Genomic DNA, 70266 nt, shown 5'->3' on the forward strand with positions numbered 1-70266 from the left:
GAAAAGCATCCATGCTTGGATTTAGAGAGAAGCTGAGGAGTCTGAGTGCATTGAGACAAAGCAGTTGATGTGTCCTCATTCATTCAGAATCACTAAAAGTCAGGGAAGGTTTGCCACCCGCCAGCAGGATCCTGTGTAATTCTCATAACAGTTCTATAGAAGGTCACTATCATTGTTCCATTTTACAGATGAGAAAACTGAGGTTTGGCAGAAACAAGTGTCTTGCTCAAGGCCCCACAGCAAAATGTAGGAATGTCAGGATTAGTAGCTTAAGCTCTGCCAGGTTCATCACCCTTGAGGGCCATGAGTCATCAATATCACTATTCTTGTGAACCAGGTAAACATCAAGGAAGAACAAAATGCCTCAGAAGTTCCACTTGGGCTGAGATGGACATGGCAGGGATTTGCTGGAAGAAGCAAGTGCGTATCTGTCCTAATTCAGGTACTGGAAGCAGGAGCCAGTCCCTCTAGCTATGTGGTGCAGAAAACATTGAACAGAAGTGTGTTATTCAGCTTTTCATCACTGGGACCAAAATCCTGACAGGAACAACTCAGAAGAGCAAAGATTTATTCTCAGTCATGGTTTCAGCCTATGGTCAGCTGGCCACCTTGCTTTGGGCCTGAGGTAAGACAGACATAAGGGAGTGGCAAAGGAGAGCTGCTCAGCTCTCAGCAGGGACGCAGAGAGTAAGGGAGCAGGTGGGAGAAGATAAAAGCTTCCAGGGCACGCTTCCAGTGACCTGCTTCCTCCAACTGGGTCCCACTTCCCAGCAGTCCATTCAGCCATCAATGGGTTAACCCACTGATGAGATGAGGGACCTCATGATCCAACCTTTTCTCAAAAGTGATCCTCTTGAGAATCACTTCTCTGCACTCAGGAGACTTTGGGGGGAACATTCCAGATCTAACATAACAAGAAGGAAGGAGAAGGTGAGGGACTGGGTCTCCAGGAACCACGTGAAGAACTCAACAGCACTCACCTGCCACTGGCTGCAGGGGCTGCCGATTTTTTTTTTTTGGTAGTAAAAAATATATAATATAAAACTTACCATCTTCTCCTTTTTTAAGTGTATAGTACATAGTGTTATCTATAGGCATGACTCGTGCAACAGATCTCTAGGACTTTCCATCTTGCAAAACTGAAGTTCTGTGCCCACTGAACAATCCATGTTTACCTCTCCCCTCAGCATGGAGCAACCAGCATCCATTTCTGTTGCTCTGAGTGTTACTACTTTAGCTATCTCATCAAAGCAAATATATTTGTCTTTTTCTGACTTATTTTTCTTCAAACCTCATGTTCTCAAGGTTTATCCAGGTTGTACCATGTGGCAAGTTTTCCTTCTTTTTGAAGGCTGAATAATATCCCATTGTGTGTCTTAATCCATTTTCTTTATCCCTTTGTCTGTCTGTGGCCTGAATTCAGGTTGCTTCCATCTTTTGACTATTATAAATAATGTTGTAATGAACAAGGTTGATTAATGTTTAGCCATCTCTTTGAGATTCTGTTTTTGATTCTTTTGGATATATACCAGATTGCAGGATCACTGTATCACATGACAATTCTATTTTAGTATTTTGAGGAAACACCATACTGTTTTCCATAGTGGCTGTGCCATTTTACATTCCCACCAACAATGCACAAGAGTTCCAATGTCTCCATGTCCTCACCAACACTTTTCATTTTCTGTGTTTGTTTTGTTTTGTAGTGGTGATCCCAATGGTGTGAGATGATATCTCCTGGTGGTTTTTGACTTGCATTTCTCTAATAATTAGTAACGTTCAGCATCTTTTCAAACACTTTTTGGCCATTAGAATGTCTTCTTTGGGAAAATATCTTTCGAGTCCTTTATTAACCTTTAAGTTGAGTGATTTTGTTGAGTTATAGGCGTTCTTGATGTATTCTGGATACTAATCCCTTAACAAACACATGGTTTAACAGTATTTTCTCTCATTCTGCAGGCTGCCTTTTCAGTCTGCCAATCATTTAGTTTGATGCTCAGGAGTTTTCAAATTTGATTTATACCCATTTGTTTATCTTTGCTTTTGCTGCCTGTGCTTCTGGTGTCCTATTCAAAACATCACTGCCAAATCCATTGTCACCAAGTATTCCCAGCATGTTTTCTTCCAGTTTCTAGGGGGTGGGGGACTCCCTCTTCTGATACAGTCAAGAGGATGGGAGAAACAGTGGTCCCATCTAGACACACTGATTTCAAGAAGATCTAGATCTTCTGTCATCAAAATTCAGAACTCAGAAAGTGGTACCCTCCACACACCTAGAGCTTAGCCTTGACAGGAAGGCAATGGATAATACTGGAATCCAGGTGCAGAAGAATCCACATCTCCGTGAAGACATTACCAACCAGAAATGATTGCAGCCAGAGATGGTCTCCACCTTACTGCTGCTTCCTCATCTTGTTTGAGGGCTTCTTATCCTAGAACCATGTTTTTCATCCAGAATGCCGACAGTGAGGTAAGCGTGATACTTAGCTGTTAGTTTCCATAGTACAGGAAGCTGCCTAGTAAGGGGGCTAAACTGGATGATGAGTGCCAGGAGGTCAATGTCCTAAATCAGATGACATCTCAGAAAAGTGCCAGCATCCTGTTTTATAGAGAGCAGAGCATTGTTCCAATGGAACCTTCACTGGAAGGTTGGTGAGGCCAGATGATATTGGATAGTACAATGGGTATGGGCACAGCCTCTGCAGCCAGAATGGGCTGGCATGGAAGCCCAGTCCCACCACTCATGAGCTGTGTGATGTGTGTAAGTCATTCCACATCTCTGGGTCTCCCTTGCTTCCTCTGTCCAATGGTGGGAGGGAGGATTGCTCAGAACTCACCATTATCATTTGTTCTGGGAGACAAACCACTTGACTCTGGCCCTCTGTTTCTTCTACATATGAGGACACCTCCCTTGCTCATGTGTTGTATCTTGTCTGGAGTCTCTAGACATGGTATTTAAGTTGAAAACGGGACAAAAGAAAAGGGGTATTAGTTTTGTTTTCTGCACCTTGCTTCATTATATAGATGTTTTGTGGTGAGTTCATTGTCAAATAAGTTGGATCTCCAGGCTTCCCAAATGAGTCATTTTTGCAATTCTATGCCAGTTTTCCATTTTTGCAATTATATTCCTCTTTTCTTACAACTGAAGCCCACTTGTCCTTTTTCTTATCACCATCTCTCCATGTTCCCTGACTGCTAGGGTTGACCTGAAGCCTGGACCTTCAGAGTCTCTGTCATTCCTTCTGATTTGCAACCCTATCCGTATTCTAGCCCTCCTTTCTCTGTTGCCTCAAATCTTCCTTCTGCAGAACCTCAACTTTGGGAAAGACACTTCTACAGGAAATAAAGAATAGCCCTTACTGGGTCCACCCTCCCCACCAAACTCCATACAACCTTCTTGTATTTGACCTTTTACTCTGACATCTTTCAGAGCTGAGCCAACAGCAACTACTGTGACTGTTTCCATGGAACACAGTCACTCACAGTGCTCAGGCCTATTGTTTTTGCTGCAGGAGCTTCCAGTGGATTCTAGATCTTGTCTAGAATCACCCAGCCTTCCACAAAGGGATTTTATTGAATTTTTTTTAAATCATTAATTTGTAGGGCAACTGTAAAATAGAGAAATGCTATACATTGGTAGGAACTCACAGCTGGTTGGCTTGGATCACTTTCTAGTAAAGAGGGTGCTAAGAGAAAAGAGAATGAGCTTTGGAGACAGAGGGTTTTGGGTTCAACCATCAGTTCCTTCCCTTCCTGCTCATGTGACACATTGTATTTCAGTTGACTCCTCTGCAAAAAAAAGGGACACAAAGAACTACCCTAGTTGTTAAGATTAGATAAGAGGGTATACATCAGTTCCCCAGCCTTAACACTATTGGCATTTGGATCCGATAATTCTTTGTTGTGGGGACTGCTCTGAGCATTGTAGGATATTTAGAGGTATTCCTAGTCTCTGCCTACTACATATGCCTGTGGCACCCCTACCCTGAGTCATGACTACCAGAAATGTCTCCAGATATTGCCCAATGTCCCCAAGGGGACAAATAACCCCCAACTGAGAAGCACCAGTATATATTAGCATATCTGATAAACAAACTCATCACTGTTACTGAATATATGTGACAAAAATATTTATAAATCCATTTAATGGAAAAATATAAAGCTGTAAGCAGCTTTGGAAATGAAAAATCAAAACTGTCAAGCAAATACCCTCTCCTCTCTCCTCCTACCCCAGCTCAGAACCCCCATCAAAGGCCAGATATGCTTGGCAAGAGTCCTGCCCTAATCATCCAGGCCGACCCCCAGCACCCCCTCCACTGGTCTGGATAATTCTCACCAATTGGGCCCCCACCCTTGTGAAGTGGGATGCATTAATACCAGCAAACTATTTCTTAATCTCCTAAGCCTCAGCTTTGAATCCTTAAAAAGGAAAGAAAGAAACAGCACAAATCTCTTAATTAGGACGCCCAATCACTTCGATAAATATTTACCCGGTTCCAGCATGAGGCATGGAAACCCTGCGCCATTAGTCAATAGAGGTCAGCAAAGTGCACCTTGGGGACAGCAGGATGCAATTCGCTTGGCTTTTGGAGGAGGTGCAGGGAGAATGTTTCCAGTCTTCTACCTCTGCTAAAGACAGGTGAACAAACACATTCCATGCCTACTCTGCACACCTGCCCCCAACAAAGTCCCAGGTGGACAGGAGGGCCTCATTGTACATCACCACCTGGCAGTCTGGCTGCCTTAGCTCTCTGGAGAGAGGTAGTGCTTTCCTTTGTCTGTTCTCTGAAGTGCCCTCGCTGAGCACCTTTACTCTTACCTGGAACTCTTCTTTCCCCTGCTTTCTGCCATACCAAGGGCCACACGCCATAGGCTGCTTCCCAGACTTTTGACTCCAGCCCTTCTACCGAGTCCTATTTCCCTACATGGACTCTAATTTAATACTTAGAGCTTATGTACAGCCTAGAATTGGAGCAGTCTGGGCTTACATATGTCCCAAAGGCAAGGCCTTCCCTAAATTTTGGTAGTTCAAAAGCAATCTTGCATACAGTAGGCTTCCTGTAAACTTTCACCAAGTAAGCAAGCAGGTGCCATTATTTCCATTTTATAGGTGTGGAAACTGAGGCCCCGGGAGTTTTGCGGTCCTGTCCAGGATCTGGCTGATCTTCAGGCTCCCTGATTCCCAGCAAGCGCTGCCACACGGTAGATTTATTCTACTGGTGAGTGGATTCATTCTCTCCTGACTTTAGCAGCCTTCGGGGTCATCCTTCACTGGCACCTGCAATGAGAGAGGCAACCAGGACAAGGGTCACAGAGAAGCAAGTTCTTAGCTGCCTTTCTCAGGGAGCAAATAATACATTGTCAGGAGGTGAAACAAGAAAGGGCCCAAGGAAGGGAAACTCCCCTGGTAGCCTGAGAGGAGGAAGGACTTTGTTAGAAGTGTTTGCTCATTCTGGTTCTCTCTACCTGCTGGAACTTCTGTCCATCCTGCTGGGCTGAGCTCAAGCTTCACCCTCTCAGGAAGTCCTCTGAGAACCCCTTCTCACAACACTGTTTCCCCTCAGACCAAGACTATACTCCTTCTTCTTCTTCTTTTAGTATTAGGATTGAACTTAGGACCTTGCACACTCTAGGCAAGTGCTCTACCCTGAGCTACATTCCCAGCCCAATATTATACTTTTGTATACTTACTTCTGTGGCTTATCTCAGAAATCCTGTAAACTCCCACTGTGGTGGCGGTCATATCTCTTCCTGCCTCTGTCTACCCCTATATCCCACAGGGATTAGCTTTGAATTGTCCCTTCATTCTTCCCTTCCCCTCCCCCCACACCCCAGGGGGCCATGAGCAATAGGGATATCCCAGGTTATCTGAGGACTAGGTAAAGAATGGAGAGTCTGAAGAAGGAGGGAAAGCCCTAGGACCTCCAGAGGGCCTTCCTGAGAACTCCAAGGGAGCTGGGTATCCCTACCAGGGCTTGGTTAAACGTATACAGAATATGGTGGGGGTGTCTGCCTGCATAACCTTCATAACCTGCATAACACTAGCACTGGCATACTGAGCCTTCCTCGCCTCTAAAGGCAGAAAACCTTCAAGAAGTTGAAACACTGAGCTGGTTCTACATCATCATCATGGCCACCGTCGTTAACTGTTATTGATCACTTAATGTGCCAGCTCTGTACTAAGTACATCACATGCATTATCTCTATCGATCCTAAAACAATCCTCTGAGGTAGACAGGATTGTTATCTCCACTTTACAGATGAGGAAATGGAGGCTTAGCAAGATTAAATAAGTCCCCCAAGGTCACATAACTTGAAACAGCCAAAGAGTTGGAAAAGAAGTTGGGAGACTCTGGGAAGTCCCTCCAACTTCATGAAATGAGAGGACTGCAGGATGTGCTCTCTAGGAGCTGCCTATGGGACTTCTCGGGGACCTTCAGGTTCTTGTGGTCCATCCTGTAGCTCTGACCACAGTCCTGGAAAGCCAACCTTGTAGAGACAGCAAGGCATACTTAGCTAAGATTGTGTACTCTGGAGCTGAATTGCTTGGGTTCAAGTACATCAGTTACTGAAGTGACCTTGGGTAAGTTTTTGTACCACTATCAATTTGTCTTCTGTAAAATGGGAGTGATACTAATGACAACCACTTCATTCTTTGTGTGAGGATTAAATATGTTAATATTTGCCAAGGGCTTAGAATAGCATCTGGTACAGACTAAGCACTACCTAAGTTTGTCAAATAAATACAAATTCCCCTTCCTCTTGCTCTATGGTGAGGTGCTGGCTTGTGGAGAAAGGTCTGGGAGATGGAGGGGTGAGGAGGAAACAGAATTACACTAGTAATGAAGATAAAGTCCAAGAAACAGAGGAACCTTAAAGAATCAACTTAATGGGGGGGGGGGGAGGTAGTGGTGAGGGAGATTGCTTTCCCCTTTGGGCAGTTCCAAGAACAAACCTCCGAAAAATCAAAGCCTGTGGAGGCTCTAGGGGAAGAGATGACAGGGAGAGGTTTATAACCCCACCCAGGGCACCGTGATCAGTTCCTCAAACAGGAGGCCACAGCCTGGTGGCTGGCCAGAGCCAGGTCTTCAGATTCCCAAGAAAGGGGTGGAAACATATATTAACACTTATCTGAAGTATTTGACACTTATTTTTAAAGAACCAGAGGAGCAGCTCTTGTGGCTGGCAGAAATTGCCCATCAATCATCCTGCACCCCAAACGAGGGTCTAGGGAACCTCCACTCTGCAAATCCAGGCCAGGCTTTCTTTCTCACTTGGTGACTTTTTTTTTTTTTTTTTAAATGTGCCAGGAATTCCTCTCCCACGTGGGGTGGACTCCGAGGTACTCAATTAAGCAGCCAATGAAAAGTCAGCTCTCCGGTAGCAAATGACCCTGACACTTCTTGTAACATAAACAGTTGAAACGTTTCCAATTAGAACTGGAGACAGAGACGTTTGAACTCTCTCTCCACTCCCCCCCTTCTTTAAAATAATTGTCAAGCGCTTTGGACAGGGTGTTGTATACATGTTTTTTATTTTCTTTTCTCTTTCTCAAGCATAAAAGAAATATATTTTTCTCCTTGTTTTTCCTAATTTGTGGGGTGGTATGAGAGTGGGGGCAGAGCAATAGCGAGCTTAAAGGGGCGCTGGTCTAGTTAATTAGCTCTCTACCCCTTTCTTGCTCAGGGTTCAGGCGGTGGGGGAGAGTTAGGAGGTCCAAAGGCGGGAGCCCTGCCCCACAGTCAGATCCTCAGAAAGGCCTGGGAATGAATGAATGAATGAATGAATGAATGAACGAATGATGAATATCTTTTCTTTTGCTTGCATAAGAGCCGGCTGCCCTGGATTCTAATTCTGATCCACTGCCCAGTCTGGAGCAAATTACTAAGATTTCTCGCCTCTCTTTTCTACTCTATAAAATGGGCCACCAGCCAGGCCTCTTCTTAGGAAGTGAAGTGAGGATGAACAGAGTGGTGTCTGGGAAGCAGTGGCCTGCCTTGTACCTATTAAGCGATCAAGGATTATTCTTCCTTACTGCCTGGCACGCTTTGGTAGTCTGGCTCTGCCGTGGCGGCGGCGGCGCTCTGCAAAACCTAGTCTATCAGGCGAGGTGACGGACTCCTCCAGAGTGCCATGCCCGGCGCCGGGGCTTACAGGAGAATTCGACGTGGATTTGTCTGCCTTGCAGGAGCTCGCTGGTTCGTGGGGTTTCCCGGAGCACCGCAGTAGCGGCAGGAGAGACACACGGATCTGACACTGAGCTGCTGTGCTTTTCTGGTCATAGTCCGCATAGACCCGACCTGGGGGGCCAGTGGCTCCCTTGGCCGTCAGCGAGCGGGCGCCGTCGGAGCCAGTCCGGAGGGAGACCGAGAGAAGAAGACCAGGCCAGGCGCCGCTTCCCGGGAATCTTGAAGGCATTGTGTTTAATAAATCTGGGCAAGACGTACACCCGCTCTCTCCCCCCTCTCTTCTCGGCTCCCAAATCGAGACCTGCTGTAGGACCCTTAGTTTACAGGGTCTTAAAAACCCCTCCACTTTGATTAGCAGCTTCAAAGAGCTCTCTTTAAAGTTGCCCTTCTCCCCGCCCCCAACTCCCCTCCTACTTTACAGGACACCCTTCCCCCATTACTCCTAGACAGAAAGCGGAGGACAACAACAAAACATTAAATGCAAGTTTAAAGGGGCGGGGGTGGGGGGTGAGTCGTCATGCTTCCTTCTGAACGTGGCCTGTAGAAATTACCTATTTCAGTCGTGCGCAAGAGTTGGAACACCGTGGAGTTTGGGTTTTCTTTTTCTTCCATTCTCTCCCTCTTTTATTATTATTATTTTTGGTTATTCTTTTTCTTCTTTTTCTTTCTTTTTTTTTTTTTTCGGGTGTGTGTGTGTGTGTGTGTTTTTACCTTTTATTATTTAAATTGATACGTTTCATTACTAGGGAGAAAAATAAAATATTCCTTTGATACACAAAATCAAATTGATATTTAGCCTCTGCTTACTTTTTTATGCATGGCTCCTTTATACCACATGGTAGTGACAGATTGTTTGAGCTGGAAGGAAAAGCCATTCAAAGCTAATTAAGCAGCCATTCCAAGCACTATTTGCAAGCGGGAGGCTCAGAAGCCTCGGCATTTGTCAGCGCTTCCCCCACCCCGCGTGGTTTTGACTGACAGTTCTGGTCACGGATTGACAGCTCCCGGAAGCTTCACCAATCAGTAACCTAGAGTCTCTTTAGCTATCTGTGGTTGGTTGTTAGGGCTTGCTCGGGGGCGTGGTTGGCGTTCCCCACGTGGGGGCCAGAGCAAAAGAGGGGCGGGGCGAGAAGGGAGCGGGTGCGCCCACCCGTGACGTAAGGGGGAGGGCATAGAAGGGGGAGGGGAAAAGGAAGCTCCAAAGAGGAGCCATTTTGTGTCTAATGAATGCTGTGGCCAGATGCTCGCATCTGTCGAGTCGGGTTTCTTGTAACCCCCCCCTTTTCTGTGCGCGCCGCACACGATTTATGTTTTTATTTAGGAAAATAAATAAATGAAGAGAGAAGCGCGGTTGGGGCAGGCGGCCGAAGCGGGCACGGGGAGACTCAATTCTGAGGCCGGCGCTCACGTGTAACTCCCCGCGCACCGGCCTCCGAGGGCCGGCTTGCTCTCAGCTCCTTATTAAGATGCAAAAGCGAGCCTCCGGCTCCTAATGAGGGGGAAATATAGATACGGGGGCGCGCGGCCTACTCGCGCACGGCCGCCGCCGCCCCGGGGTGCGTTCGGGCTTGCGGAGAGGACGCGGGAGAGGCTGGGGGACCCTCCTGGGCCGCCCACCTGGCTGTGCTAGCTCCGAGGGCCGCTTGCCTGGGGCTGATCTGCCCTGACGTGACCCCGAGCGCAGGAGACGAGGCTATCGCTTTGCGGGCAAACTGACCCAAGAATCAAGTGGCCTTTGGGACTGCTCAGGGAGTCTTGCGAGGAGCCGTGCAGGGGTGCGCCAGGCGCGCGCGGGAGGCTGGGGGGCGTCGAGGCTGGCGCCCCAAACACCCCAGGCTCGCACACACGCCCCTCCACAAGCTGTTGCCAACGCTGTGATAATGCGGCGAGTAGGCCGAGTAAACCGGGTGGGAACTCGGAGCTCCTGGGTCGTGGCCGGGAGAGTGCTGACCCTATTCCCTGCTCCACTCCCTCGGACCAGGAGCGCGGCCCGGAGCCCTCTCGGGAAGCCTGCGACCAGGACGTAGCTGTCCTCACGGGGAAGGAACCCCGGAGTGGGGCCAGTCGCGAACTGAGCCTGTTGTCCGCCGGCAGCCGGGCCCTTGCATCTGCGCTGCCAGCCAAGCCAGAGTTCCTCAGACTCTCGCAGGCAGCCGACGCACATCAGAGGCGCTGTTTATTTGGCTTTCTGAAAAGAAGGGCGAACGAACAAAGAGAAGCTGGGGGCTAATAGGCAGCGGTAGGAAGGGATAAAGATAGGGACACCCTCAGTTCCTAGCAAAATTTTAAAGATTGGAGGCAACTTTGAGAGCCACCATTTTATCCGTCCTAAATCTTGTGAAGTGAAAACATTAAAGTGACAAAGTGATTCTGTTTGTTTTATAGTATCTAATTGGGCTGCTTTGCAGACCTAATGAGATTAGAGGGAGGAATCGTTCTCCACTACTGCAGAATAAACCGATACATTACTACTAGCCACAGGTTTTGAAGATCGTACAGCTTGTCTTTTCTTCTTTTGTTGTTATTCCTGTCTTCTCTTTCCCCCTCCTGCTAAATAATTAGTTGCTAGTAGATCGTGGGAAAAAAGAGAAGAGAAAAAAACTAGCAGCTCAGGACTATAATATATATCTATTTATTATATGTCTTTCGGTTAATTCCTGATCTGAGGAGCGCTGTTTTTCACTCCCATGCGAAAGTCACCAGCGGGTAGGGCCTGATTGCTACTTTTCATGCATAGTTTTAGACACAAGAGGGCATTGTGACGTCGCGCCCGGCGGCGCCCAGTCGCAGGCCGAGCCCAGCAGCCCCACGTGGGGACTCCGCGCTCCCATTGGCCAGTGCGGGGCGAAGCTGCCACATTATTTTGTTACTTTTCAGTCCCTATTTGGAACTGCTCTCGCGGCAGTTCAGACCTCGTGCTCGTCCCCCTTGCCTGTCTGTGTGTGGTATCCGCAGGTCCGAGGCACTTTTTTTGGTGTGTGTATGTGTGTGTGTTGAGTGTTTGTGTTCGGGGGTTTGTCGGGGCTCGGAGAGAGCCGGGCCAAGGGGAAGGAAGGAAGCCGCAGAGCTCCCCGGTCTCTGGCTGCGTCTCTCCTCCAGCGCTCTCCTGCCTGCGCGCAGCTAGGCGGCAGCGGCGGTGGCGCCGAGCGCTCCTCGCTGGGGACGCAGAGCTCAAGTTGGGAGCAGCGAGGACCCCTTTGCTGAGGCTTCGCGTGCCCGCTGGAGTAAGATGCCAGGGCGGTTGATTTGCACCTACTGAACCCGGAGTTCCCCCCGGCCCTGGGAAGGATTTGCGGCGGCGGCGGCGGCGGCGGCAGTAGCAGACGGAACAGCAGGCTCTCCTCTCCGAGGGGGGGCGTCGAAGCGCCCGCGCCGGGCTCCAGCCCTCACCCTCCCGCGCTCCTGCGGCCCCAAGCAGCCACCTTCAGTGCCTGCCTTCTTCCTCTTCTCGCCGCGATTCCCCGACCCGGCTGCCTCTGGGATCAGACCCGCGCGCCCCGGATGCTTGGGGCTACCCCGACGCACCCCCCTCCAGGTTCTACGCGCTGAGTAATCCAGAGGGGACCCGCGCTAGCCCCCGGAGGAGCCCCCGGCCCCGGAACCCCGCTCTGAACCCGCCGGGGAGCCGACGATGTCCACGCAGCCCCGGGCTTTGACACTGTCCACGCAGCCAGGGGAAGGAGGCCGGCTGCAGCCCGCCGAGCCCTAGGAGCACAAAGCCCGCTCCCGCCGCCCGGCCTCGGCGCCCGCCGACGACTTTGCCGCCTGCTCCGCAGCTCTTTGTCTCCACTTGGGGCGGGCGCCCGACTCTGGGATTTCGCTGTGATAGCGGGCTGGGGGGGCCGGGGGCGAGTTCTCGGTTCCCCGGCCGCCCCCCGCTCGGGCTCGGCTCCCCCCTCCCCCGCACCTCTCCGGCCCGGGCTCTCGGCGCTTCCACGCTCTCGGAATCACGACCCCTCCCTGCCATGTATCCGCAAGGCAGACATCCGGTGAGTAATTGCAACTCGGTTTATTTAAGCATCTATCATGGCAGGGTAAACGAGGCAGTTTAGCTGGCACCTCCATTTTGCGTGTTGCTACCTATGGGGTGTGTGTGTGCGTGTGTGTTTGCTCACACAAAGGGGCTGGGTGGGGGGGCGCCGTGGAGAGGAGGGTAATTCCGCCCGAGTGGCGTGGGGGCTGTGGACCTTCGAGGGGGAGCTTGAACGCCGCCCCCGCCCCCTCTCCTAAGTCTCCCAACTAGCACGGCGTGTCTCCCCGCCCCCGCCTCCTTGGGAATGGGGGCCCTTTAGTGAAAAGGATGGGAGCCCGCGGCGGGTAGGAGAGGTCGGGGCGCCCCCCTCACGCCCCGTCGGGGAGCTGAGAAACTTGCTGGGAAGGTTCGGGGCGGTGAGGGCGGCCGCTCCGGTGGAGCCCGGCGGGAGGGGCCGGGACGCCGCGGAGGGCCGGGCGAGGGCTTGGAGCCCCTCTGAAGCCCGCGCCCCTCCCCTGTCTTGTCCTCGCGGGCTCCAGGCTCCCCATCAGCCCGGGCAGCCGGGATTTAAATTCACGGTGGCTGAGTCTTGTGACAGGATCAAAGACGAATTCCAGTTCCTGCAAGCTCAATATCACAGGTAAGGCTGGCGGGGGCGGCCCCGGGCTGGCGGGGAGGGGGCGGCTCCTGCCACCCCCCGCGGGGACCGAGGGGCTGCCGACCCCGGGGCGCCCGGGCCTCCGCCTTTTGTTTCCCCTTTCCTAGCGCGCCGCCTTAACCCTTTGCTGCCCGCAGCTGCCCGGCTCTGGGAGCCGCCCCCGCATGAGGGTCGCGGTCACCTGCGGGTTTGCTCGGCCTTCGGGGGTCGCGAGCCTGCGTCAGGGGCCGCACCCCGGCGGCCAGGATAAGTCCGCTCGCCCGGCCGTGCGAAGTTTCCAGTAGTTTCGGTCCCTCTTCCCGGTGGCGGGGACCCAGCCCCACCTCCGCCCCGAGGCTGGCGGGGCAACAGGGTACCCCCTGGGTATCAGGGAAATGGAGAAGTGGCTCTCGGAGGTCCTTAGGTTGGGTCCGGGAGGAGGTCGTGCAGGCGGCAGGCCTGAACGGCTCCTCCTGCCCTCGCAGCCTCAAAGTGGAGTACGACAAACTGGCGAACGAGAAGACGGAGATGCAGCGCCATTATGTGATGGTGAGAGGCGGCCCCGGGAGGGGAGCGGAGGGCAGGGCGCAGACCCCGTCGGGTCGCAGCTGGGATCTGCGGAGGCAGGAGCCGAGCCCCCACCGCAGCCCAGCCGCAGGGCAGTCGGGAGAGCGGTGTAATCTGCATATGCCCTCCGCCCCTATACCAGCGTCCCCTAGCCAGGCCACTTGGAGGAGGGTGGTGAAAGGAGGGGCAGAGAGAGAAACCCAGATTCCAGACCAGAGACCTCTGCACTACCTTTGTGCGCCCTTGATTTGTGTTTTAAAGGTTTCTCAGAGGGCCGGTGGCCCTGTCTTGGCTAGTGAGTTAGGATTGGATCATCCCGTGTCAGGGTTGGATAAAAGTCTCTCTTGGAGACCTCCAGGGGATGTTTGGAAACTTTTCTGCTTTGCAGCCTTGGGATCCAGCCAGAGTGGGACAGAAGCACCCTCCCTCCCCAGGGTTTTCTGAGAAGTGGAAGAGCCTTTTAAAGTTTTCTGCTTTCACGTCCCTCCTCAGGGAAGAGTCTTGTCTGCTGTGGGACCATAGATAGACATCTCCCCCTTTACCCAGTGTCTGTTCCAGCAAGTTTACATCTTCTGTTTGTGAGAGGGTATGGGAGGCACTAAAGCATGACTCCCTGTGCCTCTTTCCACATAAGAGGCCTTCTGCACAGTGCCAGATAACTCTCAGAGGACAAGAGAGGTCCAGTGTACACACCATTCCCTGTTGAACCCGCACCTTGTATAAACAGGATATATGGCACATGTGGTGCTTGTGGGAGGGAGGGCCTGGCTTTTCCTACTACTGTGTATGTAATGTTCTGTTGAGATGAGAGGAACACTCGCCCACTCGCCTGATGCCAGCGCTTAAACCTCAACATAGGCTGGCTTTGGAGTTTGTTTTAAACTTCCATAACCCATGTATCATAAAGTATGGTTTTGCCAAAATCTTCTCAGGAAAAAAAAAAATGATTTTGAAAAATGAACAGATTTCTTTGTTGTCTTTTAATGGCAGTTCTTTTTGCTTTTAGTACTATGAGATGTCCTATGGCTTGAACATTGAAATGCACAAGCAGGTGAGTGCTTTTCTCCTTAAGAAATGTATTTAGTTTTTAAAAACATATATGTGGACTTCTGTGTCCCCCCTTGTTTGAAAATGAGCCTGATTCTTCTGTTCCTCCTACCGCTTCTCCAAGAGTAAATGGATCCAGCCCTTGAAATGCAGGTGTCGAGTCTTGGCAGATTTCTTGGACATGTTGAGCTTTTAGCATTGGAGCTTGTGAAATTAGTCCTGGTCTTGGATCTTGGTGGAGGATAAAGGACCAAAGGGAAAGTCATACCTACAGGATTTGCTTTACAGACTCCTGAGAACCTGGAGCTGGCGGACTGCTTTTATCTGTTTTAATGTAAAACCCTCCAGAGGAAATGCAGGAGGGTTTTTTTTTTTTTTTTTTTTTTTGCAAAAAAATGTGATGTTCTGCCTTGATAAGATTAAACTTCAAGAGCCTTAAAAGCCAGGCTGAGCTGTTGAAATTTAAGGGAATGAAGCCACTAACGGCTTAAAAACATAAAACCGAAATGAAATAGAGTTCTAATGCCTCACATTTAGAAGGCGACTTTTTCATCTGTATCTTAATTTGAAGGCAGCTGCATTGTTCCCATTTCACAGAGAAGGAAGCCGAAGCTGAAGGCTGAAGTAACTTGCCTGGGGCAGCCTGGCCAGGCCTTTTGAGATGGTTGGGGGTTGAGCTCAGCTTTGAAATCCTGAAGTCAAACCAGTTTAGCTAGTGTGGTGTCATTTGATGAATATGTAAACTACCTCGTATTGTCACTCTTCTAATAACAGTATACCTCAAACCGAGCAAATACAAACACCCTTTATCTTGGTGCATATCAGTAACTAGTCCCAGTGCTAGGCTGGCCCTGGGAGAGGCCTATTTGTGTATTTGTGTTCCGAGGAGAGGAGAGGCTGCCTATAATTTGGCTTGGCGGACCGATTAGCGTTGACTTGGCACGAATAAATGGCGCAGGCCTGGTTGTTCTTTTTAACAATTGGTGTTCTTGAAATCTCAGAAGGCTGTTGACTCATTCTAGCCTTTGGTGACCGTGACTTGAATAGATTTTCTGCTCTAAATTAACAGTCGTTTACAAGGTTTAAATTTTGCTCTTTAAAGCAGGCAGGACCCAAGAGCAGGTGAGAAGGGTAAGTGACCCTGCAGGAAGGGTTCAGATTCCTACCTGCTCCAGTGGCTTCCTACAGAGTCTTTTGAATCTGTAGTTCTTTCCTGTCCTGGAGGGAGCCCCAGTGTTGGGTGAAGGGCCACCAGAAAGGGGCCTGAGTTTACTGATAGCAGTGTGGGAAGCCAGTTTGTGGCTTCCTGAGGGATTAGTTCTCTAGGAAAGCAGAGGAAGGTTACCACGTTTTCACTTCTAGATCCACAGAAATAATAAACAAATCCTGCTTTATATGTAAATAGGGTTCCCCTCAGGACTTTAGGGATAGATTCTGCCCCACTTCAGGTGGAACTGACTAGGTCTGACTGGTCCAGAAAAAAAATGCATGCGCTGAAACCGAGGTCTCCCAGGTGCTTCAAGGATGTGTTATGCAGGGTGCCACTTATTCCCTTTCTCCACACACACACACACACACACACACACTCCCCCCCCCCCCCTTTTTTCTTTCTTAGTGCTTAGTATCTTGGGTGTGTTTAAAGAGGTTTAAAGAGGGTAATTGCATCCAGGTTTAAATTTATAGCAGCAGTTATTCTAAGAGCTTCGTAATTAAGGTGTAATATGTCGTTGCATGTTGAGGTCTGCATGGGTGGTGTCCCCATGTCTGAGTGGATGTTTCTTTGGCACAAAGGAACCACCTTGGCTGGCAGAGCAGAGCTGTTCTCTGAGTCCTGGGGACGCTGTGAACCCAGAAGAGTTAAACATCTTAAGGCATTTGGTGGTGGGGTTTGTATAAAGAGCAGCTGTGTGCATCTGGGATTTCTGGCCTTTCCCCAAACAGGGTTCTTAGGGAGAGAATGCCTGAGGTTTGGCTACATTGTCTTCTTTAATCCTCTCAGCTGCCAGTGGTGGCTAAAGGGATTCTTTGCCCTTTTTATAGGTGGGGAAACCGAGGCGTCAGGGAGGCCAGAGGGCAGAGCTGGGACTCACATCAGAGCCTCTGGATTCTCAGCTGGCTCTTTTACCCCACTGGCCTCTCACCTTTGCCTTCCAGCCCAGTCCCAGCATGAATGTGTGTGCCCTGAATGTGCTGTCTCTGCCGGCTGTGGCAGTCTCTGAGTTGGGTGAAATCACCCCGTGGCGGTATAGGAACAAAGAGGCAAGGAGGTGAGGAAACCCTGCGCTGAGAAATGCAACCCTGACCTAATGGCGCTGGCCACTCCCTAGGTTTGCGAGGGTTCTGCAGAAGAAAACCTTGCCACTAATTGTAGTGTAGGTCTTGGGTGCATTTGGCGGATGGTGGTTAGGCCTGAGCAAACAAGTTTATCAGCTGACCTGTTTAGCGGTTGACTGGTGTTTTATCTGCACACACAATCAAGTGACTGGAGTGCTTGAATTATTCATGCAGTGTCCTGCCCTCTAGACTTGACTGTTCGTGTGATTACATCTGCCTGGAACAAACAGGCTGGATTCTTCATCTTTAAGCTCCAGGGTGGGGGTGGGGACTGTCTGTACTTTTATATAATAGATGATCTTCAGAGCTCGCACCTTGGGAAGTGTGGCGCTCCTTAGCCTGCTCGCACACACATGCGCACACACGCGCACACACACACACTCACTCTATCATGTATTTTTTTTTTCTTTAAGCTCTTTGCTGGCTCTATGGGAAATGTCAATTAGCTGGGAACCTCGAGTTCTGCCAGATGGGCCCAAGTATTGACAGAGGGCAGCTGATGAGGTGCGTCCAGCCCGTTTTTATTTTACTGAGAGGTTAAACTCACTGTGGCTGGCTCCTTCCCTGACTGTTTCTCTCTCTTCTCTCCAAGCTGTCAAATCCCAGAGAAGTAATAAATGGTTTCTCCTCCTACTCTTCTGCCTCCCTCCCTAATTATGGTAAAGCAAAGATTACAGAATCACAGGCCTGGCCTGGGACTTCAAGAGGTCACATACCTCCTCCAAACTCCTGCTTCCAGGCAGAATGTCAAGGGTGATTCAGCAAGGCCAGGGAGGCGATGACTGACCAGCTTATCATTCCCATCTTTCCAGTATCATCCGCAGATGACAAAACCAGCTTAGAAGCAGGGGCTCTAGAGCAATTGTCATGCATTGACTTTGAGGCACTGGTGCTGTGAGTAGCTAGGTCAGTCTGGCTCTTCACCCTCTGCTGGTGAGCATGGATGTTTTGAAAGTGAACTTGAGACATTTTTTATTTGGGGACAGTGTCATGCTAACATTGTGGTCACCTTTTTCTGTGAACCAAAAAACCCTGCCTTTAAGTTTTTTTTTGGCGTCCTGAAACTGAAAGAGCCCTTAAGATTTTCATTCAGACCTTTCAAGTTACCACTAAGGAAACTGAGGCCCAGAAAGAAGAGCTGGTATGTCCAGACTAATACAGTCCCATGTTCATGGTAAGGCTGCCATTGTAGGCTTCCTTTGTAACCTCAGGTCTTTTTTTGCAAGACCTAGGAAAGGTGGAGTGCTCCTTTACTAGCCATTAGCCCTAGGTGTCTTTAGTTAACTATTGCTTTCTCTCTGCATTATCATCCAAAAAGGCTAAGGCCACAAACCCGGCTCCACCAAAGTTCAAAGTACCTCATTTCTGGTTGTATAACTGTATTAGCTGAGCCCTCTGTCTGCAGTCTTGTTCTGAGTTGCCAGCTATTTGCACGACTTATGATTTGTTGTGTACAGTAATAACACAGAGTGCATAACTAGCAATCCCAGAGGGAAGGATCATAGGTGCTAAAGACCTATGAACTTTTTAGCTAAACCTTTTTACCCAAGCCACATAGTGGCCATAAATACAAGGCCAAAGTGCACCATAGAAAATCTCTATCTGCCTGTTACCTCCTTCCCCTCTGAACCTTCTCACCTAAGCAATTTGAGGCTTGGGCTGGAAGATTTCCAGGCCAACCAGCTTGAAGTTCTGTGACCATAGTCAAGAGGCAGCCACTGGGTAGCAGTTACAAAGACCCTGCCAAGGAGTTGGGTCTACCTTGGTAGTCTACCTTGGTACCACCCTCAGGAATGAATGGGCATGTCCTTATGCCAGGTGTGGCATCTGGGTTGAGCTGCAAAATTCTTTTTTTTTTTTTTTTTGCCAGAGTTCTGGAGCCCCCTCCATACCCTGTATTACATCCTACCTTTCCTGCTAGCCATCTCTCTTTTCCCTGGAATTGATTCTCTAATCACACAGGTCATGTCATCTTACTGACTGGATTGCTGCCTTGCTTAGTGGGTCTGCTGAGCCCAGGGCCTGCTTCAGTCTGTCCTGTACAGCTAAAGGGAGGCTGCCCCAACCCTCAGGACTGCCTGCCACCCCAGGCTTCTGTGGATCCTCTTTCTTTAGCTGACAATGGAGCTGTACAGAATGGGAGTTTCTGTGCTTCTCTGGGTCTTTTTTCTACTTCTCTATTTGACAGTGGAAATGACCCTGGGATATGGAAAAGTGGTTCCTTATCCTTACTGTTACCATCAAAGGAACTGGGCCTGGGTGAGAACCTGGCTTCTGATTGTACTCGTCCCATGAATTGTCGGTGACCAGGAGCCTTGGAGAGTCCTAAGCTTTCCCTCCACTCTTTGAACTCCTCCTTCCCTTGGTGCCCGAAGGAAGGGTCTAGTTTTACGGAGGCTATTTGCTTCCATTTTGTTTTGTTGAAGGAGTGAGTCAGTCAAGGAATAAATCCCCTTTTCCTTTCTGCATAGGAGAATGCTTTTCTCTTATTGTTTGTACAGAGTACGGGGATACCAGGGACCAAAAGGTGATAAAGGCCTACTCCCAGCTGGGCTTTCCCTGTGATCTGGCACACATGTGTCTTTCTCACATCTTGTTATCTCATTTTCAGAGCTGTAGAAGCTGCCCCTCAGCTGAGGTCTCTGTAGCACTTAATGTGTAATAGTTGCTCAGTAAACATGTTGGGTTGTCTGTCAGAAGTAGGGGTTTTAACTGTGGACTGACTGCTGCCTCTGCAGGTTTCTTTCTGTGACTCTGCATCCAGTTTCTTCATCAGTGAAATGAGGGGGTTGGATTCATTCCCCAAACGGTTATTAGGGGCCTGGGATGTGCTGGGTGTGGGCTGGGGTTGGTTACACAGACGAATAAGACACCGTTCCCTCTGCTGGGGAGTCAAGCATCTAAATAAGTAATTGCAGTGCAGTGAGGTAAGTGCCAGTGTGGCCCACTGTGACAGGCTCACTAGCTCTCATTCTTCCTGGGAAAGGGAAGTCCGTGACTGCTGCCTGAGAGCCTTAAAGGGAGGGCAAGGGTCTGTTAGGCAGAAGCCAGCAGCCTAGGCTCTTCCAGGGTGGCAGTAGCTCCAGGGAAGGCTGTGAGATACATTCAGGAAACCACAAGCCTCTGGAAAGGCGTGGGGCGGGGACTGCACTTGGGACGTGAGGCGAGGTGGTGACATTTTGCAGCAAAGTGATCTCCAAGGCCTCTCTGCCCTCACATTCACCACTTACAACTCAGTGACTCCCTCTGTCCCCATATGGCTCTCTAGAGCTGGCCTGAGTCCATCTGCTGCGGGGTGGGGGTGGGGAAGACACCCTGGGCCTTCGCAGCCTCCCCTGCCTGCGCCTCCACCCTAATGTGTTGGTTTGAACTTTATTCCCCAAAGTGGCATTGTCTCCCTTCTCATATTGGTAATTTCGTAATGACTGGTTATGACCCGCCCCCTCCCCCATATTTAATTCTCATCAGCCCAGCTCTCCACTTTGCTATTAATGATAGCAGCCAGCAAAATAGCTTTCAACATGCCATTGACAGTCTGGTTTAAGAGCGCACTTGAAGTAGTGCTAGACAGCTGAAAGCACCCATAATTGTGTACCAGAGTGAGAACCGCGTGCTCAAGGGCCTTGTTTTTATATGCTTAAAGGGACAATATCTTGTTTTCAACAAATGCTCTCTGAGACACATCCAAGATGCTTGCTTCCTTTTTCCTTTTCCTCTCCTCTCCTGGCTTTTTCTTCCTTTTGTCTTTCAAAATAAATGTTCCCCTCAAGTTGGGGCTAAGAGAAACTTAAGGAAGGGGTAATGTCCTGCTTCCACACGAGTAAAGGCGTGTTTGCTGCATTGTTTGTCCTAAGGTCCGTCCCAGAGCACAGACCTCTGATCAGCCTCTCCCCACTGAGGTCCCTAGGACCTTGCGTTTCTCCAGGGGGTCTCAGTTCTCACGGCATGGGTTTCAGATTTTTTGTTTGCTTAAGGATGTTGCTAGAGGCTGGGGAATTGAGGCTATCAAGCTATCACTGAGTGTTCAGGCAGGGGCCACTGTCACAGACACCTGGGCGACAGGTCAGCCTGTGGAAGATGCCAAGCCCCTTCCTATTCAGGTTCCTGGAGCACCTTTCAACGTGCAGAGCTCCTGCGCCCAGGAGTCCTGTTTGGAAACCCTGAGGATGGGTAGCGCAGGTGGGTGTGTTCTTAAGTGGAGGTTCACGCCAGTCTTGGGGGGTGCCAGGGTTCTCATCTAGTCAGCCCCAAAGAGTTTACTCCTCCTCAGCCCCTTTTATCATGGGCAGCCCTTGTTCACTTGTGTCCTGGGAAGGGTGAAGAGAGCCAGGGGCTCAGCGGTGAGAAGACCTCAGGTGGGGCCTGAGAGGCCAGGGAGACGGCGCCCAGGTCTGGGGTTGGGACTGAGGCCGGTGCCCCGTTCCCTCCCAAGGCTAGCTGCTCTTGCAAAATGTGGGGAACATGGGTGGGCTTGGCTTGAAGGTCTTCGTAAGACCCTTCCTTCTGTTCACCCACTGTGTGAGTGACAGGCAGGGTCCAGTGTTCTATAGCAGCTCATGCTGCTGCTGCAAAATAATCCCAGGAAGGGCCTTTATTGAGGATGAAGTGGTTGAGAGATTTGATCTTCCAAGTATTATAGATTATGGCAATATAGCACCTTCTCCTTTCTTCGACATTTGCATCTAAATAATGAGTGTTTGTGTTGAAGACAAGCAGCCATCAGGACCAAAGCATCCCAACCCTTGAGAAGGCCTAGGGGTGGAGTTGACCCTATACATTCAGGGCACTTGCAGGCTGCATTCCCAGTTGGGATGGGGAGGATGGGTGTGGAAAGGGGGGGGCTGCACGTTCCCTGAGGGACAGGACCGGTTTGTGTTGACTGACCACCGAGCCCTTCGTGACCCTTGGCCCATAGAGTGAGTGTGTGCGTTTTGTGGGCGTTCCAGGAGGGAGGGTACTCTTCCAATTTAGGATTCTCTCCTTGAGCCTGTGTAGCATTATGCATTTTCTGGGAAGGAGACAGGCTTCCTAAGGTTCTTGAGAGGCCTGCAGTCTGCAGGAATCGTGTTTGTGAAAAGGGTCGTTAAAGTGTCATGAACCTTTATTTTTAAGTGTCTTTAATGAATCCCGTGCATTTTTTTTTTTTTCTTTTCATCTCACACTGTGAACCAGTTTAAGTGCAAAAGGGGAAGACGAGGGGAGGGGAAAGATAAGTGGGAGGGAAAGAGATGAGAAAGCAGAGATATGGGGGAGCAAGGAATGAGGAAGAGACAGGTGAAACATGCCAAATTTGGCTTATGAGGAGGAACTGAGCCGTGAATTTGTAAACTGAGCTTGTCCTGCCGTGGCTGTTTGTTTGGGCATGGAGTTCCAAGTGTTGTGGCCTTATCTCATTTGCCTTTTAAATCCCTGATAGCTATTGTTCACAGCTCTTCTACTGTTTTCTCATTTTTTAATTCTGAGTGAAAACTACACTAACCCAGTAGGAGAAAATCTTTTTCAGTTTGCTCTGGAACGCTATACGGGCCCCCTCGCACGGGAGACTCGGATGCAGCAAGAGTTCCTTCTTGCTGGTCCTGTGGCCCCATTAATACCCAGTGCTACTCGGGACCCCCTCCCTGGTCCATCCTGAAGCCTTTGGGTGTGGACTCCACCCCACCCAGCCAGCTGTGTGACCGAAAGGCTCGAGGAGGCCTTGGACCCGCTGCCCAAGAGCTTCCCTAGGCCAGCCCTTACCCATCTTCCCGGACCGTGGGTCTGAAGCTGAGCCTGTGCACGGCACAGGCAGGGGCACGCCTCCGGAACCAGAGGTGCTTTGGGAACCAGCAGTGATTCCTGCTGGGAAAATGGAAGAGGAAGGCAGTTCCGTGCGGACAGGGGGACAAGGCAAGGAGTGAGTCCTAACGTGGGTGGGAGTCAGGTACAGAACTCCCCACCATTCTGCCCTACCCGGGAAGGGGCAGGACACCAGTGGGCTCAGAGGTGTGGCGGGTGATGCCAAATGGTCTGGGATGGGGCCTCAGTGACCCGGGTCTGTAGAGTGAGGATGAGAGCGTGAGGTGGAGAAGGCGGGCACTGCAGGACAGCTGGGTCCGTGGGTGCTTGGGTTGGTCCCCAAACCCTCACTGTGAGCTGCTTCTCCAGGGGGACCCTTCCTCTCATCTCCTCCTCCTGAGAAGGCCTAGGAAAGGCGGAGGAATTGAGGTGTCAGTACCACCCCTGTCTCCACCCCTCAATCTTTGAGTTCTCACATTTCACCCCAGAGAATGGTGGAGCTCCATGAGGCGAGACATGAAGGGGAGAAGCAGCAGTGTTTATAGAGTCCCAGAGAACTGCCTGCCACTTCCAGGGTCCTCCCACTGTTGGCTTGACACTGTCCTCCATCCATGTCACCTGTACTGGGTGTGGCACCCAGCAGCCCAGCCTGCAGGCAGCTCTTTGTGGGGGCTGTGCAGACTCCTTTCTCGTACCCTTTTTGGGCTTCCTCTGTTCTTTTCCCCTGTTTCTTACCCAACTTCCCAGGGACTTCTCCTGGCTCTGCCTTGCTTTCCACTTAGTCAGGCCCCTTCAAATGTCTGTGATGCTGAATGCCCACTGGGCATTGCCCAGGCCTACTCAGTGGAGGTGGTGGGTCTCTGATAAGGCAGTTTTACTGTGGCACCTTTGTGCTGGTGGATTCAGTTTCTCCCTCAGGAGTCAGCTGGTGCTTGCAGGGGGATCCTGAGACTGTAAATGCAGAGCAGCAGCAACTGGGAGGTAGAGTTTCTTGGTGGTTTAGAGAGTCAGACAAACATGGTTTCCATCCTAGGTCCAGACTTACTGCTGTGTGACTTTGGGCAACTACTTGACCTCTCTGAGCTTCAATTTGTGATGGGGACAATAATAATACCTACCTGCTAGAGCAGAGCTGTCCGGTAAAACTCTACATGATAGAAATGTTGTGTCTCTGTGATAGAAATATTGTGTCTCTATGCTGTTTAGCACTGTCACCATCAACTGTGTATGGCTCTTGAGCACTTGAAGTGTGACCTCTGTAACTGAGGAACTGAGTTTTTAATTTAATTTCAATTAAATTTGGCCAGCCGCAGGTGGCTGGCGGCTTCCTACACGGACAGTGCAGGTATGGAGAGTGCAGGAAGATTCCGTGAGATGGTGTATATGAACTGCTCAGCACAGTACCTTGCACATAGACGGGACTCAACAAGGTATTTTCACAGTGGGACAAGAGTCCCCAAATAGCCAAGGCCTCAGAGAGAGAGAGGACAGGATCCTTGTTTCTTGTGTATTGTAAGACTTCCCAGAGCCCCAAGCCACAGTGAGTTACTGTTCACTCCATGTGCTGGTCCTGCAGCCGCCCAGGCCCATCACAAGCACCGTGTAATAAATGGGAACACTGACGTTTACAGAGGTCAAGTGACTTGCTACTGGGCTCATGGTGGACCAGCAGGAGGGTCAGAACTGGCAGCCATGTCTTGCTTTACTTGGGGGCCAGTGCTTCTTATCCATAGGCATGTCAAGGAGTGGTCTTCCCGCATGTCACCTCAGACCACCATACTTTGGGGCCTTGATTTCGACATGGGCGAGTCCCCAGCAAAACTTTTAAGAATTCAGTAAAACCTGGGCACCAGCAGTGTGTAGATCAGGGCTTCTCCACCTGGTCACCATTGACATTTGGGGCCAGCTGATTCTCTGTGGTGCGGCTGTCCTGTGTATTATAGGATTTATAGCAGTGTCCCTGGCCGCCTCCCACTAGTAGTCAGTGGCACTGCCTCACTGTGACACTCAAAGTGCTACAGGTCCCCAGGGGATGTGGCAGAATCACCACTGGTTGAGGACTCTTGATGGAGCGGAAGGAGTTTGCCTCTAGAGCGGGGTTGGCTGGTGGGAGTGGACGGCTTGCTTAGCTCTGTGCTGCTGTTGTGAACGCGGGCATTCCTTGCCCTCCCTGGGCCTCATGCTTCGTCTGTAAAATGAGAGGTTGAGTGTGGGAGTCAATTTGAGATAGAGCAGATGGTGGAAGACAAGTTTCTAAATAACTGATCTGGATTTTCATAGCCCCTGAAATGCTGCCAATCCTTATTTGGGGAAGAACTCTCTGACCCTTTTAATTGAAGGGAGGGGATCTGCTTTTTGGTTGTGAACTTAGGCTGGGTGGATTGAATGGGGCTCTGTCTCTGCCCACAGTCAATTCTGCGCTGCCGCCCCCCCCCCACTTTATTTTCCCTTCATGCCACCCAAAGAGCCTCTGTCCTCAAAATGTCATAGCCTTAATTTCATTTGTAGCCCTGACCTGTTGGGGAGACCCCCAAAATTTAATGAGCTGCCTCTGCAAGGGTAATGTGACTTTTACAGCCTGTTGAGGGGCAAAGGGAGATTTGCATAATGTTCCAAGGGGGATTAGGTGGCTGGGGGTTGCCATGGTAACCCCACAGGGATGAATCGAGAATTTTTCCTCCTGGCGGGTGTTGGCCAATGGAGTTGGAGGAGGTGGGGGAGGGGCAGGGGTTATCTGAGGGGAGGGAAGCGGCGGGAGGGGGTTCCTGGGATGAATGGGCAGTGTTGGGGGAAGGTGTAATCTGAAAAAGCTTTGCCTGTTCTGTCTATACAAGCCAGCTCTTTGAGAGCCATCCCTCCTAAGTGGGGGTGGGAGGCAAGTAGAGTTTAATGTGTTTGGGAACCAAGAAATTAAAGTGAACAAATATTTAAAGATTACTGGATCTTGTTAACAGGAAGCCTGGTGGATGGAAACTGAGAGTCTGAGAAATGAAAGTCTTAGAGACTCTTGGAGCCGGGAGGGACTTGAGCTATCATTAGGCCCAGTTCCCTCCTGTGCAGTGGGGCCTGCCTCCATGTCTCAGCGAACGCTCCCAAGGGCAGAGTGTGCCCATGCACCTGGGGTCTGGTTCATTTTTTGAGAGACTGCACCCAGATCTGTTTCCTTCATGCCACTGAAACTGAGGCTCAAACGCTGGCATCCGAGCGGGGAGTGCCGCCCTCCAGTGGGTGCTGCTGGCCCTCCCAGGGTCTGTGGACTGTGTGAGTCCTTGCCTTTCCCAGTTCCCTCGCACCCCAGAGTTTTGGAGGGAAAGGGAAGTTGTCACAATCCAGAAGCCCCAGGCCCCCTCTGTTCACTGACCCTAGCTGGGGAAGGGTGGGTGTTTCTCCAGCCTGCCATCTCACTCTGTTGGGAAGGGCAGGGGGCTTGGTGCCCAGGGTGGCTATCATGGTTGCCTGGCCAGTGTCCTCTTCCCTCCCCTGGTAGACAGATCCTCAAGAGTCATGGTGAGGGCTGGGCCTTGCTTGTCCTCCCAGCATAAAGAATTCGGTAGCCTTCCTCGGAAGCCATAAATATTTAATGACGTTGTAGTTATATATAATTTGATCAATATGTCAGTGCTAAGAGAGCCTTTAAAAAGGAGGCTTACCTATCACTGAGTGATCTGTGGTGTAAGCAGCCTCTCCAGGCCAGGGCATTATCTCCTGAGGCTGCTGAGTGGATCATTTATTTATCCCTTTCTTCTACCACAGAGGGCCTTGGCATGGATGGAAAGGAGACTGGGAACCCACCCCAGCTTTTGTTGGGAGGTAGCGCCCTTCCCACTCCCTGGATTTTCCGTCCGATGTCGATAAACACTCACCGATTAGCCCAAGGAGAAACTGCCTGACAAGGAATGTCATCTTTTAGTTAATAATTGAGGGGCTATCAATTTAGATTTGCCTAGGAAATGCAATGAGATATTTTAAGTTAAAATTGTCCAGACACATTATTCTGGAATCTTCCAGTATTTGATGTGGCGCCTGGCTGCTGGGAACATGAAGGCTGGAGCTGCTTCCTGCACAGCCCTTGCTCCCCTCAGTCCCTCTCCATGCCTCTTGACTCTAGTTCACGATGAAGCAGGTTCACTTCAGACACCTCAGGGCAGGACAGGCTCTCCTGAGAGAACCAGGAAAAACCTGATTCAAATGCAGGAACCCCAGAGCTGACTGAGACCTTGCCCCAGACACACAGGGTTCTCAAGGAGTGACCTGAGGCCCCAGGACCAGGTCCAGTCTTCCCAAAGGTCGTCATTTCCACATGGCTCAAGTATAATTGAAGTTTCAAAATAGGCAGGTATCTGTTCCTAATCTCATCTTTCTCACACATGTCCACATCCACGCTACAGTGCTCCTTCCAAGACACTGCCCTGATTCTTTGAGGAAGAAATCCTTCTTCAGAGATGTCACGGGGTGCCTAATAGCATCGGAGGATGGCCATTCGCCTGCCTAACAGACATGGAATTACTTCCCACTAAATGAAACTTCTGAAAGAACCCTGCCTGACTGACTGTCTTAGGCTCACCAACCAGCCTTCTTTGTGATTCGGAGATTCTCGACAGGAGATGCTTAGCACTTAGAGATGGGCATCCTGGCCCTTGTCTGCAGCCTCTGACAACCCTGCGCAGTTCTACTGCTGGTCAAATTAGAATGTTTTATGCTATGAAGACAGGACCTGGGAACCTGGCCCCAGCCAGCCCCCCAGCCAGCCTGGCCTGCTGCCCAAAGTCTGTCCACCGCTCCATGTGGCTTGGTTCCTCCCTGCTTGTCCTTTAAATGCATACGATGCTGTTTTACAGAGCCTCTGGAAGATGTGATGTGTCACAGAGCAGTTCAAAAGGGTGTGGCATTCTAAACCAGGGCTCCTGGGCTTAATAAATTATCTAGTTGTCCTTCCATTCTTCCATTTTGGAGGCATTAAAGCTGGGATGAAGGAAGTGATTTGCCAGAAAGTCACACGACTAGATAGAGGTGGAGATAGGAGGAGAAGTCAGGTCCCTTTGGTGTGGTGCTGGAGCAAAACATGCTCTTTAAAGTGGCAGGTTTCTCCCTGACTTTGCTTTTGTTTGGCTGAGGTTAAGATGAAGTGTGCACTCAAGAGTCCACAGGTGCAGATGACTGGGCAGTTTAAAACTAACTAGCAGAGAGACCTTGGTAGAGTGGCTGTCATGGTGGCCATTGACTGTGTTGAACACAGTCAGCCAAAGGAAGCCAGATGGCCCGGGATGAACTGGGTGCTGACGGGCCCAGTATCAAGTGGTTGCTGAGGGGTGAGAGCCTGGAGCACGCCTGTATAATCCCAGTGGCTGTGGAGCTCAGGCTATGTCCTCTTACCTCAGTGTCAATGGTCAAGGACCAGCATGGTCTAAGTCACAGCAAATATGGCTGGTAGGGAGATGTACTTTTAGAATGCTCAAGTGCCCTCAGCTGACAGCAAGATGTTCAGAGGTCCTGCGTTAATGAGGAGATGAGCGTGCGAATGGGAACTACTAAGGCGCAGGGAACAGATTGCTCTTTGGGAAATTACACTTGCCCCCCACTATCTCGTTTTCTGTCATTTATTTGTCTAACAATCTCGACAGAGACGCAGGACAGATGTTATTCCCAGCGCCCAGTTGGTAGCACAGATTCTGAATGTAGCGGGACCTCTGTGCCCGTTTGTCTCAGCTGCTGCGTCTGCATCTAGTAGATTAGTTACTTCTGAGGAGCTGTGTTTTCCACCAGCGAAGCCTCTCCCTCTTTGAACCACACTTGAAAAGCAACTTTCAAAGGCTGCATCAGCCTCCCCGAATACCTTTTCCCAGAGTGTTCCAAAGAAGCCCTCTCCCCTCCCACCACCTTGTAGGTGCTTCTGAAGACCTGGCTCGCAGCCAGTGGCCTTGTGGCACCAAGATGGACTGAAGGACAGAGGTGAGCCTCCTGGACCTCAGCTGCCTGTTGATAACAGGCTGTGCCCAGTTGCCCAAAAGGAATCGTCTGATATATGATCTAGTTCCAGTTTGTGATTTGTGCCTTGTCCCCATTGTTGAAGTCATGCGTCTTGATTCTTTTTTCCTCTCCTTTGGAGCTGATGCTTAGAGGTTGTTTGAGTTGGATCAAAGGCTGTTTGGACAGCTGTTCTAATAGGAAATGCTGTCAATCATTAACACCGATGGTCATTTTTTTTCTTACAAAAATATTTCTCTGAACCCTCCCCAAATGCTGAAATTTGACTTTTTGGCAGAAAGTCATTTAGTGAAGTTGCTTAATTGCTGAGCATCAGTTTTCCCATCTGAAGAATGAAGATTTTAATAAGTGCCTTCCTTTCAGGGTTATCAGAGCTCACATGCTTCTAACAGTTGGCTCAGTGGACATTTTTCATTATGTGATTATCATTCTTGTTTGATGATTGTCTGGCCAACGTGCTACTTCCAATTGCTTCCCCTCCCTCAAATATCACACTCAAAAAAAAAAAAAATAAATACAATTAAGTTGTTCAGTAAAGTTTTCCAGTTCATTCTTTTGACTCATCTGAGTGTGTGGAGGCCATTCTTAAGTTGGGCAGCCTGTGCATATGGGAAAGGTTCAGTTCCTGCTTCTCCTTTTTGGGGGAGAAGAGCATGATATTCAGCAGCAGCTTTGGCAGAGTTATCACTGGGAGGAGGGTGCTTTGCATGCTTTCTCCACATCCTTCTCTCCTTCACCCCTAAAAAAAAAAAAAAAAATACAAAAAACCCAGGACCAAGGTCAGGGGAGCTCTGCCCTAGTATAAAAGTTCTCCAGATGTAAAGCCACCTCTGCCTTTTCACATGCCCCACCCCTGTGCGGGAGTCCTTGCTGCCATATCAAGGCCACTCCATGTGTTTGGGCCCCAGGAAAGACAGCCTGAGTGCTGAGGTGAAAGGGTGCTGCTGAGTGGGAACTTGCCCTGGGCCGTCCACAGAGCTCTGAGCAATCCCTTTGTGGGCACCTGGTGGCCTGTGTGCCAGACCTTGAACTGGGCATGTCTGTGTGAAATCCCAGTGGATCCCTTTTACTCATAACCAGAGGATGCTGGGCTCTGGATCAGGCCCCATGGGAAGGTCCCACTTGTGGGGAGTGTGTGGCCACATATTTGCTAAAGATGTGGGGAAGGGAAAGGACAGCCACTTTTTTCCCCCCAAGTTCCTAATCCTTGACCCATTTGCTAGAGGAAGTAAGCAAAAGCAAGGAGTCCTTTTATGATTCTCCCAGGCATTGCGAGTTGGAGCTGCTGAGGAGGCCAGAGTAACTGGCAAAGTTCAGAGCCTGCCTGTCTTCCTGGCGTGAGGAGGGCAGTAGCCAGAAGACCCATGGGGGTGGCTTGCATTGATCTGGCTTGACTGTACTACCCTACTGCATTGTGAAGGATTTGTTCCTTCCACCTGGGCTCCTCCACAGATGCTCCCACTGTGAGGTAGACCCAGGATCACTCTGCAATATGAAGTCTCAAAAAAAAAAAAAAAAAAAAAAAAAATGCATGGTGGCACACACCTATATAATCCCAGCAGCTCTGGAGGCTGAGGCAGGAGGATTTCAAGTTCAAAGCCAGCCTCAGCAACTTAGCGAGGCCCTAAGCAACTTAGCCAGATGCCGTCTCAAAATAGGGGATGTAGGTAGCTCTGTAGTTAAGCACCCCTGTGGTTTAATCCCCAGTACCAAATAAATAACTAAATAAAAATAAATGCATATGGGCTGTTAATATTTTTTTTTTTGGTCAAACGTTTATCAAGCACATACTATGTTCCAGTTATTAGTATACTACTCATTTGAGGCAAGAGGCCTTGGACAAGTGAACTTTCTAAGCAACAAGACTATTTTGGTTTTGTTTTTAATGTATTTTTTGTTTTTATTTGGCACATAAACGTGACAGTTGAGTAAACTTGTTGCTCTGCACAAGTTTAGATTGAGGATGGAGGCTGGCTGATTGGTTTCTAGAACTCCTGCCATATACCACCCTAACTATTAAGCTCATTCCCTTCCCCAGCTCAGTGCATTTGGGGCAGGAAAAACTAAGCAGAGATGAGAAAGTACCCTGTTTTGGAGTGAAATTCTTTCTGCTTACCTAGGTTAATCTATACAATAATTACTTAGAAATCTTCTGAGGTTCTTTATGGAATGAATGATAGACACCCCTAGGTAGAGGCCACGGACGCTACTAAAAGTCCTACAGTGCACAAAACAGGTGCACACATCAAAGAATTATCAGGCCCAAAATGTCAACAGCATTGAGGTTAAGAAGGTAGGCATCCTTGTGAGTGTGTAACACCTGTGTGCAAATGCAGGGGCCACTGAGTCTGAGCTGGGATGACACTCCCCCCCTCCCACCCCAGGGAGTCTGGAAGCGAGGATCATTAGTGACACAGTTGGTCTGGGGTTTGAGGGACAGTCTTTCATAACAAAGAATTGTTCTACTCCAAATGCCAGAGTGGTGCCTGCTGGGAAACACTGGCTCTGTTCCTGAGGATCTGAGTGTTCCAGGCAGAGAGCTGCCAGCAACAATGCCTGTCCCCACCCTGCTGTTGTGGGCAGCATTCTAGGTTGGAGAGTCTGGCCACCCTGGCTGGCAGCCCCAGGACACAGGCCTGCAAAAACTCATCAGGTTCTTCAGTCCAAGGCTTGTTCTCACCACAAACTGCAAACGCCTTTAGGCATCCTCCTTAGTGCATGTGAGTGTGTGTGGGGTGTGTGGATGTGTGCTGGAGATTGGTGGGGGCGGTTGACCCCAGGATCTCTACCAAGGTCCAGCGTCTGTTGAGTAGGCCTCAGACAGCATTGTTTTTATTTTAAGTGCACATGGTTTTCTCATCCAGAATCATTTGACATGCAGATGATCACAGATTTTTAAAGGCTGTTGTCATGGTTTTGCCTCTGAAAGATTGCTATGTGCTGATGAAAGCTTTGAAGCTGGCCCTGGGACCTCAGCCCTGGCTGCTCTGGATTCCCAATGAGATGAGGAAAGCAATTCAGAGTTGTCTGTCGGTGGAGGTTCTAGGCCTTCCTGTCTGGATGCAGTTAACCATTTAGCACCACTCGTGATCTGATATCTGGGTTTCACACAGGACTGGAATGCTTGGATGTTTTTCTAAATGTGGTCTGTCATGGGGTTGGGGATGAGACAGCTGAACTGCTTCTCTGTGATCAGCCTGTGTGAGGGGCTGGAAACAAATGTGTCCCCTCTCTGAGCAGCTTTTTAGACAAGGCAGTGCTGTGCCCTATGAAAACTTAATGCTGAGATGCAGGCTCAGTTGCTCATTTATGGAAGGGGGGTAGGTCTGTATGGGGAGAGGAGGCAGTGAAAAGTGGGGAGCAAGGGGAGACCCAGAAAGCCATGGACCACCACATGTGATGCTGGCCCCAGGGAGCCCTTGGCTCTGTGCTAATCGGGCTTCCCATGTGCCCAGCTCCTCACAGTTTGTGGGCACATTGGACAGAGGAGTTTCTTCCTCGCCAAACTGAGTTTCACACTTGCATTGGGTTTTCCTGGGGACGGGGTGCTGCGCGGCTTTGATTTAATCAGGAATCCCACCCAGAGGGTACCAGCTGTGCTCTGCATCAACGCTGTAGACCACCTCTGATAGGGAGCTCCCCAAGATGTAGGCATCCTGGTTGCTGAGGAGCTGGGAGAGATGGCTCCCTGACGGGAAGGTGGCGAGGGAGGCAAGGAGAGGGGCTGCAGTTGGGGGTTTGCAGTTCCACTTGTGTGTGATATTTTGCTGACGTGATTTGTTTGCTCAAGCTTCTGTGTGGTCTCTTTTCCTTTGCAGACAGAGATTGCGAAGAGACTGAACACAATTTTAGCCCAGATCATGCCCTTCCTGTCACAAGAGGTGAGGCCTTCTTTTATTGTTTCCTCTTGGTCTTTCCAAGTCAACTCAGTGACTGACTGGGTCTCACTGTAGTAGAGGCTCCCACCCTGTTCAATCCTGTGGACCCAGCTGACACCCAAGGGATTTATGAAGTCTTCTTCAGCCGTTCCAGGGGTGGAGGCCACATCAGAGGGACTCTTTGCTCCTTCTATCATTGCCTGAAGCCCAGGGGATGGGTCCTGACCTGCAACTGCAGCAGTGATGGACAGCAAGTCCTCTGTCCCATTCAGAGATTATCCTGAGCCTCTGCTTTCTTGTGCTCCATCCCCACATCTGGGAGCAAGCAAGGGTGACCAGTCAGTGCCAAGGGCCAGACTCTGTGTGGGGAACCAGTACTCAAAGGGGATCTCAGTCCCCAGGTACAGAGTGTCTTCACCAGGGGCATGACCAGCAGGTCACATCACCTTCTAAGCACACCTTCCATGGGACTGACTTGGAGGCAGCAGCCAGGCTACAGGGCTTACTCGAGAGAAACATCTTCAAGGAGGCTCCTTGGTGCCAGGCAGACAAGTGGGCTGACCTTGGTGGGCCCTTTTCTGCCCAGCAAGGGTAGGCCCTATCCTCCAGCCCCCCTCAGTGACTGGGACCATGTCAGCTTCCTCTTGGACACATGGGTTTCTGAGGCAAAGTGGTGACCAAGAAATGATTGAAATCAGATATGAGAACATCTTGGGAGCTTGCAGCTCAGTAGAGGAGATGGCTGCATGTGCGACTGGTACTACCTTAGGGTCAAAGGCGATATATGAAACAGTTTTTTAATAATGGACTTTATTTTTTTTTAAAGCAGTTTTAGTTAAGCGGAAAGTAGAGATTTCCCATAGCATCCCCAACACCAGAGTGGTTCCTTTGTTAGAATTCCTAAATCTACACCACCACGTCATTACCACTCAGAAGTCCATCATTTTCATTAGGGTTCATTTCACTACTCTTTCTCTCTAGCAGACCATTTTTTCTCTCTCTTAAGTACATAGGGTAGACTTAAGTACATAAAGGTATATAAACCATTGTGCTGAACCCTTTGAATATGAATCATAGACATACCAACAGTTCACCACTAACTATTGTAACTGTATCCTAAAAATGGGAACCTTCTCCTGTATGATTACCATGTAGGCATTGTACTTAGGAAATTAATAATTATTCTGTAATATCATATAATGTCAAGTTTATATCCAGATTGCATTAAACAAAGGATTCTGTTTTTTTGTTTTCCCTTAGTTATTTATTTGTAATATGTGTGGTTGAGGGACATGGTTTACTGAGTCATCTTTGGCACTCATCTTTATTTTACGCAATTAAAAGTAAGTTAACACATGCTTGGAAGTTAATATGTGCTCATTTGGAAGGTTTTAAAGAAGAAAGTAAAATTGCCCACCACCTGCTTCCCCTGTGTCCTGGACCTGTTTAGCGGGTTTCCTGTTGTCTCTGGGGGCTGTGTCCCAGGAGGCTCCTCTGGTGCTCTGCAGCCCACCAGCCTACTCCTTGCTTGGCAGCACAGCCACATCTAACCACCTGTGTTCCCTCCAGCACCAGCAGCAGGTGGCTCAGGCAGTGGAGCGCGCCAAGCAGGTCACCATGACAGAGCTGAACGCCATCATCGGGGTACGTGGACTCCCCAATCTGCCTCTCACCGTGTGTATAGCCCTTTTATTCCTCTCATTTACCATAACCAGAGATGGACCCTGACCTTAGCTGGCCTCAAAGAATGGCAGCCCCAGGGCTCCGGCTTCCCTGAGCATCCCAGTGGGATCCATTTGGGACTCTCTTCTAGGGACTTTTAATTCCCTCCAGCCCACAAACTAAAGGAATGCCAGCCATGCCACAGGTCCACTTCCGAACTCACCACCAGCCTCCTTGACCCCGACTTCTGGTACCCCTGTCATTGAGGAGGGCAGTGACCTGGGGTCACCTCTGAGGCCAGGTTGACTGACCAGTTCCAGACCATTGCCTCGTACCTCGCCCTGGGCCTTCTGCCTCCTCCTGCAGAGGTCTGCCCTTCTTCGGCCACCTGGGGTCAGAACTGTCTCTGCTGTACTGTTGATGTGCACTGTGCTATGGAACCTGGTTTGGGTTTGCTGTCCCATATGCTGAGCTGCATGGCTGAGTATCATGTGCCCTTGTGAATTCCATCCGGGGCACCTAGATAGATCTTCCTGACCTTCTAGAAGTTCCATTCACCCAGACATAGGGAAAACAAAAGAAACAAAACAAGTACTCCGTGAGGCCCCTGCTATTCTGACCACTGCACTGAAAGGGGAAGCCAGGTGTTCCTCTTTAGTGGCTATACCTGGCTCACATTTTTTGTGCATTTCTTGGATTCAGAGAGGAGCTTTCTTCTGCTTGTTTCTTTGATGTGCAGCTAAGGATATTTAAAATAAGCACCTGAGGAACAAGTTTTTTGTTTTTGTTTTTTCCAGTGACTTTGGGGTGTCCTTATCTACCACTTGTCCCTAAAATGAAGGGAGTAGTGGGATCACTGCTCCCTCACCAACAGACCACTCAGTTGGTATTTCCCAAGGATCTTACTGGAAATACAGATTCCAGGTAACTTGCCCTGGAATTTTCCCATTGATCCTGGGGTGGGGCTGGGAATCTGCTCCTGCTGTTTTCTGGAAGCATAGTCAGGTTTGGGAAGCAGGAGACTGATTAGTCGAGGTCCTTTTTCTCCCTAGCATTTTCTGGGGCAGTGATTGGTCTTCATTATTTCTCTTTTTGTTCTTATGTGAGGTCATTATTTCAAGGTAGAACTGAAGGCCCTGGGATTTTCTTCTGCATGGTGAGATAAATGGCAATTCCTGGCTTTTCAGTCTGGGGCAGAAAACCGGAGGCCTGAGTTTTAGGCATGGTGCTTCCCTGCATGACCTTGGGTAGGCTCCTTCTCTTCCTGCGCCTCAGTTCTGCATCTGTAAAAGAAGAGGGTGGACCTGCTTATCTCTCTGGGCTTTCCCAACTTCCACCAGGACTTCTGGGAGATCAGAGTGAGCTTGGCAGAGCGATGGTGGTGGACGCTGACCCTTCTTCCATCCTGCCATCAGGCCCTGTGATGGTTTCTGAGGTGTGGTTGGCCTAGACAGCCTTATGGGTCTCTCCTCCAGGTGTCAGCACCTGTGTGAGCTGCTCATGCTGTTGGAGGGGAGGGGAGCATTAGGCTACTTTGACCTCTGCAGTGTTGTGGGAGAGTAGACCCTGACTGACTGCGTGGGAGGAGCAGAGTGGAGTCAGGAAACAGGAAGGAGAGGAAGGGGTTGGAGCTGAAAAGCAGCACCCACTGAGGGGAATATTTTTAAAGTTTCGTGGCATCTCCAGAAATCATCTCTCACAGGATTCTTCAACTTAAACACTATTGAAATTCAGGACCAGATCATTCTTTGCGGTCCTGGGCATTGTAGGATGCTCAGAAGCATCCTGGACCTGCACCCTTAGGTGTCAGTAGCACCCCACACACACTTGTGACGTCCACAAATGTCCCTAGACATTGCTTATGACTGTGGACAAAAGTGATCAAGGACCACTGACCTAGCATGATGCTGTTGATAAGAGATCTTCAGCAGCCAAGGCAGGCCCAAGACCCAGGGCTCATCACTTGCCAGGTGCAGCTGTAGCTTGTATGGCAGGTGTCCTCCTCACCAGCCAGTCACTGACTCGGTGGTTCTGCAGTTGTGGTGATGGGGGCGGGGGATGCAAGGGCAGGGCCAGCACTGTGAATTCCCTGCTCAGATTGCTCCTCCTCCCCTCCTCCCAGGCATCTTCTTAAGGTTCCAGGCTGAGTTCTTCCACCCCCTACAATGGTGACAGTGGGGTCCCTACTCCCCCTCTGCCTCTCTTTCAGGAATTAAAATCCTCTCAAAAAAAAAATACATATATATATATGTATATATGTATATATATTTACATTTGAAGAAAGGAATAAAATTGGGGAAGAGGCACAGCTTGGATTAGCTCCACTTCCTTTAAGTAGTATTTAGGAAGCTACAAGTTAGGTCAAGGCAGCTGGAGGCAGATATTGGAATTCAATTAAAGCGGACGAGTGGGGCCTGTGACCCCCATTTTCAAGGTAATTGCTTCTCAGGCTCTGAGTGAATGCAGCCGTCGCCCTGTCATTAAGCAGGCAGCCGTCTAATCGCCGTGCCTGACAGAGCCTCACCAGGCAGGAATTACGGACAGCTGAGGCATGCTCGCGCGGGGAGCCGCGCTTCGCTGCACTCCAGCGAAGGAGGTGGCTAATCTAGTCAGGGAGTCTTTCATCTCCTCCTGGAGGAGTGAGGAGAGCAAGCCTGCAGCTGAGCTGCCCATAGAAAGTGAGGTGAAGAAGCATGACAAGGGCGTAGGGCCAAGGACTGCCAGAAGGGAAGCCTCTGCCCAGCAGCCTGGTCTGGGAGGTAGCAGGGCCTTGGGCTAGTCATAGCATTCCTCCAGGCCTCAGTTTCCCCACTTGTGAAAAGATGGAGGAGGACTGGCAGTTTTCACGTGGCATGTCTGCTCCAGTCAGCTGTTCGCGGCCCTCTTGGCATGGCGTTGAAGGATTGGAGGTCATGAGTCAGTTCAACTCAGAAAGCAGTTAGATATGTCTAGCATGGGCACGGATGTAGCCAGCAGCATGTTTACCAGGAGGATTAGAGTCTGGGATTTTTTTTTCCAGTCGAGGCTGGATTCAAGGTCAGGGCGGTATGTGTGGAGAGAAGAAGGAAGGACAGATGGAGGGAGCCAGGCTTGCTGGCCAAACCCACCCACTGCTCTGCTGGACCCCAGGGAACTCATGTCCCCCTGGGATGCAGGCCTTCCATTCAAGGTTTGAAGACCTGTTACTGTTACATGCCTTACTTCTAGAAGGGATCCACATTACTGGGGGATCCTTAGAAGGACAGGATTCCTCAGCATGAGGTGGGAAGTGTGATGCTTGGTCAGCAACTTGTTGGAGGCATTGATCCAACACCCCATGAGCTGATTTATCAACCATTTCCAGAACCCACTTTTTAGTGTTCTATGATGGGCCAAGGTCTTTGCACTGGGCAGTGGGGGCATTTAGCTGCTGTCCACAAATGAATTGACCTGCTTTTCCTGGGGGGACTTATTAGTGGAAAAGATGCTGTAAAGTGTTGACTTGTTTTTTTGTTTGTTTTTAAGTGGGGGGAAAGGGGGAGGGAGATGGTAGCTTGTTGCAAACTACACAAGTACTGCAAAGCCCTACCTGAGGTTCTGGCATTTATGGCAAGGATGCTGATGAGCTGGATTCATGTGGTGCGATTTTACACAATGGAACGGGATGGCAGAGTCTGTGCCTTCAATCCGTCAGTTTCTTTCAGCCAGGCAGCTGTGGTGGGGAAGATCCTGCTGTTTGTGTCCTGGCTCTGGTTGCTGCTGGCTTGGTGGACTTGCTCAGCCCCAGAAGCCATTGCCCATTTCTGAAGTGGAGATAACAAGGATCATTGTGAGCTCGGAAAGCTCTTCCCAAACCGGAAAGTTGGATTCCATGTGGAACTGTGCTGTCTGCCCACTCAGCTTTGTGAAAAAGAACAACAATCAGAGGCCTGAGGCTGTTCTCCCTCCTGTGGGGGTCAGGGGTGTTCACTTTTTGCATTAGGACCCTGTCTTTGCTTCTTCTGGTGGGAGTCCTTGCCCAGTTTGGCTCTGGAAATGAAGTGGTTAGACAACTTCACTAAGTTTGACCGACGTGGTGAACCTCAGAAGCAAAGCATTGCAGCGGCGAGCAAAGGCATACAGCAGGAGGAGCATCACCCAGTTTGGACGCTCTGCAGCAAGGTCTTCCCGTTGCCTCTCCTGTGGGCACCAAAGCTTCTGAGCTCCAGCCACAGTGTCTGATGCAGACGCAGAGAACAGAGGACCCATGTATGCCCCAAGAGACATGCAATTTGGATGTGTTTATGTTCTGACATGCAGTATTCAAGGTGGGAGATAGAAGCACTAGGAGTGGGCTTGGTTCCAGGCTCTTGGCCCCTCTGTTGGGACTGGAGGCGGAAAAGGGGAGTCCTTGACATCCTTCATGTTATGGGTGGAGAAGTGCTAGAATTGAAGTAATGATAGAAGCTGGAGACAGGTGGGCTCAGACTATGGAGTTGATGCCATTTCTCTACCATGGAGAAGGCTTCCAGTTGAAATACAGTGTCACTCTCTCACTCAGACATCACTGTGTTTGAGCACGTTGTCCTCTGAAGCCAGAGGATGTGTTGTAGGGAACAGAACTTCAGCCTAAGGATGGCTGTGCCCTATCTGCCTGCAGGGCTGAGGCTGTAACAGAGATGTTGAGTCAAGCGGGTCACTACCAGCTGCGTACTGCCTCACCCTATCAGGGAGAAAACTTTTATTCTGTATTGCAACCAAGACGATTGTTGGCGGACTCTCTGCCTGACGACCGCTGGCATCTGCTCTCTGCCTGAGCAAGAAGATAGCCACGCTATCTCCTTAGAGTGTGGCTTCTGTCCCTGCACCCCGGAGTCTGCTGGACTGGTGCTGACCATGCCTTCCGATCACCCTCAGGAGGCCACAGGGTGGTTTTTGGCTCTGCCAAGCAGGTTTCTCTTGTCCTTCAAGATAAGAAAGAAACGTTTGCGTTTCCTTTCCTCTCTTGGAAAGAGAATACTCCTCCCTGAGGCGCAAAGGCAGAGTAGCATTGTCTTGGTCTTTGGAAGCCCAGCAGCTTTTGTCCCAGGTTTCTGGTGGTCCCCTGGGTCATGATCTGAGGAAGCAGGGTGCCTAACACTGCTGATGCTCTCTAGCCAACTACCTATTGTAGCTGCCTCGCACTGGACCTCAGGGGCACGGATCTGGGCGGCACTTGATCCCCTTTGGACAGAGCTCTCTGCTGACTGGCTTCAGTCTCTCCATTTATATCTTTTCCAACATTTCACTTACTCACCCAGAAAATGTGCCAGGCACTGTTAGAGGTGGCAGGATGGATGAGACAAATGGCCCGTCATCCTGGAACTCAAAAGGTGCTGAGCCACATGTAAAGATGACAGAAAGTGGTGGTGTCTGGTCCATTCACCAGGTTTGCTAATGGTTGCTTGAACACCTCCTTTGTTTCAACACATAGCGATATGTGTGATTCTTGCCCAGCCTGAAGAGAGGAGCTCCACTTTAATGTCCATTTGGCAGATGAGGAAACTGAGGCCCAGAGAGGTCCACTGATTTGTCCTAGATCTCATTGCTGATGAAGAATAGAGCTGCAAGTTCATCATGTGCGGCTCCCAAGTCTGAGCTCAGAGAACCCTCAGAAGGGTGAGATCTGTTCTCACTGGGAAGGTAGAAAGGGTGTCCTGAGGACGTGACATTTAACTGGGTATGGTTGAGCCTGGAAGGTTGGGTAGGAGAGGAGGCCTTAACCTGGTCAAGTGAGAGGGTGTTTGGAACTATTCATCTACTTCTTTCCCCAGGTACCTAGCTTCAGTAAGTTCAGCTGCATACACAAATTCATTGTGTGGAAGGAGTTAGGGTGTCTGTAGCTAGCAAAGCCACTTTGAAGCCATCTTCTCCCTCCTCTTTCTTATTTCTTCTGCAAGGGGTCTTATTGGCTCTGTACTAAGGAAAGTGGATGAAATACCTTAGCCTTTGCTATTTATTAACAGAGTTAAAGGGCCTCATAGCAACAAGTTTAAAACCATAGGGTTTCCCTGGAGACTCATTGTAACTTGGTATCTAGAAAGGTTGCATGGTCCCATCACACCAGGGAGTACTAAGTAGTCATCCAAAAGGACAAGTTGATTTCTTTGGAACACTTAAATTAAAATCAGATTATCTAGCAATCTGGTTAACAAGAGCCCATTTGTGAAGAAATGCATCTCTAGACAAGTAGCAGAATCTTTTACGGGTGTGTGTGATTGAAGGATAATTAAAAAAAAAAAAACTTATAAGTTTGTACTCGTTTTTAGTTGTTTCTTACATGAGCATACATTATTTTTAGAATAAGATGTAAAAATGGTGTTTTCTCTGAAAGTTGGTGTGGCTCTGGGTAAGTGCCCATTTGAGAGGAGTCTGAACTCCTTAGCTGGGAGGGTTGATGTCTGCATGGGGCCCTGTGAATCTGGCTCCAAGGCCACCTTTACTCTGTGTCTGCAGTGGTATCTCAGGTAGATCTGGGGTCAGACCATCCTAGGACCAGTGCCCAACAACAGACATCCCAGAGGTGCACTGCTAGTCCTAAGCAGTGGCCTCTTGGCCTAGAAGCATGGTGACCTCCATGGCTACCTTAACTTTGGGGTGGAGTTGGGTTGGCAATTTGCATCTTAGTCGGGGGAGAATAGGGGCCCTTAACCTTTGAACAAACACATGTAGATCTTCCTCATGTCCTTTGTATGTTAGCAATTTCCAGAAAGCCATTTCACGTTGGTGGGTGAAGCTCCCTGTCTGTAGTGAAATCTTGAAGCTTGGCAGATCTTTGCTCTCTATGGCTCACCTGTCTGTGCCACCCTCCCCCGCCCCCAAATTCTCTTGTTTAAAGGATCTTCTTATAACACTTTTAGGACGAGGTTGATGGTTGACAAATTTGAGTCTGAATCCCATTTAGCAGCGGCAGGACTTTTGTCAGTTGCTGGCTGCCCCCTCCATCCCCCTAAGCATCCTTTTGCCATCTGTAAAATAAGCACAGCCCCACCACTCCTAAGAGACAGTCCCATCCCTAAGAAATCGGCATGGTGTAGTATGGCACCTGGCACAGTTTAGAAATGATGTATGGCATTCTGTCTTTCCACTTGGCTATGGGGGAGGGAGGGAACAAGGAGTCCTGAGGCCCTGGGAACAGAGTCCTGGATTGGAAGTAGGGAGAATGGCTGCTGTTGATGAGAATACCAAGTTGTTAGAGCAGTGGGGAGCCCACTGAGGACTCAGCCAGTGCTAGCTGCTGACCCAGTGCCTAGTGAGCAGTGGTTAATGTGCCCCAAGCCCTATAAACATTGTCTTACAGTGATCTTCTGCTTCAGTAAGCGGCTCTTTCCCCATTTAACAGATGAGGAACTTTGAGGTTCAGGGACTTGGAAGTTACCTGCCCAAGGCCACATAGTTAGTTGTCAGAGCTGGGTTTCTAATGCAGGTCCATCTGTTGCTCTGATGTCCAAGGACATCAGCTCTCATTCCACTGGCTGCAAGTTCATCTTGCTCATGGTGCTTCTTTGCTATGGTCTTCCCTCTCCTGGCTCTAAGCCAGGCTTGGAGTGCTTTGGAATTAGGGAGTCTTCCCCAGGATTCAACTGCAGGGTGGGAGGCTCTGGCTGCTGATGTTGAAGGCATGTACGCATGAATTGTGAGCTTAAAAGCCGATTCCCCTCAACTGAGAGGGAGCCCTGATGGCTGTGTGGTTTATAAATGCATGCATTACTTATCTTTGGCTTGGAAACAAATACTGAGAAATTCTGTCCTGAAACTGGAGTGTGGGGTTGGGTGGGGTGCTTGAAGACATAAATCTTATATCTAAATTGCAGTTCATTAACAGACTTCCTTTAGTGATACACGCATGTGGACTGAGCTGGGGGCAAAGGTTTTGGGGTGGTTTTCCCTCTGCTACCTCCTGATGGCAGAGCGAGGGAGATGGGAAGAGGCAGTCCAGGCCCCCTGCCTGTCCGCTCAGCTGTGCTCACCACTAACTTCATTGCAGCAGCAGCAGCTCCAGGCGCAGCACCTCTCCCATGCCACACATGGCCCCCCCGTCCAGCTGCCGCCCCACCCATCAGGCCTCCAGCCTCCTGGGATCCCCCCAGTGACGGGAAGCAGCTCTGGACTGCTGGCACTTGGCGCCCTGGGCAGCCAGGCCCACCTTGCGGTGAAGGATGAGAAGAACCACCATGAACTTGATCATCGAGGTGCGGCTTGAGCTGGGGCTGGGAACGGGATGGAGCTGGGCTGGGTTCCTGTGCCTGCAAACCCCATAGACTGTGGACATGGCAGGTGCTGTCACTCTAGGACTAGGAGTTAGCCAAAGATTTGGAGCCATCTGTTGACTCCCTGGTGCGTGGAAACCAGCACCCCATTCCTACACACCTTGCCCAACCCACCTTATTTCTGGTGTTCGTGTCCTGGCAGGCATCTGACCATGCCTTTGGAGCAGCCCACCCTCCACTGTTCAGTTATATCTATGCCCCACCTGTCCTTCAAGGGCTAGTCCAGCCCTCTGCCTTCAAGATGTGTTCCTGGTCAGACTGGTCAGAATTGTCACCCCAAGACAGCCCTTTGTTGCTGTCCTTTTCTGTATCCCTGGAAATTATTTTGTCCTTACCAAGACCATCCATGCTCTTGAAGACAAGGATCATCTTTCTAGATATTTTTCTAAGCATATAGTCTCACACATGCAGAAGCCTCAGAAAAGGTACACAGTCAGTGCTCAAGTAAAGGTTTGTTGACTGAGCATCTTTAAGTGGAGATAGCAAGCACATTCCAGCGGGAGATGATTGGGAAACTGCAACCAGAACTTTTTCTCCTAACCTGCACCTAGGCTCTGACCACGAGGACCCAGGAACCTGCGCTGAGTTGGGGCTCAGGAGGGATTCTCAGATCAGGAAAGGGAAGGGCCTGGCTCCATGGCAGACCCTTCACAAAACTTGTCAGCTCGTGTGCTGTGCCCTTAGGATTTACAGAGCCACATGGCCGATGCCTTCTGTGTCTCCTGGAGCCAGGGAGTGGCAGAGTCACCATCCTGCCTTGCCCCAGGCCACATCCTGGGAACCAGAGGCCAAGTTTTTGTCCCTATAGTAGAATGGTCCTTTTGGCACAGGGAAAGGGGCCTCCACAGCAGACAGGAGAATGGGAGCTACTGCTTAGCTGGGCAAATAATCAGTCTTCAGCTTCCAGGGTCGTCTTGGCAAAGAAACAGAGGACAGCAGTAATTAAAAAAACAAGACAAAAACCACTCCTCAGTTCCTTTCTTTTTACCATAATGTTCTCAATTCCCAGATCCCACGGGTGTTTTGCATAGCGTGAACCTTCCCAGGCTCAGGACTTTAAGAACCCCAGTCTGCTCAAGAGTAAACTGATGTCCTTCTGGCATCAAGAAGAGCTGGGCCAAAGGCCTCCCCTGGCCCACCCTGGGAACTAAGGAGGGGCACTGGAATGGGTTGGATAATTTCCAAACTGAGGTACCTAGCCCACTGGCTGGGCTTTGGCTGACCCTGAGAGAGCGCCAGGCCTCTTTCCCATTGTAAGCCAGCCGGACTGAGGAAACTGACCTTTTTACTTTCTTTTTTGTTCTTTTTCTTGCGGGTCCTGACTCTGCCCTGGCCTTCCTTCCCCAAAGAGAGAGAATCCAGTGCGGTAAGTGCCAATGCTCTGCACCCTGTGAAGCTGTGTTTGGGTGCTGGGAGGAGGAGGGACTTGGGCTCCTGGCCTGGAGGTTTGTCCAAGAACTGCACCTGAGACTCGCCTTTTGTCCACTCTGGGCTCAGGGTTCTCTGTTGTTCTGTGGGTTGAAGCTGAGGGTTTGTGACTTATGTGTGCCCCGGACTAGCAGAGCACTGGCTTCAGTGCTGATGTTCTGGTGACAGCACCTTCATCCCCTGGTGGAAAGGGGATGGTTACTGTCATAAAATAGGAGTTGCTGTCACCTGTTGAGTGACCTTTGGTTATGGAAGTCCTTTCTCTCTTCAGGCTTTTGGTATATCATTTATCAGATGAGGAGCTTTGGCTAAATGAGCTCTCCCTGTCATGTGAAACCAGGTCAGCTGACAACCTGAGACTTCCAAGGGTCTTTGTGGAGTCACTGAGCTCAGCCCAGGGCTGAGGACCCAGGTGTCCCCTTCGCTGGCCAAGGTTCTTTTACCCACCTGGCAGGTTGGGTGCCTCCTGCATGATCCCGAATCCTCTACTGCTTCAAATGCCTGAGGCTTCTCCCTGTTCTGAGCTTTCACTTGGTTTAAGAAAGTGCTAGCAAGCAAGCATTAAGGCCAGGCCGCCTGCGTGTCTGCCAGCTCTGAGATTTGTTGTAAATCTTTCTGATCACACTGAGGCTCCGAGGTTCTGTTTCAAGTGAATAAGCCTTCTGAATAAGCACAGTGGAGTCTGGATAAAAAAAATCCTCCAGCGATTAGCAGAGCTATTTTATTCCTCATCGCCATCCTTGTATCTGGGGCCATCTAATCTGTTAGGATGGCTTTGGTTATTACCTCGTGTTAAGTAGGACTTGGAAGGTCAGGCAGTTAACTAACCATCTAGACAGCAGTCTCCTCAGGCACCTCCCTCTATCCAGACCCACCTTCCCTTCCCAGCCCTCCCTCCACCCCAGGTTGGATGTTCAGACCTCCCATTAGTTATAATGCTGCTGTCTTCTATGTACTCAGAAATCCAGGTCCCCATTTGGTCCCAGGAATGGCTAGGTGCAGAAGAAAGGAATAATTGAAGCTGAAAATCCATTTTGATTGCTTTAGTGCTGATCCTCAAACAGTGGCATTTTCGGAGAGTCTGTTTGCCTTGATAGAAGGAAGACTGCAGTGGACACTTTCAGGCTTGGCTCTGGTCCCAGCTTTATGAGACGTAGGGTAGCACTTGTGGCCTCTCGCAGCCTCAGTTTCCTTTTGCATACCACAGGGATAATTCCCTCCCAGGTGGCTTCTCATCTTGATCGGGAGGACCCCTATAAATGCCTAGGATTCCTGGGTGACAGTAACCTCCTGCGGGGAAACGGTGTTTGAGCCCTGCACCCTCCTGTCCTCACCTCATCTGCCTCCTTGCCCTCATTCCTGTTTGCTTTTGGCTTTGTGTCCCTGCTGATGAAAGCTTCTCCTGGAAGAAGCCCACAGGCAACCTCAGGAGCCCAAACTCTTCCCTCCACAGCATTTGCCGACATCCACGTGGGCCAGGCTTCCAGAGCAGAGGGGGCACACCTAGGTTGCGGGAGAATGAAATGGGAGTGAATCAGGGGCCATCCCGGGGCCGGGGTGGGTGGGAAGGGCAGGCCTGGCGGCTCAGAGTCAGGGCACTGGGGCCGTGTGCATGTGGCTATGGTGTTGGAGGGTGTAGACTGAAGTAATGAGCCTTTGGAAGCCAGGTTGTCAACAGATGAGGCCTACGGCAGGAAGGACAGGGCTGTGTCAGAGCGGGAGGGGGGACGGGTGGACGGGCTGGAAGCTGTCCCAGAGGGGTTAGTCTGGAGTCCAATTAGAGGTAGCTTCATTCATATTTCCTTGCCTAGCCGAAGCAATAAAAAATACTTAGTTTTTTGGCTGCCTGCCAGCCAGAGGCGGGCTGGATCGATGCCGCTAAATGCCTGACATGACTCTCCGGTAGCGGCGAGGGTTTTCAGCCTGACTGCATGAGAAGAAAGAGCTCGCTGTTCTCCCGAGCCGCGCACCGGGTCGCAAGGAGAAACACGAGCAGCCGCACGCCCCCCTCCTCTCCACCCGCCCTCCCGCCTGTGAGGGGCAGCAAGCCCGAGGGGCTGGAAGCATTTCTGCTTAGCACGGGGTGGCCGCCACCGTCGGAGGAAATGAAATGAAATGACGGTGATTTTTCTGCCGGCGCTTGCAGCAGCTAATTGAATTGCGGCTGTGCGCGCATCGCCGCCGCTCTCGCACGGCTATGGGAAGGTTGAGCTGCAGTTCCATTATAACCTCCATTTTTTCTTCAAGGCTTGATAACTCTGCCATTTTAATTTGCTTCAGGCAGAAACTTGGCAGGGAAGGGCTGCCCAGAAACCGGCTTAGGAAAGGAAATTAAGTTCTGTGGCTGGCTCCCACACCGCATCGTCCCATCCCCTCCCAGCAACCTTTGCCCTTGGACCAGCATGGCCTCCGGTCCAATGAGGAGATGAGAAGTGAGGCTTATCCCACTTGCCTTCGATGCCCCTTCTCTTCTGAACAGATGTCTCTCTGTACTGCCACAACCCCGTTATGCATCTCTCACTTCCTGGGGCTGTAAATCAACTGGCCTTTTTCTTCCCTGTAGCTAGACTTGAACTCGTGGAGGACAGAGACTGGTCTTGCTCATTCTGCCACCCCCTGTCATCCAGTGCCAGGCCTGACCCAAGGCAGGTGCTTAGAACATGTTGGCTGGGTAAGGGGAGGGAGTGACTGTATTGTAGTTTGGTTCTTGGAGAGGAGTGAGTCTCAGCAGCATCCTAGAAGGGCTAGGTCCTTAAAAGTTTGTTGTCAGGTACCCTTGCCAGTAGCTCCCCACTGCCTGCTAAGAGCCACAGATGGAACTTGTTCCTGGCCCCTCACTTTCAGGAAAGCTCCGTTCCTAGGCCTGCCTGCCAGTGCTTCTCCTGCCCATATTCCCTATGTGCAGGTCTTTGATCCCCAAGGATCCCCATGCTCCTTCCTCCTATAGTTGAGAGAGATCTCCTTCAGCTACGTCCTGTGTGAAATGCTTGGCTTTCCTTTTTGTGGCCTCCTGCTGGGAGGTCTTGGGTATATTCTGCAACCACATAGGCCCCTGCTTTCTGACAGAGTGGGACACTTTTCCCTGCCCTTGTGTTTCCTGTCTTGCAGAGGGAGATGCTTTGGAATGTTGGACTTTTTTTATTTCTCTGTGGCCCTAATGTCTCTCTCGGTTGTAACCTGGCTGTGGAGAGGAGGAGGATGGTTGCAGTTGCTTCTCCACAATTAGAATGCTGTTGAGAGCCTTTTCCTACCCTCTCCTCATTCCTGTGGGGATGATGAAATATTGTCACATTCCTGTCTGTCGACTCAGAGCCATCTTTCAAACCTCCGTGCAGATCTCCCTGCACGGACAGAGACGTGTGGCAGATATGAGAGGGTAGTGAGCCACATAGGTGACTCTCACCCTCATGGGGAGGGGCCTCTCAGGCCAGAACGCAGGGAACTTACTAATGTAAGGCTAATTATTTAATAGGAGTGCCTTGTTACAAAAGTAAATGGGGAAGCTGGTCCTGGTGGTGCACACTGTTATCCTAGCTGCTCTGGAGGTAGAGGCAGGAAGATTGAAAGTTGAGGCCAGCCTGGGCAACATAGTTGAGACACTGATTAAAAATAAAACGGGCTGGGGCTATGACTCAGAGGTAGAGGGCTTACCTGGCATGGTATGCAGGAGGCCCTGGGCTTGAATCTCTGATACTGCAAAAACAAAAAAAAAAGTAAGGATGGGCCAGGGCAGCTCCCAGGAACCCAAGCTGGGGGTTGGGGAAGGGCTCAGCTCCCTGTCGAGGCTCTGAGTGAGCAGATACACAGACACAGGGTGAAGGTCCTCTTCCCTCCTCTGGCCTCCTGTGTAGCCTGTGTTTAGCTGTGTTGGAGGCTGTGTGAGAGGCTAGGTTCAGCACAAAGCTTTGACCCTGCATCCTCTTCTTGCTTCTAGAATAATTCAGTGTCACCCTCAGAAAGCCTCAGGGCCAGTGAGAAGCACCGGGGTTCTGCAGACTACAGCATGGAAGCCAAGAAGCGGAAGGCAGAGGAGAAGGACAGCCTGAGCCGATACGTACGTCTGAGAGCAGCCGGTACCACTGAGCTTTGTTGGGTAGGAGAGGTTCCAGGCTGTGACTAAGCTGTGGCCTGAGCCCTCTGGAGGTTGAATAGTGAGTCAGAGAGGTACAGGTGGGACAGGAGGCCTAGCGAGGAGAGTCATACACCCTGTGAGCATGCGAGTCACTGAAGGGAGTGGATGGGCTGTCATCCTGGCCTTCTGGGGTCTGGGGAGAGTTGTGGGCTCTTCCCATTGGTGGGCCACCAGTCCCGTGCTGCCATTTATGGTACTCACGGAATCCCAGTCTGCTGTAAGAGACTGTCCCCACGCGTTGGCCCTGTAGTCCTCACAGTCTATCCCAGGTGTTCAGCTGCTCAGCCATGGCTTTTAGTAGCTTTATAATGTGATGTCCTCTGGCACGTGAAACCCTGGTGGGAATGTGGCCATTGTGTCTTCCATTGCCAGACTGAGCAGGACTGAGCTGGGATGGACATGGGGGCAGTGCAGTGCTGGGGCTTGAGGGACTTGCACCCCCACCTCAGTGCTTAGCCACTCTGTGGCTCTGCATGTGTAGCACATTCGGAGCTCAGCTGTGTTTCTGTGCCATGAGGCCAATGACCAATCCCAGAGTGGTGAGAACACCAAGGCGAGAACACTAACATGCTTCCTGAATGATGGCGACTGCAAGACCAGCTGGCTTGCAAGACCAGGAGGCTCTGACTTCAGAGAGACAAGCCAGAGGGCAGGCCGCAGGGAGGGGCTGAGAAGTATGATCACAGAGCAGGAGGCCGCCAGTGGGCACAGCAGCAGCAGCAGAGAGGCCCCAGAGCCCAGGAGGCTGGGCTGGAAACAGCCCCGGAGGAGGCCGACTTTGACCTGGAGTGCTGCTGGCACAGGGCGTAGGGCACAGTAGATCCAGTGAGGAGTTTGGCATTTGGCAGGGATTCACTTCCTGCCTGATGGAGAGCAAGGGGTGGTTCAGGCTTGGTTGGAGAGGGGAGGGTGTGGCCTCTCACTGGTCTACTGGCTTCTCTCGTTTGCAGGACAGTGATGGGGACAAGAGTGATGATCTGGTGGTGGACGTTTCCAACGAGGTAAGGGCAGGCCCACGTTGTAGGGGAGGCTCTTGGTTTGTGGGTATTTAGGATTGTCTCTTCTTAGCGCGGGATCTGTTCTGTTGCCTGAGCAGGGCAATGAGGCCTCTGGTCTTGATGCATCAAGTGGGTCAGGAGGAGCAGGGCAGGGCTTTCCTGCATGGTGACTGGGCTTGGTAGACCCTGACCTGAGAACTTCCTGAGAATGGGTCTCCAGAGAGAGCCTGAAAGAGCTCAGGTAGGGGCCACCTTCTATCCCTTATAGTCTTCAGGTTGGTTCTGCTCCATCCTCATCTTGAGGGACAGTGGTGAGTCCCCAGCAGAATAGCAACTGCTGAAGAGAAGCCACACAAGGCCAAGTCCAGCCTCACAGATTTGAGTTTGAACTTGTGTTTGATCTTGGGCAGCTCACTTCCCCCACCCTGTCCTAGACCTCAGTCTGCTCCCTTGTGAGATAGAGGGGGTCAGACTAAATTAAGATCCAGTTGTCCCTCCTTGGGGCCCTCAGGCTTTTCGCCACTCTTCCCATCACCCTTGCTCTTTCTGATCCTAGTCTTAAGGCAGGGAAGACTAGCCTAGTTGTGGCTTTCAAAGCATTTCTGTGTAACTTGTGTTTTTAGGATCCAGCAACACCCCGGGTCAGCCCAGCACACTCCCCTCCTGAAAATGGACTGGACAAGGCCCGGGGCCTGAAAAAGGATGCCCCCACCAGCCCTGCCTCGGTGGCCTCCTCCAGCAGTACACCTTCTTCCAAGACCAAAGACCTTGGTCATGTATGTGAGGTCTGCCCTGGCACCTCCAAGGAGGTGGGGGCAGAAAGGGGCAGGAAGTGGGGGTACACAGGCTGCAGCTGGAGTGTGTTGACTAGGGAGGGGGGTGGAGTACAAGGGACCTGGCTGTGAAGTTGCTCAGGTTCATGCCTGACCCTACCCACACTAGTTGGGGAACCTTTCTGAGCCTTGTTGGCTGCATCTGTATTATGGAACCATCAATATATCCTTGCCAAATGGCATTCTGTTGAGCAGAAGGTGCAGAACTAGGGTTGGGGCTGAGCTTTTTGTGGGGATGATGCTAGGTACTGTGCCCAGCTCTCAGGAGAGAAGAGTCCTCAGGACTTCCTTTGGTCTCTGCCTCTTCCCTCCTTAGAATGACAAATCCTCAACCCCTGGTCTTAAGTCCAACACACCAACTCCAAGGAATGATGCCCCAACTCCAGGCACCAGCACAACCCCGGGGCTCCGCTCAATGCCGGGCAAACCTCCAGGCATGGACCCGATAGGTATAATGGGTAGGCACCACGGGGCTGGGTTGATCTGATGGAATGGCGGGGAGGGTTGGCCTCAGGCCAGGGTTGGAGCCACATTGGCGGGCCAGAGCACAAAGTGTCCGAGCTGGGGTCCTCCTAGGATCTGCCCTTGAGGCAGATCAGGTTTGAGGAGGACGTGAGTACCTGAGTCTTCAGCACTGATGTCAGGGATTGCTGGGCCCCTGCTAGGCTGCGTGTGTGAAAGGAGCATCAAGTCAGTCAGGGCACCCAGACCTGTTTCTGCCCCTGTCATTAGTTTTTGCTCCCCCTTCTCTGGGCCTCCATGTCCTGGTACGTAGAAAGGTAGATGCATCTCCCCGCTATAGCTTGCTTGGGCTCTGAAGACAAGGATCCCAGGTGGGTGGATTCAATGCTGGAGGACTCCCTGGAGCAGGCAGCTTTAGTATGCAGGAAGAATTACTGCTGGGCAAGGACGTGGCCACAGGAGGGTAGGGTCTACTCCCCTTGATACCCACCTCCCTACTGACACCCACTTTCTTGTAGCTTCAGCCCTGCGCACGCCCATCTCCATCACCAGCTCCTATGCAGCACCTTTTGCCATGATGAGCCACCACGAGATGAACGGCTCCCTCACTAGCCCGAGCGCCTATGCTGGCCTGCACAACATCCCGCCCCAGATGAGCGCGGCCGCCGCCGCCGCAGCTGCTGCCTATGGCCGATCGCCAATGGTGAGCTTTGGAGCTGTACGTAGACCTTTTGGCTCCTTTTTTGGGGACTGGGCAGGGATTAGGTAGCTGGTAGAGGTTGCAGTGGTGATCCTTGCATGCTAAAGGGAAACGGGGGTCTCGAAATCATACAGCTGCCCCGAGGAGAACGTTTATGAGAAGGGGCTGAGACTCCGCCGTGAGGGTGTGCTGTGGGGTTGGCCTGGGTTCCATTACACCCCCTTTGCCTGTCGTGTGTCCTCCTGAAAGGCAACCTCCCTGCAGGCGCTGCTTCTTTCCACTCTGGAATGTAGGGCTGATACCTGCTTCCTGGGCTCAGGAGGGGATGGAAGTCCTAATAAGTCAAGTGACATCCACATGGCAGGGGTTAGAGAGGTGGGGCTGCTTGTTACAGCTGTCATGATGGAGGAGCAGTCGGGGTCTGGTTGGTGGAGAGAAGCCCCCTTTCAGGACAGTTTCTCTCCTTACTTCCTGTACCTAGGGTGTTCCCCTTTCCACCCTAGTGCCAGGCTCATGGGAGCAGCAGGGGAAGGAGGGGCAGGGCCAGCTGGCTGTGCCTTGTGGAACTGGTTCAGAGTCAGGGTTCTGGACTGCACTGTCCCGGGCAAGGCACTTAGCCTTCCCAGCCTGCTTCCTCTGAAAAGGTGGCAGGTGGGCTCTGCTCTGCTCTGCTTTTCTGATGCCCTGGAGGGCTGAACTGAGTGGGCAGAGCTTAGTTAGTGGTTGGAGGGGTGGCTACAGGGAGGGGAATGTATGGTGGCATCACTAAGGGCTATCTTGTCTTTTCTTGCAGGTTGGTTTTGACCCTCACCCTCCCATGCGGGCCACAGGCCTGCCCTCGAGTCTCGCCTCCATTCCCGGAGGGAAACCGTAAGCTATGGCTGTGTTTCTTGCATGCTTCATGAGGCTGACAGGGGAGGGTACACAACCCCATCCTCCCATGCCCTGAGCACCAGCTTGCTGGGGGTTGCCTCCCCTTGGGAAGGCTTCTGTCGCTCTAGATGCACTTAGGCCCCTTGTCCTGGGGAACTACCAAGTGTGACCAGACCCAGAGGCTTCCTCTAACCGGGAACCAAGAAGTGCTGAGCACAGTCGCTGGGCTCTGGGAGGGAAGGAGTACTCCTAACCAAAGCACATGGGTCTGCTGTGGGTCTTGGGAACTGCTGGAAAGGCCATCATCCTTGCTAGACTTAGCCCTTCCCTGTCTCCAGTATCTTCCACGGGCTACAGGGCACACTTCTCCTTTGCCTTTCTCCTCCGTGGGTTGTTGGGAAAATCAATTAAAAGGTTGAGTAGACCTTAGAGATATTGCCCTATGCTTACCCAGAGCTCACATCATCAAGGAGAATCTTGAAGCCCATTGAGAGGACTCCCTCAGAGATCTAGAACAGCAGGCAGACCAAGCTGACTCCCTGTAGCTCTGATGTAGCCCCTGGAGTTTGCTTTTGGAGGGGCAGGCAGATTCCCCTCCCTGCCACCACTGACTCCTTAAAGAAGAGGTGGCATTCAGCTGGGTCCTTCCGGGATTGGAATATGAGGGAACTTTATAAACGGTGGGAAAGGGCATCCTAAGGTGCCTGTGGGGTTTGTAGTCCAGTTTGGAATGAGAGTATAAGCAGGACTGATGTTCAAGATGAAGCAGACCCACCCTGGTGGGGCCATTCCAGTGACGTGGGGTTCCTGGATTTAAAGATCTCAGGGGAGAGGGCAGGGCAGCCAGTCAGGGGTGGTTCATGTTGACCTGGACGGGACCTGTGGGAACTGCAAGAGGCAGAGATGGATGGCTGGAGTGATATTTCTTGCTTTTGCAGAGCCTACTCTTTCCATGTGAGCGCTGATGGGCAGATGCAGCCTGTGCCCTTCCCCCATGATGCCCTGGCAGGCCCTGGTATCCCAAGGCATGCCCGCCAGATCAACACACTCAGTCATGGGGAGGTGGTGTGTGCCGTGACCATCAGCAACCCCACCCGGCACGTCTACACAGGTGGCAAGGGCTGTGTGAAGATCTGGGATATCAGCCAGCCGGGCAGTAAGAGCCCCATCTCCCAGCTGGACTGCCTGGTGAGCATCCCCAGGCTGCGGACATCTCCAGCTGGCACAGGGCAGTGGAGCAGCCTGGGCCAGAGGGGAAAACCCTAGACCTGGCCTGGCTTAGCCCTGGATTGACTGAGCAGTGTTGGGCCCTCATTTTGCCATTTGCAAGTGGGGATGATCCTGACCTCATGGAGTTTTTGAAGAAAGGTGGGAAAGAATATTGGAATGTAAATTGGAGAACTCAGAGGCAGCCTGGCAGCTACCATGTTTGAGGGGAGGCTGGAAGATTAGATGGCAAGGATGCAGGGTGTCACTAGATGTGACTGTCAGGGTGCTCAGGAAAGGAAGTGTGGACAATGCTTAACCCTGCCCCTTCTTCCTCTAGAATAGGGACAACTACATCCGCTCCTGCAAGTTACTCCCTGATGGGCGCACGCTCATTGTGGGTGGTGAGGCCAGCACACTCACCATCTGGGATCTGGCCTCACCCACACCCCGCATCAAGGCCGAGCTGACATCCTCTGCTCCTGCCTGTTATGCCCTGGCCATTAGCCCTGACGCCAAAGTCTGCTTTTCCTGCTGCAGTGATGGGAACATTGCAGTCTGGGACCTGCACAACCAGACCCTGGTCAGGTGAGGCCAGGAGGGAGCATCTGCCTTGTCCTGCAGACTTTACACGCACCCGGCCTGGAGCATCTTGCTGTGGCCTTGCCCTGTCTGTAAAGCTGGATAGCCAGAGCAGTTTGAATGAGAGTGCCCTGGCAAAGAGACAGACAGCCTGCCTCTGTGAGGGGCAGGGGAGGGAGGGCTCCTTGGGCTTGGGAGGCTGGAGGAGGCTGTGGGGAGGTGGCGAAGCTGGAGCAGATTTGGGAGGGAAACAGCAAAGAGGATGGAAGAAAAGGCCAAAGTAGAGGAGCAGCCATACTTGGTGGTGGGACCTGGGGCTTCAGGAGCAGTGCTGCTCACTGTTCCATGACAACCTGTGCAGGTCACTTTACCCTGGAGTCTGCTCTCGGTACCCACCAGCTGCCTGTGTTCCTCAGGGTCGTGTGGATTATTTGCAGCCTCAACCCTGTAGTCCTCACAGGGTGAGGAGAATGGGTCAAGACGGCCCCAGGCATTCTGAGTGCAGGCCCAGGAGCTGTGTCCTGAGAAAGGGGGCCTGCTTTCTCTTTGTGAATCATCTCACAAAAGTCTCCAGGGCCTTTCTGTGTCCTTGGCTTTGATCCTGCCAGTCCCACTACCTCCAGAGCAGGGTGGGCTCGCTGAAGGACTCACCTGGAAGGAACTAGTCTCAGGGTCCTGTGCCAGGACCCCGCTGCCTCTCTTTTGCAGGGGACCTGGCCCTGTGCAAGGCCTCTGAGAAGAGTGATATGGGGGCCCTGGCCAGCTCTGCTTCAGGCTCACCAAGGGATCACGTCTTTGGTCCTCAGTTTCCTCTCTGCTGACTCTCAGGCAGAACTGGCTGACTCCCTGGATGGCCACCAGTCAGGGATTGCCTGGGCTCATCCTTCCTCCCTGCTTGGCCTTCATAGGCAGTTCCAGGGCCATACAGATGGGGCCAGCTGCATAGACATCTCCCACGATGGCACCAAGCTGTGGACTGGGGGCCTGGACAACACAGTGCGCTCCTGGGATCTGCGGGAGGGCCGGCAGCTGCAGCAGCACGACTTCACCTCTCAGGTGCGCAGCCAGGCTCCTCTCTTCCCACAGAGCTCCCTCCCCTCCAGAGCCCCAGTGCCTGGCTTGGGACAAAGGTCCCTCACAGGGTCACCTTTGCCAAGGGACTTGGAACCACATTGGGCCATGTGGGAAGGCTTCCTGAAGGAAGCAGTGAAACAGTGAACAAGATCTTGGACCTGGATACACTTGACCCAACTAGGATTTGGCTCCCAGCTTCTATTGAGCACTCCCTCCTCACTTTCCTCACTCATGGGGTGGAAATAATAGTAGCTCCCCACAAACCTAGCGTGAGCACCTGGCAAACTTCTTAAAGCCAGGGCCACAAGCCTGGTTCATAGACAGTGTCAGTAAGTGCCAGGCTTTGCTATTTCTTATTTTATTACTCATTTTAATATTTTGATCTTAAGTATTTAGTACGTTGGTGTTTTGTTTACTCATGTTTTTCTTAAGGAGGGACTAAAGTCTTAGGGGCAGAGGGTGCCTTTAGAAATGAAGTGTCTGTGCTCCTCTGAGTTTGAACTGGGGTTCCACTGCCTCCTCTCTAGAGTCAGCAAGCTCTTAAAACCCGGCTTTCTTATCTGTAGGGTGGGGGTGGAAATGACATCCCATACCCTTGGGTCAGTGGGCAGGTGGTTTGGTTTGGTTTGCAAATGGCAGGGGTGGGGAGGGGGAGGGCCTGGCCCTGGGCACCTGAGCAGGGCCTTGGGGAGCTGCCCATCCTTGAGAGGGAGAGGATGCTGAACTCTGTATGCCCTTGCAGATATTCTCGCTGGGTTACTGCCCCACTGGGGAGTGGCTGGCTGTGGGCATGGAGAGCAGCAATGTGGAGGTGTTGCACCACACCAAGCCCGACAAGTACCAGCTACACCTGCACGAGAGCTGTGTGCTCTCTCTCAAGTTTGCCTACTGCGGTGAGCCTGATGGAACTTGGGGGAGGGCTGGCATCCTGGCCGAGTGGTCCAGAGCTAATAGAAAGAGCTCAGCCCTGAGCTGGTGTTCCTTCAACACCCTTTGGGGATCTTGTCCCCCATCCTTGTTCCTCAGAGGTACTGAGCTCTCAGGACACCAGGCCAGAACCTGTCCTCAGTAGCCTAGGGCAAAGGAATAGGACATGAAGCTGTTCACGTAGCTCCTCCCAGTGGTTAAGGCCACAGCTTTGCCATCTGGTACCCTGCTCCTCCACTGACAAGCAGTGCGACCAGGAGCACACCTCACCTTCTCTAAACCCCAGTGAGTTTCTCCTCTGTGACAGAAAGAGTATGGTGCCCACCACATAGCTTTGGAGGAGCATTAGTGTGGTAGTGTATGTGGATTCGTGGTCGAGTGCCCTCCTGGAGGAAGGTCGCCCCCTGACTGATGTCTTCAGATGGGTCTCCAGGTTGCTGGGACTTTCCTACTTCCAATACTTTGTAGAAGAGTACTTTTTCCAGTAGTAGATTTAGAAGGGCCAGTTGGCCTTAGTGGTTTCAATAGGAATCTTTTGGAGGAGTGTAATAACGGCAATTAACCTCAAATCCTACCTTTTCGTGTCCATCCTAGCCCCCCATTCCCCCCATTCCATAGATGGCAGAGAAAAGTGTTCTTTGGGTTTCCATGTGTATCACTTTGCAAAATGCCTCTCCTGAGTGGAGAGTCACACTCAGCCCTGCTTAGCAGTCTTTACGGTGTTTCCATGGCAGCTGACCATGTCTGGGGCAGGTCTTGCTTTAGAGGGCAGCAAGCCACACCCTAACCAATTCTTTTGGCTCCCTCCTGCAGGCAAGTGGTTTGTGAGCACTGGGAAAGATAACCTTCTCAATGCCTGGAGGACACCTTATGGAGCCAGCATCTTCCAGGTACGCCCACCTCCGAGTCCTCCTCTCCATCCTGCCCTGAGCCAGGACTCGGCCGCTATGCTGGAGGCGAGAATGGCAGGAGGCAAAACAAGCCCGGAGCTAGGAGCAGACCTGCCTGGCCCCTTCCCCACCCCTACCTGATGGGGATCCAGGATGGGTTTTGCAGAGGAAAAGGTTGGGGACCACAGAGGGACACATACTCTGTTGTTAATGGCTTCTGACTCCTGAAGATGAGGGCTTCTAAGCAGGGGGCTCCTTTTGATTTAGAGATCCAGGAGCTCCCTCACCAAGCCACTTCCTGGCCCTAGGCTAAAATGTCTGGTGTCCCATGCGTCACACATGACCCTTTCAGAGTCTGTAGTTAAACTGAGTGCTTCTAAGTTTGGATACCAGCCCTGGCCTGTGGGGCTAAGGGTCTGGTGGGCTGCCACCTGCTCCAGCTCAGAAATTCTCAAAGGGCGGGTCCTGTCTGTGAACGCACTCGAGGTGTCCTGTTTCCATCCTTACAGCATGTTCCAAAAGTCCCGGGGGAGCTGAGAATGAGCTTTTCCTTATGGAGAGGTGGGTGGGAGGCCCCCTCGCTGCACCCCGCTCCAGACCCGCCCTCTGCTGTGCTCTGGATGGGAGCTGCAGGCGGTGCAGCGGGGCGATTTCATGCAGATAGCATAGCGTTGAGAATGGTACAAAGGGCTCCAAATGAATTCCTGTATTTTTTCTCCCCACACCCCACGCCTTCCTGCTTCTCCTTGTCTTCCTCCTCCAGTCTAAAGAATCCTCGTCTGTCTTGAGTTGTGACATTTCGGCGGATGACAAATATATTGTAACAGGCTCTGGTGACAAGAAGGCCACAGTTTATGAGGTCATCTACTAAACAAGGACTCTAACAGGGCTGTCCAACTCTGGGAGAAACCATCTCAGCTCTGACAGGGAGACCCCGGTCAAGGCCCCGAGGATGGCGGAGGAGGAGCCGTGAGCAGCAGCGCTCCGGGCTCTGCTCCAGCAGGCCGAGAGGGCACGTGCCCGCCACGGCCCGGACTCCTGGGCATGGATTGATGTGTCTCACAGACTCGGATGGATTCTCTTCTCCTCCTCCCCCTTAACAATGCTGGCAGATGCTACAAATAGATTTATTTGGAGGCTTATGGCTCCAGTTCCCCACAGACACCCTCATGAATCTCTGTCTCTTCCTCCCCGTTCTTATGACCTGTCCCCTCCCTGCTTGGGTTGGGGACACTGGAGTGGACCACGTTGTAGTGCTGGGGAGGGGGAGGGACCTCGTTCCTGATTGTGCAGTGCGCAAGGTTTGTGAAAACTGTAAATAACAGACTCCTGTCATGGACTGGTCAGTCGGGGAGGACGCCCCTTCCCAGCGGGAGCGCGCCGTGTATTTCGCCTGCTGTATTTGTGATCCACTCGTGGTGGTGGCTTTTTTTTTTTTTTTTTTTTTTTTTTTTAATTTTTTTTTTTTTTTTTTTTTTAAACAGAAATTCCCATCAGGGAAAGGGACAGGGAGGGAGCAACAGGAAGAGGGGTTGGAATGGGAAGGAGAGTCCTGGGGTGGGAGAAGAACCCGTACTGCCAAGCAGATTGGCCATGAGGTACCTAACACCAGGTGAACGTGCCTCATGCAGGTTTGGCGTCCTAGGCAAGCCTGGAGGGTGTGCCAGATAGACAGACGGACTGATGGGTAGTGCCGAGACTGGGCCGGCCTGGGTTGATGTCCACAGGGGACAGCTGGGTTTCCTCTGCTCTGTCTGCCTCTTGCCCTATCTCCCTCTCTCTCAGGCCTGTCTTGATCTTTCTCTCCTTCTTTCTCTCTTCTTTCTCTTTGGTGCACACTGGGTCATTGTGATGAGAAATGGAGGTTCAAAGGAACTCCCTCTCCAGCCTTTCTTAATCTTCCAGATGGACAGATGGACGCAGCCTGAAAAGGACAACACAGTAGAGGGAAGCATAGCAACTCAGCTCAGGGAGCTACCAGAGAAAAACAGCAATTGATGTGGGTGCTTTTTTTTTTTTTTTTTTTTTAATTTGAATAAAAAGAATTAGAAGTGATGTCCTTTCATAAAATGCCTTCTCCCTGTTCCTCTCTCCCTAGAGGGGACAAGCAGATTAACCTACAGGGTTATAAAGTCTGAGCAGGTGACTTGCCCTCATCCCCTCCTGGGCAGGGCAGAGGGGGCTGGGGCAGGGGGACATCCTGGTGCACTGTGGTGATTCATAACAGCTTTCAGTCTCTTGTGGCCCAGACAGGTTCCAGGTAGAAAGTCGTCTCCTGCGGTTACCATGCTTTGGTACCAAATGTTCTGAGGTATTAGGATTTGGGTTTTGGTCTTTTTTTTTTTTTTTTAACCTTGTTCTTTAAAAAAAAAAAAAAGAGAGAGAGAAAAAAAGTAAAGGCAGTGTGAGTCCTGGTGGTGGGCTCTCTGTGGATGTAGCATATGGAAGATAATTTTTATACTGCATTTTTATGGATTATTTTATAATGTGTGATTCGGTCTGGTGAGGAGGAGGGGCTTCTGTGAAAACCGCCCATCTCCAGGTGCTCCACAGCTGAGCAGCTTCCCGGACGTGACGTGGAGGTTGTGGCATGGAGCCGGCACAACACCCTGAGTGTCTGAGATGGGGACCTGGGGCATCTGGAGTCTCTGTCTCCCTTTCTGAGTCTCAGATGTTCATCTGCCACCTCTTGTTAAGGCTCTAGCCAGGAGGGAGGGTGAGGGTAGAAGAAAGTTATTCCTGAAGAAAAAAAGAAAATGAAAAGTCATTGTAATGAGCTGTTTTTATATTTTTAAAAGTTACTATTTAAAGGTTGGTTTGATTGTCGCGTTTTAATTGCCTTTCCCCCAGCGTGTCCGTCATCCCCAAGGTGAGCTGGGCCACGGTAGCCTGACACCCCTTGTCAGTGGGCAGCTTCCCTTGTCCAGCTGCACATCTGTGAACATGAGTTCTCATTTTAAGGCACTTTTGTGCCTCCCCCACCCCAAAGAAGTCTGATGGCATGGGCCCTTCAGGGCAGTGTTCCACAGTCCTAGGCCCCTGTCGCCTCCCAGTCTAAGACAGGCAGCAGTAGGGTGGGAGCTGGGGTTGCCTCTGCACAGATAGGTGGGACATAAGACAGGCCACAGGGTAACACCAAAGAACTGAATGACTTGTCCATGCAAGACTTTTGGGGGGATAAAAAAAAAATTAGTGAACTTCAGATGAAACCTCAGTGTCTGTGAACACTGGGACCCAGAAAACCTGCTCCATTCTCTCTAAAGCACAAGAGGGTTAAGTGTTAACAGGGAGACTCTCAATCTGATCACAGGTGTGTCCTGAGTGGTTAAGGAAGGAAGGATCTTCAGAGGGGCAGGTCAAGAAAGGCAGGTCAGTGTCCCTAAGGAGGCAGAGCAGATGGAAGGACCAAGCACACTGGAGCCCATGGAAGTCCTAGTATGAGTTCGGGGGTGCTTGCACTTCAGGCAGCTCATGGGTAGAACTGGGACTAACATGGTCTCCAGCTCCTTAATTTCTTCTGATAAATCATCACAATTGCCTGCTATTTCATGAAGAAAGGGAGTACGATTTTTAAAAGAGTGGTGTCAGTGAAACACTCTATCCAACAACTAAAAAGGACAGCTGCCCTCTGCTTAGAGAGGTCATTTCGCTGGGGAGGGCTCAGTCCTCCAGGCTCACGGACCGGCTACTTACGGAGGGGAGCTCATCATGGGCCATAGTCCCGCCTTTACCTCTGTTCTGATGGCTTGCCCCACCTTGAGGAAACCTGGCCCCTCTGCACCACCCCCTTTTCTGTCCATTTCCACTTTGCTGCAGCCAGGAAGACATGAGGTAGGGCTTGCAGGCCCAGGTGGGTGGAGGGGAAATACCTTAGTAAAGGCACAGTCTCCAGGTTTGTCCTAGGAGAGGCGGCCACTATTACTCCCATTTCCTAGAAGAGGAGACAACCTCTGAAAGGCTGCTGTACCAAGATTCCCTGGACCTGGGCAAGGATGGAAAGACCACTGAGACTTGGTCACTGCCATAGAGTGCACAGTGGGTGGGGCGCGGCCATGCTGATCACACGGCCTCCAGCAGATGTTTGAAGTGTCATCTCTGCCAGCCACCGTGTTAGACGCCCAGCCTCCCCTACACTGACGCTCACACTGCAAGGGCTTCCTCCCTCTGCCTTGTCTCCCCCACCATGGCTGTGCCAAGCCCTCTGGCACACCTTGCAGGTGATCCCTGTGCACGTGGAAGTCTGCTAAGTGCTGCTTTAACCTGTGAGGAGAGACCCACTCCCGGGGAGGCAAACCTTAAATCCACTCAGGTTACCCCCACCCCCACTTATCAGGGTGGAGGAGGTCTCGATGACCATTTTTCTAGTTTTTTAATAGTCACCCCTAACTATTCATTTGCTCTTGTGCAAAAATCCAGACTTACATCAGTCAGCATTTACACCATGTCCCTGCACCTGTTTGCTTGTCTTCCCAGCTTGACTAGTTCCCTGGAGGGCAGCACACAGGCGTCATCTGCCCAGGGTAGTGCTAGCAAATGTACTAGCTAGCTCTACCAGCTCCAGAATTAGCCTTCTGAGTAACAGCCTGGGAGTGCCGTCAGTGATTAACGTCTGCAGTTCTGTCAATTCGGTGGCGTTGCTTTTCCCAAAGCGGAATATGTTTAAAAAAAAAAACAGAGGCAGATTGAGACAGGAGGATTGCAAGTTCAAAGCCTGGGCAATTAAGCAAGACTCTGTCTCAAAAAAAAAAAAGGACTGGGATATAGCTCAGGGCTAGAGCACCCCTGGGTTCAGTACCAGAAAAAAAATTTTTTAAATAGTAGGGGGATACGCTGTCAAGAGGCCTCCTTAATGACTTTCATTCCCAACCAGTTGTACAAGTGTCCAGGTCATCCCACTTATGAAGTAGAGAGATCGGGATGCTGGAGGTAGAAACATCCTTAGCAAGACTGTTACATGCTATGAACTAACAACTGAATATTCCAAGATGATGGAATGTACATTTTATTTCAAGGACATAGTGTTTGAAGTGAACATCATTTTAAATACAAAGTATAATAGGACCAAACTTTATTAGACATCATTTGATTGTGTGTGTGGGTCAACAATATAAAATACATTCTATACCTGTGACATGTTTTAAAACATTACACTAAAATTGGGCCCTTGGAATTCAAAGGGACATCTGTACTGAGTTCCCGATTTTCTAAGTGGAGCATTCAAGGCACAGAAAGGACAGCAAGTCACTTACCATGAATCACAAAGCGAAGCCAAGATTGTGGCTCAGTACTCCACCTCCCAATCCCCTTGCACAGGTCTTGGTGGGGAAGGACAGGAAGCTAGGAGGGAGCTGCCCAGGACAGGCTCAGTGACTTTGGAGGATTTATATAAGGGAAGGGTCTCCAACAGGACTGGAGGAACATCCTCACAGAAGGGAGGTGGCCACAAACAGCGATGGAAACTAGTATTCTACCTCAAGAGCATCTTAGAACTCCCTAGTCACCCATCTTGTCCATTCTCCCATCACCCATCCTTCCACCTATCCACTGCCTGTTCACTCATCCATCCAATCAGTGTTGATATAGTGAGAATCTAACATGTGCCAGGCACGATTCTAGTTGCTAAGATGCAAAGATCGATAAGACAATATCTGGGCTCACAGAACTCTCAGGTGCCTGGGGGTTACAGTCAGAAACACAATTAGCGCTGTGAAGATGCAGACCTGGTCGTGGAGAGGCGGAGCAAGGGCTCCTGAGAGGAGGATTGCTAAACAGACCTGAAGAATCCAGCTGGAATGTTAAAGGAGGTGGGGAGGAGCATTCTGGGGAGATGGGGCAGTATGTGTCAGAATGGGGTGGGGGTCACCATGCCTGACCCAACCCCATCTAGCTCTTACTTCTCCCCTGTGCTTGTTCCAGTCCAGCGTCTTCCTGTTCCAGTTCTTGGAGCCTCTCTCCAGAAGGTCTCCTCTAGGCCGGAAGCCTGGGTAGGCCCCAGGCTGAGAAGCAGGGAGAGACAGGAGGAGGGACCCAACTCCAGGCAGGGACCAGGAATCCAGCCTGTGTCAAGAGAGGCAGAGCAGATGGAGGACCCTGAGGGACCAAGGATGCCCAGGGTGGCACCCAGGGCTCCGAGTTCCCTCCATGACTGGCATCAGAAGCCCTGGAGCCCTGGGCACTGGACAGTGGACATGGAGGCACACCTGTTCTCTCCACCACGCACACACTTTAGATCTGTGCCTCCTCCTTCCCCCGCTTGGAGCCTCTCACTGGCCCTCTGCACAGCACAATGTCTAGGCTTACCTGGTCCAGGCCTGGACCCTGGTCTCTGGTCACCCTGACCACTTCTCTTGCTTTACTTCACACATCAGTCACACACTACCTTCAATGCTCATTTTAGGTTTTGAATGTGCTTCTCTCCCAGCTGGGAATACCCTGTGTCCTTCTTTGAACTCCTGCTCACTTTGGGGACTCAGGTGCAATGTCACTTTTTCCAGGAGGCTTTCCCAGATTCCCCACTCCTGTACTCCTTTGGGCTCTCAGAGCATCCAGTGCCAACTGTACATAGCACACACCAAACAGCTATTAGTTTATTGATACCCTCTTTTCTGATGCCCTCTGGCCCCTTCTGCTAGACAGTGAGCTCTCTGAGAGCAGACACTTTGTCCTGTATCTCCAGTACTCAGCACATAGTAGATGCTTAAGAAATGCTAGCTGAATGAGTGAGTGTGTGATGAAGATAAGAGTCAGTGATTCTAGAGTGCTTAGTATGTACCAGAGCTCCATAAATGTCATCTTATCTCTTTCTCATAACTGTCCTATGAGATCTGTACCATTACTATACTCACTTTACAGATGAGGGAACTGAGCTTCCACATGCCTTAGGTCACATTGATTGTAGGGCTCAGGTGACATTGCTGCTGGCTGACTTGATGTGTGGATGGATGTAAGGATGAAAGGATTGGTGGTGGGGGGGGCGTGGAGTGGGAGGATGGATGGTGGACTGGCTGCCTCAAGAAGATTGGCTCAGAAGCTCAGAAAGACCTGATACCTTAGGTGGAGAAGATCATCTGCAATCTTGAGGTAAGAACCCAAGAGGCAGAGTCCCTCTGCCTAGTTCAGGCCTTATCCATATCTGTCAGGACACCTCTGTCAGTGCCCAGAAGTTCCCCAATGTGTTCATCTGAATCCACTCCCCTCCCAGACAAGGCAAGACGGATGGCTCAGGAGTGGAACCTTGGGAATTCAGAGACCACTGAGACCAGATGACAGAGTGTGGATGGGACTGTCCCCCTCCTGGAAGTCACAGATGGAAGTTGCCCTGTGCCAGTGATTGGTGACAACAGGAAAAGACCATGTCTGGAATTTCCAATTCTGGTAATAAAACAGCAAACTAAGAATTCCCTCTATGCAAACACAGATATGCTGGATTTGAATTAGAATTAATCTTACTAACTTACCTGAAAGAAAGAGGACCCTCCAATGTGATAAAGGCTTTAAAGGCAGAGTGCAGTATTCCCAAGCTCAGAACAGTACCTAAACCAACATAAAGCACAGCCCAACAGTGCAAGGAGGAACAAGGAAGGGGTTTTAACATACCCGGAAGAGGAACTAGTAGATCATGCTGAGAGAAGAACTTAAGGCTATGACAGATATGAACAGCACACCTAACAAGCTGAGACATCGACTCCTACAACCAACTCTTGGAGAGAAGAAATTATTTTCTAGAACACTTGGAAGATTTAGAAAATTCTACCAGTCAAAGACATCATATAAAGCATTTTACAAAAAGTCAACAACCATTCATGACTTTTCTTAAAATACCAAAGTATGAATAAAAGAAAACTTTTTTGAAGGGGGCAGTGCTGGAAATCAAACCCAGGGCCTTGTGCATGCTGTGCAAGGGCTCTACCACTGAGCCCTATCAAGAGCCCCAAAGAATGGATTGCTATACTAGACCTGCAGCCAAATAATAGATAATGGTGAAGTTTTGGAAGCATCACTTTAATTAGAAAAGAAGATTATTCATTATTAGTGAAATAAATTAGACATAGAAAGATAAGTATTACATGTTTTGCCTCATGTGGAATCTAAGTGGGAGAAAAGACATGGAAAGAAGCAGGGAGACCATTAGAGAAGAAGAAAGAGATGTGGGAGGGCAAGAGAGGGTAATGGGGGATTGATTTGATCCAAGTATGGCATTCACAAGTACAAATATGCCACAGTGAAACCCACTGTTCTGTTATTATTTAGTTATTTAAAATGTAGTAAAACAAAAGACAAAACTCGGTTTAGCTAGGCCCAGTGGCACACGCTTGTAATCCCAGGAAATTGGGAGGCTGAAACAGGAGAATCACAATGTAGACACTGTCTTAAATAAAAAGGAAAAGGGCTATGAATGTAGCTCAGTGATAGAGCACTTGCCTAGCATGCTCAAAGCCCTGGGTTCAATCCCTGGCACCTCACAAAGAGCACAAACAACTCAGTTTAACTTGGGCAATATGCATTGCTTTGTTAATGCATTTTCCAAGGTTTTAGAAACTACAGCTGTTTTCTGTGAAACTAATTCATTGTTTGTAAATAAAAACTTGATTTACACTATATGTCAGAATACTTTTAAAAATAATATCCATTATTAGTGCCTTTATTCAATATTGTACTGGAGGTTCTAGCCAATGCAATAAGACAAAATAAAGGAATAAATAAAGGTATAATGATTGAAATGAGAGAAACAAAGTAATTATTTACAAATGATATACAAACAAATAAGAATATACAAACAAATAAGAAAGTTCCATTAAATTGCTGGATCCAAGACCAAAATTTATTAAGAGCATTCCTTAAAAAAAAAAAAAAAAAAAAAGAGCATTCCTTTTCACAAGCAGTAACCAATTAGAAAATGCAGTGTAAGGAAAAAAATGCATTTTTGCTAGCAATAAAAGCTAACTGACCAATCTAAGTAAAGCTACATAAAATCTTTATGGAGCAAAACAAAATTTTATTGAAGATTTTTTAAAAAGACCTCTGCATATCAAAGCTATACCATAGTGATTGATGAGGAAATTAAATTTCATTGAAACGTTGTCACTCCCAACAATTATAAGTGCAATATTAAACAAAATCCAAATAGCATATGTTCTTTGTTTGTTGACACTAAAATGTACATGAAGAATAAGTGACGAAGAATAGCAAATGTAATTTTGAAGAGAAACAAGGAAAGAAGACTTGGCTTGCCAGCTACGGAGTCTTTTGAAAAAGCTATGGGCAGTAGGAATTTTGCTCTTGGTGCGCATGTAGACAAGTGAACCAATGAAACAGAATACAGAGTCCACAAAGTCCCTACACAGAGGAGAATGTGACCATCATAGAGATGGGGTTGTGCATCACTGGAGAAAAGCATGATTCTGCAGTAGTTCCTGGAAGATATGCCATCTTTATAGTAGGAAAATGGATCACTGCCTCACACAATACACAAAAATAAATTCCAGAGGGAGGGAATTCCTTAAACTTTTAGGATAAAATATTGGAGAACAATCTCAGAACTTGAACAAGACACAGAAAGCAGAAACTATAGTGGGAAAAAAGATCAATTTGATTATATTAAAATTTAAAGCTCCTGTACAATAAGCAGTGCCATAAATTAACAAAATATTTTAAAAAATAAAAATGCAATCCCTATCACTGACAATGAGTGACATCTGGACTATATGATGAATTCTTCCAAATCAGTACAGGAATGCACACATCTCAAGAGGACTATGGGTAGAGGACACAGACTGGCAGCTGATTCACAGGAAAGGAAGCAGGAATGATTAATGAACACGTGAAAAGTCCCTTCTTACCAGTGATCAGGGACATGCGCATCACAAAAACAAAGGTGGAGCAACCCATTCAGGTTGGATTGGCAAGTTTTTGGAGTTTGACAGCAGGAAGTTTCCGGAAGGCTGAGAATGACTAGTATCGTCTGATACTTTGTGGGAGCATAAACAGGTTCAGCCACTTTGTAGGGCAACTCAGCAACAGCAAAGTTGAAGTGACAAAACCTTATGACCTGGTAACTCTACTTCTAAGAATGTACCCTGGAGAAGTTCTTCAGCAAGTGCAGAAAGACATGTGTACAGAACTTTCATTGATCCTTGTTTGAGCAAAAATGAATGGAAACAACCTGTCCATTAATGGGGAAATGGATTTTTTAAATCCATGCATTTTATAATATAATAAAATTGCTCATAGACATTAAAATGCATAAGCCAGATCTTCATGTATCTCCTTGGATAAGTCTCAAAAACACAATGTTATGTGAAAAGAGCAAATTGCAAAGGAAATACATGATAGGATTCTATTTAAGTGAAATATAAAGCCACACAAGATGATTCTATATTTGAGCATGTATATACATGTCAAAATATAAAGAGGAAGAGAATCCACACCCCCACCACCAGAAGAACAGTGATTGATTATCTGTGGGGAGAGAGAGAAGGGGAACGAGGGTTGGCAAGACTTCAGCTCTACCTGGCACATTCTGTTGCTCTTTTAATCTGAAAAGAATGTTTAAATGTCTACATTTTGGCCATTTGGTAGTTTTGGTTATTAGTTTCTGTTTATTTTCAACATGTCTGAAATATTTCATAGTTATTAAGAAAAGAAAATCAGGACGATCAGGGCTCAATTCAGATGCACCCCTGCTGTGGTTTCTGGTGACGAAATGAGTCTGGGGTGGAGGGGTGACATAATTAGTGTGAGAGGGCAAAACCCCCAACTCATGTGCCCCCTGGGCCACACACGTTATGGTATCTCTCCTGTGTTCCATATTCTCATCCATAAAGTGACTTTCAAAGTCTGGATGAGTCCTCCCCAAGTCCTCTTCAGCCTGGGTGTTTTGTGATTCTAATGGTCTGGGGAATGTGCAGCGGTAGCCATCCCATGGACAAATGGATTGGATGTGAATAAATCCAAAGCAGAGGAAGGCACAGTGTGGTGAGTCTCCATGTACCCCATCACCAGCTCTAACTGTCAGCAACACAGGGGAGTCTCCTGTTATCTCACCCCAACCATTTCCACTCAGTCCCTATACTGGAGCGTTATTCAGCAAATTTCTGAATTAGTAAATATTTTACCCAATTCAAAAGGTAAGACCTATTTTTAAAATAACCCAAGCACCACTAAACTATCTAACAAATAATAATTTATAATGTTACATAGCTTATCTGCATTCAAAATTCCCCTACTGTCTCATAGTTTTTTAAAAAGTTTATTTATTTGAGTTAGAATCCAAATAAGGACAGGATGTGGTGGCGCATGCCTGTAATCCCAGCAGCTCAGGAGGCTGAGGCAGGAGAATTGCAAGTTCAAAGACAGCCTCAGCAACTTAGCAAGTCCCTGCCTCAAAATAAAAAAGGCCTGGGGATGTAGCTCAGTAATTAAGCACTCCTGGATTCAATCCCCCAGTACCAAAAAAAAAAAAAAAAAAAGGATCTATATAAGGTCCATATAGAGTATAGCTGATGAGTCTTTTTGGTTCCTCCTTCCCCCAGCCCCCATCTCTCCTCTATCCCACACATGAACATACTTTTATTTATCAAAGAAAAACAAATTATTTGTCCTTAGAGCATCACACAGCCTGAATTTTGCTGATTGCTAAATTGTAGTTAGATCTTGAAGCTTGATTAGAGATCCAGGCTTGATTTTGGGGGTGGCAAGAATACTTCATAGATTCATTAGGAAACACAGTGTCCCAGAAGAAAAGATCTGCAGGAGAGGGTCCTGAAAGAGGGGGACTGGAATCAGGACCAGTGGGGTCCTAGACCTAAGTTACAGGAAAGAATTGCAGCATGTGTCAGTAGAGGCACAGAGATTTATTTAGGAAAGCAAGGAATACACATTCAAGGGAGAAGAGGACCATCTTATGAGTGGGAAGTGTTGGGACTCCCGATTCCTAAGGGAAGCTTGACAGGTGCTGGATATGGGAAGGTATGTGGGGATAGGGTCAATCCAATCAGTGTGTAGTGGTCTGGCCATTCTCTGATAAATAGATAATGCTGAAAAGTCCCCTAAATTATAGATTTCTTTCCCCCCCTTTTTGGTGGTGCTGGGGATTGAACCCAGGGCCTTAGTGCATGCGAGGCAAGCACTCTACCAACTGAGCTATATCCCCAGCCCCCTAGATTTTTAAAAATGTCTTCTTTTATATTTGTTGTTGGTCTGATTAACAGTACACAAGGTAGACTTACAGATTTCCCCCAAATTTGGCAGCGATGGGCCTGGGGGAGACACTAGCATGGAGAGTGACAAACCTGGAAAGGTATGCAGAAGCTCAGGTTAAAATTATATTTCTGCCAGGTGTAGTGGTGCATGCCTATAATCCCAGCAACTTGGGAGGCTGAGGCAGGAGGATCACAAGTTCAAGGCCAGCCTCATCAACTTTGTGAAACCCTGTCTCAAAAATAAAATTTAAAGAGCTGGGGTTGTCCCTCAGAAGTAGAGGATTCATAGTTTTAATCCCCCATACCAAAATAAATTAATTAAATAAAAAGTAAAATATTTTTTGTCCTTTCTTATGATTCCTTTCTACTTATTTTTTTTTTCTAATTTCTCCTATCCTACCTCAGAAGTGTCTAGATGTTTCTCCTTTCATATGTTAGCAGTCACTGATGATCATTACATGGAGTCAATAATTCTTTATGAGTTTCAAAAGGACAATATTCTAATTGAGACACTCCATTTTCATGTATTTTTCTTAAAGAAAATCCTCCCCACCACCATTTGGTTACCTTGAAATGGTTTGTATAGGAAATGCGAGATAAATGCTTTGCTTATTAGATGCATTTGACAGTTTTGAAAATAAATTAATTCCTTCACATCCTCAAGAGTTGGCTAAAGAAGTTTCTTTTTTTAAATATTATGCATGTGTGGACTAAAGAGAGTTTATGTGCTTGTGGACTAAACAGAGTTGATGTGTTTCAGGCAGGTGGGGTTGTCCTTGTTGCTTCTCAAGTCATCCTCTTTCCGGAGTCTCACAATGCCTCCTGAGTCTTTTTGAGATTTCCCTCATAGCCTTTGAAAGCTCCAGACAAAAGATAAGCCTTCCTGGCTCATCATGTGAATCTCTGTCCTGGATCACACAGAGTCAATCATTTCTCTAACAATTTCCTAATCCTTTTAGTGTGAAGTGGAATTTAGAGACCATAATCTGGATGCGAGGGGTGCTTCATACTAATGGGATGGTCATGTTAGGGGGACTTTCCAGTAACAAAGCTAAGAAGTATATGTGTATTTATTTATTTGTTAATATCATGAGGACTACTGATGCTTCAACTATAGGGTTACAGTTTTTTAATTTAAACTCATTGATCTGTCTGAATCTCCTTTCAAAGTAGATTAAATTCTGAGTGGTTTACATCAAACTGAAGATGAATTTCAAATCCTTCCCTTGTTGTTATCCATTTACTGCTTGCCTCATTTCTCCACTACTCAACTGTGAGTTTCCTGAGGCAAGGATTAAGTTTGGTTCATTTCTGTATTCCTGGTTTCTACCAGTACCTGTCACATGACAGGCACTGGGTATGTAGTTATTGAATGCCTGAAAGATGATGCTTTCAATGAAAAGTTTCCTTTCCTTAAATAGAGAAGTGGAACAAATAGAATCTGAAAACTAGCTCAGAACTTTAAGCCAAGCTTATCCACACACTCAATCATGCATCAATTCAATAATACAGACAAAGCATACCTGGTGTCGGGGGCTTGAGATAAACTGTCCGTGCCCTCACAGAATGCACTTGGTAGTTTGGAAAACAAACTTCAACAATTATAAAATAATATTATTAGTAATTAATTGCCTGAACAACCTGCTC

General features: G+C 49.8%; 1 protein-coding gene across 16 annotated transcripts; it reads left to right on the top strand.

The window, feature by feature from the left end:
* The first annotated feature begins 11084 nt into the window (after positions 1-11084).
* On the top strand, positions 11085-57581 carry Tle3 (TLE family member 3, transcriptional corepressor). 16 transcript variants are annotated; one of them, XM_047538941.1, is made up of 20 exons: positions 11085-12178; positions 12702-12802; positions 13285-13348; positions 14373-14417; positions 32326-32388; positions 33955-34059; positions 42032-42236; positions 43664-43680; positions 47677-47796; positions 48825-48875; positions 49496-49648; positions 50022-50163; positions 50686-50885; positions 51661-51737; positions 52679-52928; positions 53287-53534; positions 54437-54584; positions 55345-55495; positions 56343-56419; positions 57183-57581. In XM_047538941.1, exons 1-20 carry the CDS (start codon positions 12155-12157, stop codon positions 57288-57290), a joined length of 2349 nt encoding a protein of 782 aa, XP_047394897.1. In that variant the 5' UTR covers positions 11085-12154; the 3' UTR covers positions 57291-57581. The 16 variants fall into 16 exon arrangements, with proteins under 16 accessions (XP_047394897.1, XP_047394900.1, XP_047394899.1 ...); XM_047538944.1 differs by having other exon boundaries at positions 50686-50870; XM_047538943.1 differs by having other exon boundaries at positions 50022-50154.
* The last annotated feature ends 12685 nt before the right edge of the window (positions 57582-70266 follow it).

The sequence above is a fragment of the Sciurus carolinensis genome, chromosome 2, assembly GCF_902686445.1.
Source record: "Sciurus carolinensis chromosome 2, mSciCar1.2, whole genome shotgun sequence".
Classification (NCBI taxonomy): Eukaryota; Metazoa; Chordata; class Mammalia; order Rodentia; family Sciuridae; genus Sciurus; species Sciurus carolinensis.

Bases quoted from the DNA above. Each gene is read 5' to 3' on its own strand.
- Tle3 (XM_047538941.1), top strand. From the start codon at position 12,155: ATGTATCCGCAAGGCAGACATCCG. The intron at 12,803-13,284 runs GTAAGGCTGGCG...CTGCCCTCGCAG, and splicing joins CTGCAAGCTCAATATCACAG to CCTCAAAGTGGAGTACGACA. The intron at 47,797-48,824 runs GTACGTCTGAGA...TCTCGTTTGCAG, and splicing joins AGGACAGCCTGAGCCGATAC to GACAGTGATGGGGACAAGAG.